Below are 60,196 nucleotides of genomic sequence, written 5' to 3'. Positions count from 1 at the left end.
GGCCAACCTGACCTATATAATGAGACCCTGACTCAAAAGAAAAAAAAAATGGCTAGGGCAGGGTTCAAACCCCTAACGCCACCAATAAAACAAAACAAAATAATGAGGCTTTGGATGAAAAGTTTTGTATAAAGCTCATCGGGAAATTAGCCCCAAATAACTTTTGCCCCCAGTGATTTCCCCTGGGCAATGCCCTTCCCCAGGTCCTCCTGTTTCCTCTGTGGTTGTACACTCTGTCATCTATTGAAAATACCAGCACAAGTTGGCCAGCCTCTTCCACATGACCTGGAACTGTTCAGAAAGTGTCACTGTTCTATACAAAACGTGGGTCCTGCCTTGGTGCAGAGAACACCAGCATCTGATCCAGGTCTCACACCAGCTGCTCCAATAGGGATGGCTGTTTAGACCTCACAGATGCCTCATTAACTGCTCACAGTCAAGTAAGAAGGCTCAGTAGTAGTGTAAGGGGCTTCACTACATCTCCAAATAACGGTACTCCCAGTGTTCCTGTACAAGAGTAAATATGTGCTTTGGGGTCAGACTTCAAGTTGAACCCAAAATCCCACGTAAGTATCTGTGCTCTGTCCATAAAGCCAGTTCAGCCCTGTGTGTCCTATCTGTAAAGGAAGGCTGAAAATGTGACGTGTTCGGGCCAGTGTGATGCGTATGTAAGATGTATGAAGCATTAGGCATAGCCCTTTCCCACAATAACTCAAACCAGTAAGAGAGGACGGCTGACCTTGAACATGCCCTTTTGTGAGAATCTTAGTAAATAAGATTTCCTGATAGATTATCAGGGAGAAGGAAGGAAGCAGAAGTGAGCAAAAACCATACTCGACTATTTTTAATTGTTGTACTGGGGGAACACTGTGATATTTACAAAAGTTCTTACAATATACCATAGTTATCTCCCCTCCCCCACTCCTGGAATAGTTGCAACAGGTCTCATTTTTCCATTTTTATACATGAGTACACTATATTTCCACCATATTCATCCTCCTACACCTTTTCCTTATGTCCTCCTCCCTCCCACTGGTGTCAACTCCCAGACAGGACCTGTTTTACCTTCCTGTTCTCTGTTTTTGAAAAAAGACATTTTTGTTGTTTAAGATAGCTAGACAGGGAGTTTTACTGTGACATTTTCATGTATGTTGACTATTCTTGAATCTATGATGGAAGATATTTTTCACATGTTTAAGTGTACGGGCTTTACAGTCACAGGGGCCCGCCTAGGTTTGGTTCCCTCTTTGGCCAGGGACCTTGGCAAATTATTCCAGCTCCCCAAGTCTGTTTTATCATCCCTGAAATGAGAAGAACATTAAATGGAGCTGAGTAACACACACCTCACAGGATGGTAAATACTTAATGACATGAATGCACACGGAGCACATATTAAGTGCTGTTAGCTCTTAGTAATGGAAGTGATCAACCCTGCCACCAGGACATCCAGTTGGTGAAGGGGACCCACCTTCTAGGAGGCCTGGGATGGAGACTGGTCACCATCTGTGTATGTTTCACTGGAGCTGCGTTCTGCTCATCTGTAAATACCAGCTTCTGTCCTAATTAGGGTCACAGTGTGAAATGATTGGTTGTGAAGATTGAAGAGATTGTTTTGAACCTGTTAGTGATCATATGAGGGCCCTAAGGCTGTTCCCCCTTTTATTCTGTTGCCCTGTGTGGTACATTGAGATGGAGAGTGGTACCTGGAATAACAAGTCAGAGAGAGCTGAGCTCTGCACTCCGAGGCATTGGAACTGGGAATGAATGTGGAGAAATGGTCTTAGGACCTCTCTAGAGGTCCCAGGGGTCCCCACATTGCCACATTATCTCTGTTTGCTGGACCACCAACTGCACCCAGTGAAAATGGGTGTTGGGGGAGAATTGGAGGTGTGTGCCTCTCTTTTTCTTTCTCCCTTTTCTCTCCCTTCTGCCTTTTTCCCTCTTCCCATCTCTTCTCCAGTCACCCTCATTCTGGACACTTCCCTCCCAGCAAAGGAGGTTGCACGATTCTCCCTTTGCTTTCTAAGACCAGCTGAAGGCAGAGGGGCCTGCTCTGCTCTCCTGGTTCTTGTTCCAGCTGAGGGGAGAAATCTGCAACAGCAATTATCCCCAACTGACTGGAGCAACCAGCCCAGGACTGACTCCTCCTGGAGGGCACTGTGCATGCTATTATTATTCCATCTTGTAGAGGAGGCATAGAGAGGGCCTCTTGCCCAGTCACATAACCAGTACTGACTCCAAGCAGTCCATCTCAGGGCCCCATACTCTTCTACGACTTTAACCTGTTCTCACTGCCATCCACAATGGACAGAAAGATTTGGGAGCCTAAAGCCTAAAATATCTGGTATCTCTATAAAGACTTAGGTAATGCAATTACAGCAGCAATGACCACTAACAAAGCAATTCTTAGATGATTACTCAGCACGTTCATTCAGGAAATAAGATTACAGTGCAGTGAGGTGTGTCTGAAAGGGTGTTGAGGAACAGGCCTGTTGTCAGCCTGGTTCCTGGAAGCAGAAGCTGTCACAGGTGCTGCACGGTGCCATGGAAGGACCTGGCCTCTAGTTCCCACCATCCGCCTTCCTATTAGCAGTCTATCTCTATCATATTCAGCTAAAACTTTGGTAAATCCATCTTTACCTGTTAGTGCTGTGTGCATGCATATATACTAATTTTCCTACCTTTTCTAGAACTCTGGGACCTTAATTACATGAAGGCCTATACATCTTGGAGAAAAGATTAGATTTTGAGGCTGAGATCAGGGTTCAGTGACAACAGGGATAATTATAGAACCCTGTAGTATTGTTGGCAATAGGACCGTGAGACCCCATGCCAGCAAGTGGCTAAATGGGAAACCTCTGGAGTCCTTGCTGAGCTTAAAGACTATTAGAGACCACTCCCCCCCTGCCACCTCTACACAGCCCTCTGCCAAAGAAAACAGGAATTCTGTATTAGTCCTTTCTAACAATGGACTTCTCTCTCGGCGATGATGGAAATACACTGTCTTTGTTGACCAGTGTTAAAGCTATTAGCCACATGAAATGTAACATGAGATGTCAGATGAGCAATTGAATTTTGAATTTTATTTAATTTGAATTTGTTTCCATGTATTCAATATTGTTTATATTGGAGAGTGTGATTTCACAATCTTTCTATGAAGCCTGGATTCTCCCAAAGGCCATTAGAAGTGATGAACACGAGGGCTGGGGGAGCGGCTCAAGTGGTAAACCACCTACCTAGCAAGTTTCCTGAGTCTCGAACCCAGTCTGCAAAAAAAAAAAAAAAAAAAAAAAAACCTAAAGAAGTGATCTATAGGGACGGTCACAAGGAGAGGTGCCATTTGGGCCTCAGCCTTTCACTGAAATGATTAAAATACATACACCACCCTGGACTTTAGGTACTGAAGTTGGACAGATCTTGGTTTAAATCTTGGCTCTTCCACTTATTAACCCTATGATGTTGGGACAATTTTCTTTTAAACATTTTAGGGCCTCAGATCCAGCATCTGTAAAACAGAGGAAAATAAGACCATAAGGTACATAGGGTTTGCTTCATTCATTCTTTCAATATTTATTGAATATCTTGAATGATAAGACCTTATGCTGAGCAGAGGATTAAATTGGACAATATATCTATGAAGTAACAGAATAAGAGTTGTTAGAACTCAAATATCCATTTCTTCTCTTACCTGCTTCTCTCCTGCTCAGGGTGTCAAAAGTATTCCAGACTCCTCTTTATTTCCTGGCTGCACACACTGGGGAGACAAAACAGTCACTGTGCTCTGCCCTTTCTTAGATTCTAGACAGAATCAGATGTGTCCCTCTCAAATCAGAAACAAATGATCAGAATGGGTGTGTCTTCATCCCTTCAGGGCTCTGACAGTATCCTCAATACTTGGAAAAGGCAGACAACTGCCAAGTGCCCCATCTAGTACACTGATGGATGTACTGGAAAGAGTCTTAACTCCTGGTAAGCCCGAACTAGGGTGTGCTGGAGCTGAGTCCTGTTGTCCCTTCATCAGAGTGGGCTTGAGGGTAACCAGTGCTGCTTTTGATGCCAGGGTTCCGTGTCCTAGGTTAATTTGGGACATGAACGCAGAGACTCCAACCTGACCTTGAAACAGAAGTGCTGAGGGGCTCAGGATCCTGAGAGATGGGAAGGAGAGGGCTGGTAGGCTTGCCTACCTGCTGCCCACTCTTTCCTAGGGAAATGCCAGCTGGAGACTCGTTCTTCCTTCCTCCTGACACAGTCTGAGAGAGCAGCGTCACGTGACCTCAGGGCACATTCCAGAATGAGGGCACAGCCAAGAATAGGACCCAGGAACCTTGCCACCTATCTCGCCTGCATTAATCACACATCCCCCAGAGGAGGAAGGAGGCTTCAGACTCTTTGGGGAGGTGGGAGGAAGAGGAGGAGAGAAAGGTAATAGAGATGGAACTGGGAAAAGAAAGGGAGACCCAAGAGAAGCCCTTTCTTAGTCTTGCAATCATTCAGTGTGGCAGTGCCACATGGCCTTGGTCCCAGGATCCTTTGCTTCTCCAGCAAACCCTCAGTGAGCTCTGTGAGCTGGGCCCACAGTGTACCTGGAGCCCCTGGGTAGCTGTTTTGCTCTGGAACTGGGTAAGCACAGAGCGAGACAGCGACTTGGAGAAGAGGCTGAGGCAGCCTGGGGATGGCGGAGGCTTCCCCAAGGAGCTGAGTCTTGAAGGATGAGTAGGCATAAGTCTGATGTCTCTCTCAGGAATCTAGGCCATGACTGCATATGTGTGTGATCAAAACACATGTCACATGGCAAGGTTGTAAACAGCTCCAGGGGTGGTGCGCATGGGGCTGACTGACTGGAGGTAGGCTCTTCAGAGGTATCTGGGTTTCCGATGGAACCCCACACTCCCCAGTCCAGTGTGTGTGTGGGGGGGGAGTGTGTTTCACGTTTCACACACTAGGAGAAACGGCATATTATAAGCCTTAAGAGTTCTGATGTTGTTGGGCTGGGGAATGCAACTCAAGTGGTAGAGTGCCTGCCTAGCAAGCAGGAGGCCCTGAGTTCAAATCCCAGAACTGCAAAAGGAGTTCTGACATAAGACTGGCAGGATGCAAATCTTGGCTCTGTCACTTGGCAGCTGTGGGACCCCGGGCATGTTTCCCATTCCCTCTAGCCTCACTTTCCCCTCCTACAAAATAGCCTTCTGTCTCATGCAGCCATGGCAGACGTTACAAGAGACAGTGCCTATGCCTGTCACACAGCAAGCATCGCTCAGGTGGATTTTGTTATAATGGTTCAGTGGAACACAGGGATACACAGTCAAAGGAGACCACCAAGAGGCTGTGTATTATTGCCTTCCTTCCCTAATCAGGTTCTACCCTGATCTCTACTCTCTGGCTCCACTGTCCAGGGGGTGACATCAGACTAGACTAGGGAGCAGCTGGCCAGACAATGGAGCAGAATGTCCTAGGAGGCTGGAGGTGGTGGAGGAAAGGGAGATAGAATGTGGACAAAGCCAAGCTGCCCTGCCTGGGGGCCCTAGGGCTGGTCCAGAGACAGCCGGGCTGGAACAGGCTGGAGGGGAAAGAGAGGATCTGGTAAGAGGGGCTAGAGAAGAGGGGAAAAACCAAATGGACCCGAGGTGGTGAAGAGTGAGGATCCAGTGTGGACAGTGTGACTCTGTCCTTGGTGCAGGAAGCCTCAGGCTCTGTGTCAAATCTTCCAGAATGAATGAGGTAATCTCTGCAGGCTTCCTGGCTCCCTGGTCCTGGGCACTCAGCTCAGCCCTGACTGAGTACCTATTAAGTGTCAGCATTGTAGAAGGCCTAGGGCAACAGAGATGAAAGATTAGGCGTGGTTTCAAGGAAAGAAAACTTAATGCTATAAAGAGGTCAGAAATTGCAATAGAGGGCTGGTGGAGTGGCTCAAGTGGTAAGAATGCTGGCCAAGCAAACACAAGGCCATGAGTTCAAGCCCCAATGCCTCAAAAAAAAAAAAAAAAATCGCAATAGATTCTCAACCACCCATTCCCTCGGTACCCATGTTTTCTGAGCCATTCAATCCATGTAAGTTATCAATTTGAATGTCCTCTGGACACTGAAACTGCAAAGCCAGAGGCTCAGAAGGACAAGCAAGGGGAGGGAGTCAGATCCTGGGACCTGTCCTTGGCCAGGGAGCCACTGAGGGTGAGAAAGGCCCGGCATAGCCACTCTGTACCAGGCTCTGTTTCTTAGGGTTTCCAGTTTTACAAGGGGAATGGATGGCGAACCTCATCTGTTTTATAGATGAGGACTGGGCTGAGAGAACAGCTAAGTGACAAAGCCAGGATTCAGACTTAAGTGAGTTTGACTCTGTGGGCTGTGTGGTATCTAGCTCGGCCAGCCTGGTGCTAAGTGTGGCTGGCCCCCTGAACCTCCACCCCCATCAGGAAAGCAGAACAGCAAGCTGGGCCCTGCTGTGTGAGCCCAGCCATGGAGCTCAGGCCCATATTCGTGCAAATGAGCCAAGGTGGAAGGTGGCAGATGCTGGCAAGTGGACCCTGTCCCTTAGGCTCTGTGGTTACTTGGGACACTTAGAGCTAAAAGTAGGTGCAATAGAGGTCCCCAGGCCTCTGGGGGCAGAATGAAGTGACAGTTCTCACCTTTCCTAGTCACCTGACCCCTGTTGGGAAGGGTTCTTGGTGGCTGCTGGTACCATCTTGCTAAGTTTTGGGCTCAATGTCCTCCCAATGACGACATGAGGAACTCCCACTTCTTTGGCCTCTCCTTTATTTGGGGAAGCAGCTTGTCTTCCCACTGCTGGCCCCTCTTTTTTTGTGCCCTTACTACAGGTGAGAGTGGCTAACCTGGGCTAGGCTAGACCTGACCTGGAGTCCTCCTTTGGGCAGAGGTCCAACAAAACCCAGGGAACAGTGAAGGGAAGAGGTTATCTCTTGGGGCCATGACTGCAGCGTCTTGGACATTTGACCAGGGGTGAAGAACAGCCATGAGCCCCCTGAGGCCAAAAGTGCTGCTGTGCACCTTCTCAGAGCCTGACTCCAGGTCCTGAGCAGGCTTGGGACCAAGGGTCACCCTAGGGAGTCACAGCCGAGCACCACACCCCTCCCTACCCTACTCTTGTCTTTTTTACCTTGTCACCTCTGAACCATCTAGTAGGGTCTAGACTCTGGCGCCTGACCCACCACACTGTCCTAACAGGGAAGGAGCACTGAGATCACAGATAGATTCCCTCTGCAGGAGCCCCACCCTCCCTGCCTCTGATCATGGATGAGGCACCTCCCCTGGCTGGTTCATTTTTCTTGTGCTCAACTCACAGAGCTGTGCTGAACACCACAGTTAAGGAGCCTCAGAACTTGTGGGGACCTGAATATCTGCAGTGTCTCACTGGCCAGACTTCCCTCTCGAAAGATCACCAGGGTAAATGACACAATCACTGCTCCTCCCTTACCTCCCCAGGTAGCCCAAATGAATCATACAAGAAGAGCTGTTGATCTACGGGCTTTTAATTAGTATCTTCCTCCCTGTACTTGAGGCTTCACCCCCGCCTCCCATGGCCTTCCTTGGCTTTGGGGGACATAGACAGAATGAAGGGCTGAGGAGGGAATAGGGAAGATGCAGAGCTGACAGTGGGGTTCCAAAACCCTCTGTCTAGTGGTGGGGTACCTGGGTCCACACAGGAGTCTGCAAACAAACAAACAAAAAAATCACCAACCAGCTGCTGCTATATCCCCAAACCTTCCTTCCCAGGCCCCACCTAGATAGAGCCTTCCTCCAGGTCCCTGTGGGCTCCCAAGGCCACCACCAGATGGGAGCATCGAGCAACATTCCTTGTCCTTCTTTAGCCTGCCTCCCTTCTTTTTATTCCTCCACTATCTCCTCTCTGCCTGCCTTTTCTCTTTATTTCTCTTGCTACCAAAACAAACCCTGGACATCTGTCTTTCTGTCCAAGGAAGCCAGTGGCATTTGAAAGGCCCCCACCGATCAGATGGAAACACTTGACAGCTGGGTGGCCAGTCACAGGTCTGCTAGGAGGTGTGGGAGGCCCTGGTCAGGGCTCTGTGTTTGCACACTGTGAGTAGAAGGAAGGACATCTTTCTGTGGGCCTAGCCACTGACACCCAGGAAGTGTTCAGAAAGTGTCCAATGCACTGAATTGAATTGAATTCAACAAACCAATGAAGCCAAGGAGAGGAAACGGATTCTGCTGGCGTCATGATGGCCTCAGAAACAGCCTGACACCACAAATGACACCTGTCCCAGCAGCCTCCACTCAGAACAAGCTGAAAGCTGGGTTGGACTTTGCCTCTGGCTTTTCACTGCTCATGACTTTAACGGGAAGTATCTCTGCTCACAGTGGTCTAGGAGGCTGTGGGGAAGTTGTTCAGACAAATCCTGGCCCCTCCGGTCTCTTCCTAACCCCTAGCAAGCCAACCCATGGTTGGGGAGCCTGGCTAAGAGATGGGAAGAATGATGGGGTCAGGAAAGGGAATGCCTGAGCAGAATGGTCATTAGGAATAACTTACATGTGTCGATTGACTTCTTTTGGCCCCCTCAGCTAAAAAAGAGATGGACCCCTTACTGAACCCAAAGAATAGAAGTTGCTCTAAGACCTTCTGATAGCTTTCTTCTGACACGTTGGCTGTGTTTCCCTGCTGGCCCAAGACTGTCTAACCTGATCTTGCCCAATTTTTGAACTGAGGGGTACCGGGGTGGGTCGGTGGAAGAAGACCAGGGAGGGTGGGCCAGCCTCAGTGCAAGCCCGGGAACTCCTTGAGGACATCACAGGTCTTCTTGTGCATGACCTCACGGAGCTTCCTGACCCGCCGGGCGCTCGAGGCTCCCACGAAGCTGTCGGGTCGCAACATAGCCATACCACCATCTACCTCGCCCATGATAATGAGTGGCGTCTCGCCCGCTGTCACATTGGGGCAGGGGCAGGCCCAGTCCACATGCAGCAGAGTCACCTCCAGTGGCTCCTGGCCTAGGAACTTGAGGCCCATCTTCTCGTCCTTCAAGACCTCATCCACAGTCACCAGGGCACGACCTGAGTCGGGCTCCTCAGTCAGCTCAGAGACCCGGCCCAGGATGACAAAATCACTTCGACAGAAGCTGGTAACGAGTTTCTGCCTTGGCTTGCAGGCCCTACAGCGCTGGTTGCCCCGAGGGAAGGGACAGGACTCCTCACAGGCCTCTCGACTCTCAAAGTTGTTGCCGTTGCCCTCACAGCCACCGTAGACAAAGGACTGGCACTGGCCCATCTGGCTGTTGTAGGCCCAGCGTGGTGCGTAGGCCTTGCACGGCCCCTGCAGGGCGGGCAGGCTGCACACGGCCAGTGGCCCACTCATACAGGCCAGCATGCAGGCTTCGTAGGTCTCAAAGTGGTTGAGGTTGCGGTGGCAGTGGCCAAAGGTGAAGGTCAGGCAGTTGTTGGCCTGAGCATCGAAGTGCCAACGAGTCTGCTCCTCACCACAGTCCTCACTGTCTGGGGGCTTCAGACACTCGGCTGCCGGGAAAGCTGTGCCATTGAGGCTGCTCTCCGAGGTGGCCGCAGCCTGACCTCCACTGACTACCGACAGTGGGAAGTCGGCCCTCAGGACCCCAGCAGCATTCCGGGCTGTGCAGGTGTAGATGCCGGCATCCTGGGGCTGGGCATTGTAGATGACCAGCTGGGCAATGTTGGTGACCACCACATTGCCACGCACATGGTTAGGCCGCATGACTACGTTCTCCCGATCCTCTAACTGCTTCTCCCAGGTGAGCTCGGGCCGCGGCCGGCCCACCACGTCACAGAGGAAGCTCACTGTCTCACCCACGGTGACTGACTGGTGCACAGGGTGGTTGAGCAGGGCTGGGGCTGCCATGTCCAGCCCTGGGGTCTCTGGGGAGGCCGTGGTCGGATGCACGGTGGTCTCAGGTGGCGGGGGGCTGGTGTTGGGCCAGGTGAAGTGATAGCGGCAGGTGACGACGGCCAGGGTGATGCCCTTGGAACAGGCCTCAGCGTCCATGTAGCAGCGGTTATAGTAAGTGAGGCCGTCCGAGGCACAGGTAAAACTGGGCTCCTTCTCACAGCGATCTTTGCACTTACACACGGGCTGGCCGTCCCAGATGTCACACTCAGAGCCCTGCTGCAGACACATGAAGTGGTCACATGTGGCCTCCCTGGGCATGCCCATCGGGCCCTTCTTCCCCTTCACGTCCATGTAGCGGGCTGCCACACAGCTCTTGGTCCCACACACGTTGGAGCAGCACTTCTCGTAGGTCTCACACTCCTGAAAGTGCACCAAGAAAGCTCTGAATAGGGGGGAGGAGGAAGAAAGGGCTGGCTTCTACCCCACCCCGGGGTGCTCAGGGGTCTTGCATATGCTTACCTCGAGGGTGCATAAAATACTTGATTCTAAGAAACTGAGTTCACTTAGACCTGGCACCTACCATGCACCAGGCCCTCTTCTACCCACTCTGCATCTATCAACTTACTGTGCTTATCAGAAGTCTGAGAAGGGAATAACCATTATCCTCACTTTACAGATGGTAGTGAGGCACAGAAAAGTTAAGCAAGTTGCCCAAGGTCACAGGACTAGTAGTGTGGGAAGAAATGGGCCACAGACCTCTAAGAGGGGACTTTTTTTCTTTTGAGTTCATATTGGGATATGAACTCAGGGCTCCGAGCTTGTTGGGCAAACACTCTACCATGCCCTCAGCCCTTTTACTTTAGTTTATTTTTTAGATAGAGTCTCCTGCTTTTGCCTGGGGCTGGCCTGGACCTCTATCCTCCTACTTCCACCTCCCATGTAGCTGGAATTACAGGCGTGCACCACCACACTCAGCAAAGAGAATGTTTTCTTATTATCACTTTTTTTTTTCATTTTTATTTTTTGGCGGTACTGAGGTTTGAACTCAGGGCCTCAAGCTTGCTAAGCAGACACTTTACCACTTGAGACCCAATGCCAGCCCTTTTTTGTGTTGGGTATTTTTGAGATAAGGTCTCAAGAACTATTTGCCCAGGCTGGCTTCAAATCACGATCCTTCTGATCTCTACCTCCCAAGTAGCTAAGATTACAGGCATAAGCCTCCAGTGCCTGGCCTTATTACCACTTTAAAAATGAGAATATAGAGATTCAGAGAAGTGACACTCAAGTTACAGAGATGGGACATGATAGATGAAGACTTCAACTTCCCTGTGGAGGGGACTCTGAAATCGTACACCATATGGTTCCTCCAAATGAGGCTTAGGATTGCAGAGTGAGGCTGCCTTTTTGTCTTTTCCCATTGGGTTGAGGATGCTCTGGCCAATTTGAAGAGGTCACCTCTTGAAATCACCAGCACACCATCAGGATGTGTTGGATCCAGGATACAAAGTCTCATGGCCTGTACCAGACCCAGGCACTCAGCCCCATGAGGGACATTCACAGAGAGAACAACAAGAAAAAGTCCTTTTGTGTGGCAAAGGTCAGCAAGTCCTTCAGCAAGGCCTTGCCAGGCTGTAATCCCCTCTGATTTTCTGTGGAGCCACGTAAGGCATTAGTTTAATTCTTCGAAATTAGCAACACGCGCCTGGAGCTGACACAAACACAGGTTTCATGTGGTGTTTTCCACAATAACAAACACGCCATACCCACCAGGCAGGCGGGCAATGCTTCTTTCTAATCCTCCACCAGGTAGTAACTCCGTGAACAACTCCCCACCACGGCCGGCCTCTTGTCCTTCCGACTTTTATTTCAGCCTCTTTGACATTCCACATCAGCTAAGAGGGGAAAAATATCCCCACCCCAGCTGTGTGGAGCCTGCCCGTTTCACTTGTTTACTGTTCTCCCCTGTTGGGCTCAGAATGGGGACTTTGTTTTACAGCCCTAGTTTGGCATAGGCTCCTAGGCCACACCAGGGGAGGCTTGGGGACAGGGATGGGCCATGCCCAGAACTGGGGTCTAAAGGAGAGAGATCTGTGGGGAACTGAAGACAGACAGGACAAGGGGCAGGAGAGCCAGCTCCCTGGCCTGAGGGCCATTCCATTCCCTTGAGACACTGAAGACAGGAAGCTCCCTAGGGGTGGAAGTCCAGGAATGGCTGAGCCCTTGGGGACCAAGGGAAGGAAACCTGGAGGGGATCCTTAGAATACTTTAAGAGGCCAGAATGTCTCTATAGGTTATTTGGGTCCCCAACCCACACAGGTGTCAGAGTCTCACTGTCCCCAAGTCCCATTTGACTTTTCAGGCCAGCCTGTGACAGTGAGTCAGGTTCCCCTGCAAATGTAGCCCACAGCTGTCATGAGCTCAGCCAGTGGGACAGCTACCATCCCTCTCCACTCCTTATCCTCTTTTCCTCAGCACTACCATTGCTCACTGGCTGCACCTGCCCAAAAGGCTCGAGAACTGTTCCCAGCACTGCGGCAGAAGCTGCTCTGTCCAGGGAAGTCCTATGCTCTACTGTGGGTCAGCAGGCATCCCTAGGAGGACCAGGCCTTCTCATGGTCCTTGGTGATGCCCAGCCCAGACCCGGAGCCCCAGGAGGCTCTGGGCTACACTCAGAGACAGGCAGGCAGGACAAGAAGTGGCTGTGCCCAGAGCAGGTGCAGATGCTGGAACGAACAGGATGGCCCTCAGGAATACTGCACCTAGACAGTGCGGGGAGAGCAGCTCTACCTGTCACAGCGGTTGCTGGGGAGAAGGGAGCATTGAGCAGTGTGGCAGCCTGGGCCTCCATCCACTTCCGTCCAAGGATGCCCAGAGTGTCTGTCCAGGACTCAGGCTGCCTGAAAGCCTGGTTGCTTTCTGGGTCAAGGTCCAAATCCTAGGGAGGTGACTAGAGGCCAGACAAAACCTCGGCTGTGGTGTCAGGCAGGTGTAGGTTTTGAGCCCTCCTGTCCCTCACTGGTGATGGCACTGCACTAGGTATCTATACGCTCCCCCATGAGCAGGTGGCTGATGCCCACCTTGCTGGAGCATCATAAAACCCCAATCCACACTGTCTGCCCAGCACGGTGCTGGCTCATAGCAACCCTGAGCAACCAGAAAGGAGGAACCTGCGGATGGATTCCCAGACCCTGACAAACTTGGACATCACACCCTCTTCTTCCAGGCCTCGGCCTTGTTTCTCTCCAGGTGGATCCTTCATGTTCCTTGAGGACACTCCTATGTAGTCCCCACCCCAAGGCTCTCACCGCCCTCACTCACACACTCATGTGGTTCATCTCTGGCTTCAGGGTTCCCACTCACCTGGTCCGTCTCACACTCTCGCTTGCAGGTGCTCTGGGCGTCCACCCAGAGGTTGGGGTTCATGTCGTTGGGGCAGATGCCTGCATGGGAATAGCGGATGGGTGGCAGTGCCAGGCCTCGAGGGGGCATCCCAAGTAGCAGCAGCAGCAGCAGCAGCAGAAGCCCCCGGCAGGACCAGAGCTGGCAGCACCTGAGAGCCCTCATGGTACAGAGTGCAGCAGCCAGACACCAACCCTGCGAGGCCGCCAGGGGCTGGAGCCCACCAGGGCCTTCTTCTTGGGAGGGGGGCTGGAGACACCTGCCCTCCCCACCCCAGCAGGTTTCCTCTCTAAGGCGGCAGCGGCTGCTTCCACCAAGTGCAGCCTGCTGGGCTGCGCGGCTTCAGATAAAAGAAAGGTCTTTGGAAGGAAAGTCCGCTCCTGAGTGTGCAGGGAGAGGAGCGGCAGCAGGGGCCTAAGCCTGGATTTATATCCTGGGCGCGCCACCCGAGTGGGAGCGAGCTAACCTGATGCCTGTCACAGGCAGGCTGCTGGCGCCTCTGTCCCGTGGCTGATCACAGACTTATTGCAGAAGGGGGAGAAGAAAGCTGGAAGCAGTTTAGGCGGCTTTTCTGGCACCGTGGGACACCTGCTTGTTTTGACTCCAGGAGGCCTTTAACCCTTTCGAGGGCCAGAGAAGGCCTGTGCCGTAGAGGGGAGCTGGCTCCAGGACACGCAAGCTCACTGTAAAGCAGGATTTGTTTCCCTTTCCCCACCTCCTCGGGGCTGGGCCCCCTCCTCCCCTTCAGCCACCTCGAAAGAACACACAATCGCTTGTTACAAGGAGGGACCTGAGCGGCCGGGTGAGCGTCGCCCAGCTCGATAGTACATTTGAGAGCAAATGACGTGGAAAAACAACAAGTTCACGGCCATTCCAGGGCGGGCCCAAGCAGCGCTGTGCTGTGTAAGCTGACTCCCACCCCAGCACCAGGTCCCCTTGTGCGGGGGTGTGCACACGGACGGCTCCTCCGTATCGCTGTGTCCCAGGCAGTCCACGTCTTAAGTTTTGACTTTAGTGAATTTTCCCCAAATCATTCCAGAGACACATACCAGATATGCTCCGGCTCCCGCCGGGCCACTGGGACATATCACATTCCTCCATCGACATCGACACACTTGTGGGCTCCAAGAAAACCTACGCAGCAACAGTGTCCGAGGACTGAGCCCTACAGCCAAGCTGCCTGCGCTCGTGGCCACAGTGGCCCCTGCTCAGTGAGCAATTTCTGGGTACCAGGTACTGCATGGGCACTGTTCTAGTGTCCCTCCACCGCAAAGAAAAGGTTTGTGGTGGAAGAACGCAAGTGACTTGCCCAGGGTCAATACCAGTTGTTCTTGATAATTGTCAGGCTCACTAATCACATCACTTCATTGAATCCACAGTAAGTCATACCTCCATCGTAGATTTAAGGGAAGGAGGCACAGAGGGGCTAAGCAACTTGTCCTGTGCCACACAGCTCCATGACCTTATCTCTAATAAAAGAGGCAGGGATCCAAGCTTGCTGGGTGTGGAGGGGGAAGGGGGGGCTTTGGAAACCAGCCTCCCCCATCCATCTGCCAGAACTGCTGTCTAGACACAGTCCAAAATCTGGTTTCTACAGAACAGACAAAAGACATTTTTGAAAGTCAGGGGTTATATTTGTGGAGGGGCCAGGCACAGAGCCAGAAGTTGCTGGGAGCCAGGTGTAATTTCTCTGCCATTTGAAAGGAAATGGCCTGTATCTAAAAATGCCACAGAACAGCCAGCAGGGATAGATAGCCTTGGAAGAGAGGTCCCTCTTCAAGGACATGCCACATAGGATTTGAGGAGCAGGCTGAGCCACAGGATCCCAGGAATAGTGATGGGGCACAACAGAGCCAGACAGGGTCTCCAAGGCTCTCAGCTGCACCCTTGATTCACATAGGGGGAAACCGAGGCCTGGGCCCAGGTCCACAGCTCCCCATCTAATTGGCCTCACAGTCCTCCCCACAGTCTCTTGCTAGCTGGGTGGGTGCTGGCTGCTCCCTTCTGAGCAGATTCCTTCCCATTGTATGGGTCATTCTACAAGATCTGTCTTTTCTGCTTATGTCAAATAGCTAATGAAGGGTGTCAGATCTTAATCCTCTAAATTATTGGAATAAACCTCCCTCCCAGGCTGGTCCCAATAATGAAGGCAGACAGCGGGTGACGTTGGCTGCTTTGAATTCCCTGTAATTTCATAAGCTGTGTTCCAGCTGCTCAGAGCAGGGGCCTCCACACAGCCCTTGCTAGGAAGTGGCTTGCACAGCCTCCTGTGATATCACAAAGAGAAATGGACAGTGACACATTTCTAAGAAGCACTTAGAGAAATTGTCACAGTACCATTACGTGGGGACAAGCATCCAAGGAAAAGAGGCTGGTTTCTGGGGAGGCCAATGAGACCATGAGAGGGGTGGGAGAAGAGACGTCTCCAAGGCAGGGGAATCCTGACCCCCTTCAGGGTTGGTGGAGAAAGCCCTCTGTTCAGCTTGGTCCTGTCCAGGGCCATAGGTGCTCCTCCTAGGGCCTCACAGCTAGCTGTTCTGCTCAGAGAACTCTAAGAACTGCATCGAGGAGGAGGGGGTCCCTAGAGCACTCTACGGCCCTCAGTCCTTCCAGGTCTCCCACCAGAACACAATCCAGAATAACAAATAATGTCTGACCAGGGCTCAGAGCCCATGGCATTTTACCTCCATCATCACTGCTGACCAAAGCAAGAGGAAGCTCCAAGTGTGGGAGAGGAAACTGAGTCACAGAGGTTCCACAGCCAGCGGAGCTACACACTTTGTACAGGATTCCTGCTTTTGCCAAGGCCTCCTTCCCCGCCTGCCTATGGCCAGGACCAGATAGGCTTGTTTTTATGGAGCCCTGAAGTCCCTCCTTGTAGACCCCCTTCGGTGGTCTCCCTCAGCCCTCTCACAGTCCCAAGGTATCAAAGGTGGGTCCCAGCTGCCCACTCCTACTGTCCACCAGAACCCTGACTCAGGCTACCAGGGGCTGAGCCTGGACTGGGTTGCTGGGCAGAGCCCTGGCCTTGGACTTGTCTGGCTGATCTTCCTGAGTCCCCTGGCTGTCACTCTTTTGCCAAGGACATAAGCACACGCTGGTCTCTTACCTCTCAGCTTGATACCTGTCTCAGAGGGTACCCTTGGACTGGAGGTGTGGCTCAAGCAGTAGTGTGCCTGCTTTGTAAGCGTGAGGTCCTAAGTTCAAACTCCAGTACCACACAAAAAAGAAAAGGTCCCCCTCTGCCACCACACCCTGCAGGGTGTGACCAAGACCTGTTCTTTGGTGCAGCTGGCTGTAGGTCACCCCCAGGCAGTGAACTGTGGGCTACCCTTGATCGTAGGTTCATCTGAACATAAGCACTCCTGAGGGTCTTGACAGGACAACACAGCTGATCCCAGTTCCCAAATCAGCCTGCTCCACCCTTGGGTGGTCTCTAAAGGGTCTTCAGCCATGCACGCAGTGGTGACTTAGAGACCCACGGCAACTTGCACAAACTACCCTCTTATCCCTCACTGCATCTGCTTCCTCATTCCCTACCTTATTTCCACAAAGTACCTCCTATGGGTTGGGATCTGAACACACAGAAATCCAGAACAGTCTGTCCACAGACAGGGTAGTGTCTAGGCCAGAAAGCAAGTGTGTGAAAATGATAATGGTAAGAGCTCATGAGCCAGGCATGGTGTATACACCTGTAATACCTGTACTTTGTGAGTCTGAAGCAGAAGGATCTTGAATTCCAGGCCAGCCTGAACTATGTAGTGAGATCCTGTCTCACAAAAGGGCTGCAAGGCCAGGTCTGGTGGTGCACACTTTTAATATGAGCTACTTGGAAGACAAGATTTGGGGGCAGGAGCTTACAGTTCAAGGCTAGCCTGGGGAAAAAAGGAGAACCCATCTTAACTGACAATCTGGGCATGGTGGTACATATTTGTGATCCCAGCTATTCAGGAGGCACAGGTAGGAGGATTGTGGTCGGAGGCCAGACCCAGACAAAACCACGAGACTATTCAAAAAATTACTAAAATTAAAAAAAGGCTAGAAGTGTGGTTCAAGTGGTAGAGTGCCTGCCTAGCAAGCACAGGCTCTTTGGTTTGAGTCCAAACCAAAGTACTGCCCAGAAAAAAACATTAAACAAAACAAGCTGGGCACTAGTGGCTCATGCCTGCAATCCTAGCTACTCAGGAGAAGGATCTTGGTTCAAACTCAGCACTGGACAAATAAGTTTGTGAGATCCTATCTCAAAAAAAAAAAAAAAAAAGTGGAGTGGCTCAAGCAGCAAACACAAGCATAAGGCCCTGATTTCAAATCCCAGTGCTGAAAAAAAAAAAAAAGGAAACAAAAATATAAAATAAGGGCCAGGCATGTAACTCAGCAGTAGAGTACTTACCTAGAGTACAAGGCCAAACAAACAAGGCCTTCACGGTAACACCAGCAATAATAAGGGAAGGCAGTACCAGGGTTCACAGAGGAGGGGCAGGCTTGGGTTTGCTGCTGCACACAGGTGACACTGGCTGGAGCCTTAGCCCTCAGCAGCCTGCCAGCAAGAGTGAGAAGGTAGCTTCTCGAGAGGCCTGGCTCACAGCACAGCAGTGTCCTGAACCTGGCCCTTCCTCCATGAGGCCTGGCCCCTGGCAGGTTTCAGAGGAGTGGAGGGGAGTAGTGGGGGTGGTGGGCCTCTTTTTCAGGCTGCCCCAGCAAACTCAGGCCAGCACAGGCTCTGGTCCACCCTTCCTGGGCCCCAGACTGAGGCAGTCACACTCTTTCCCACGTGGGTGGGGAAGGCCAGCCCCTGAGAGCCCTTCTGCCCCATCCTTGGTCATTTTAAAGTGTTTGGGAAGAATTTGGGGAGTGGGAACGGGGGTGCAGAGAGGGAGCCATCCTGGACGAGGTGTTCAGATGGGCAGTCCAGGCCGCCTTAGCTAACGACTGAATTCAATAAAGCCAGAGGCTCATTACCCAGCTGGGGACCCCCTACCCGAGCGGCCTGGGGCCTGGGTTACATTACAGGGCTGTGTGAACTCTCCCCTCCGAGTGAGGCTGCAATAATTATGGGGCCTCAGCAGATGGTGGAGGCAGGCGGACGGGGGAGGCCTTCAGCTGTGGCACACGTGACCCAGCAGCATCTGTGTGGAACAGGCCATGGGAGGGGCTGTATTGAGTTGGTTGGAGCAGGGCGGGGAGGTGGGGGCGGCTGTGTGGCACCGAATCAAGATCTGGGAATTATGATTATGGGTTGGCAGGATGGAGCATGGTCCAGTGCACTGGACCCCTTTGGGGAGTCCTGCCCTGGCCAGGGGGCCCTGCTGGTATAGCTGAGTACGCGTGGTATAGGGGGACGCACGCACACCATGCAGTGCAGAGCTGGCCACTTGCATGCCCTGGAGGATTTTGGCCAAGGTCCAATCCCTCCTGGGTGCTTGGGCTGAGCGCCATGCAGAGTGGAGAGTCTTGGGCTCTAATCCCTGTGTGCCACCAACTTGTGGTGGGACCATCTCTATTTCCCCATCTGAGGCCTCTTCAGCTCCCTCCCCTGTCATCTGATGGACTGATTCCTCCAGCTTTGTCCCAATGGAATTGGTTTCAAAAAGCCCCGATCAGCCCTCAGCCAAGACAAACACGGGGAGTACAGGAGCCCAGAGAGCCGCCAAGATGTGGGCTGGTGTGGACTCCTCCACTCTGCTCTGCTGGGGGACAGCTGCGGCGTTCCACCCTTCCCAGCCCTCCCCACCACATCCCCCCACGTCCTGCTGGCTGCTGAACTCTGTGCACTCCTGGCTCTACCCTTCCAGCCTTGCTCCTTCTTCTGGAAGAAGGGGCCTTCAGACTTGGGTCTCCTGCTGCCCCATGGTGCTGGGCAAAGAGGCTCATACTCTCCTGATACCCACCTCAGCAGTCAAAATGTCCTGTGATGTGGATGGGTTTGGCAGTGAGGGAGGGCAGGCAGGAATAAGAGACAGGTCTTTTCCTCACCAACCCTAAGTGTAAGATTTCTGAATGGATGATGGCTCGCTCTCTGTTCTTCAGGATGACGCCAGAGCTCAGAAGCCACATCTGAAAGGAGGCCTTCCTGACCCCTGGGGATGAGGACAGCCAAAGCCACCTTCTGTATAGTTTTTATTTTATTTATTTTGTCAGTACTAGGGTTTGAACTCAGGGCCTCACACTTGCTAGGCAAGTGCTCTACAACTTGAGCCACTCTGCCAGTCCCTGAATGGTTTTTAAATAAGACAAAACAAAAAGGCACACCATGTTACAAAACATGTGACAAAGTTAAATGCTGAGTGTAGTGGGTTGAATGGTGTCCTCCCCTCCCCTCTAAAAAAGATATGCCCATGTTTCAACCCCAAAACCTGTGAATGTGACCTTATGGGGAAAGGGTCTTTGCACCCATGATTAAGGATGAGGTCATTCTGGATTATCTAGTAGGAACCTAGATCCAATGGCACATGTCCTCACAAGAGAAAGGCAGAGATCTGAGACACACAGGAGAAGAGTAGGTTAAAAATGAGAGCAGAGACTGGAGTGATATCTCTGCAAGCCCAGGAACACTCAGCCACCAACTGCTGGAAGAGGAAAGAAGCATTTTCCCTCCCCTAGAGTTTGGGGGAAGGGGGAACAAGGAACGGCAAACATTTGCATTTCAGCTCTCAAGCCTCCAGATCTGTGAGATGACACGTTCCTATTGCTTCAAGCCACCAAGGTTGTGGTACTTTGTTACAGAGCCCTACAAAGTGAGTGTGCTTCCCAAAACTCTCCAGTGAACTTTCCTGGGCATGGTCAGATCGCCCAGGCCCTGTACCGTCTCAGTTCCTCTTAAATCTACTCAGTGAGTTGCTTCACTGGGGTCTACCTGTTCTCTGATAAGCCCATAGTATTGGTGGTTTCCTTTTATACATCCAATACAAAGCCATAACCTTATTAACAACAGAAGCAGTCCAAATTTTAATCCAAGCTGGGCAGGTGTGCTGACCTGGGTGAATCTTGGTTCTGACTTGTCGCTGTCAGATTCTGTTCCAGATCTTGTCTCAGTCTGCAACTGTGGCAGCTCCTCTGTGGCAGGCACGGTTTCTGGGGTTTCACCTGGCCTTTTGAGCAGAGAATGTGGGACCAAGATGTCAGCAGAAAGCCAAGGTTCCTACTTGTTTGTTTAGGTTTATGAGAGGGTCTCAATATGTAGCTCTGGCTGGCCTTGAACTTGAGGCTTCAGCCTTCTGAGTGCTGGGATTACTGGCATGCACCATCTCATCAGGCTAGGGCTCTTTTTTTTTTTTCTTTAAAAAACTCATAATTGTTATAGTTTTACAGTTAACAGAAACTGATGATCAAGACGGTTAAGGTTTTTGACTGGAATTCATTATAAAAAGTACATTTTTCATTATGATTCAGTTGACACATTCATATGAATAACTGGATCAAAGTTTTACGATGAGATGCTTTTTTTTGAGATAGGGTCTCACATTTCACCCAGGCTAGCCTGGAACTGGGATCTTCCCGATCTCAGCCTCCCACCTGTTGGTTGAGATGGGGTCTTATGAACTTTTTACCCAGGCTGGCCTCAAACCGTGACAGCTAATCTGTCTCCTGAGTAGCTGGGATTGCAAACATGAGTCACTGGTGCCCAGCTACATGTGATACTCTTTTTTGTTTGTTTGTTTGAAGAGACTGAGGTTTGAACTCAGGACTTCCTGCTTCCAAAGTAGGTGCTCTATTACATGAGTCACACTTCTAATCCATTTCGCTCTGGTTACTTTGGAAATGGGGTTTTGCAAATTATTCACCTGGGCTGACCTCAAACTGATCTCGGCCTCCCAAGTAGCTAGGATTACAGGCATGAGCCATCGGCGCCCAAGTTTATGTGATTTGCTTTTTTTTTTTTTGGCTGTACTGGGGTCTGAACTCAGAGCTTCATGCTTGCTAGGCAGGTGCTCTACCACTTGAGCCAGTCCACCAGTACTTTATTTGTGTTGAGTATTTTCCAGATAGTCTTGCAAACTGAAGCGGGGGCTGTTTCTCGCGCTGACTCCTTGTGAGGTTTTTCTCACACTCCTTGGTTATCACTGGACCTAACTGTGCTTAACTAGGGGCGACCAGAGATTTTAGAGAAGATATAGGATAGACAGACAGACAGAAAGAAATTTGGGGTCAGGTGTATTGTATGCTCAGCTGTAGACTCACAACCCTAATTGCTTTTTTTCTCTGTCTTGATTCTTTAAGGCCTTACTCCTTGTAGTTCTTTAAAACCTTGCTTAAGACGTCTTTCCTTAGGCTCGCCCTGTCCCATGTTTGCTCTGAGCTCATCTTTAGCTTAACCGCTCTTAAAGTCTTTTGCCCCCAGGCTCGCACTGTCCCAGCTCTTTAGCTCTCTTAAAGCCTCAGTGCTCAGACTTCCAAACAGCCCTGCCTACAACCTGCATCTGCATAAATAAATCTTAAGGTCGGTCCTCAGACTTGCACTGAGCACTGTCCCATGTTCTCTTTGGTTTTTCTTTAGCTTCAGCTTTCCTAAGGCCTATGTATGAAGTTCTTTCTCAGCTTTGCTTTCTGAAGCCTATGTTAAAGTTCTTGGTGCAGACTTTCCATCAACCCCTCTTTAGCATTTTCCCTTCAACAATTCTCTTCCCTTCCAAAAGCTTCTCACACTAAAAAGCCCAAAGTAAAGCCCCAAAAGGCAAAAGCAAAAGGCCCAAAGGCAAAAGCCCCTCTTCCTCCTTCAGGGGTCTTTTATAGCAGCAAACAGGGTGGAGCCACAGGGAGGGGCGTGACATATTGTAACAGGAGAAAGCTGCGTTCCTGCTTCTCTGAACACAGCTTAGGAGAATCGCCTTTCCCGGTTTTGTGCTGGGGCTGTGCCTATCTCGGCCTACAGGTAAAAGCAATTAACTGCATCTCGCCTTGCCTGTGTCCAGTTCTCATAGGCTTTAATCTGCTCCCTACAACAAACTATTTCTCTGGGGGCTGGCTCAGATCCTCCTGACCTCTGCTTCCTGGAGCCACTAGTGCCCAGTTTGTAATGCTTTCTTGAGTATTGCAAAATTGAAGATTGCTTGAGAAGGTGGGAAACAAAGGCCAGGGGTTTGGGGGTTTCTGCTGTCTCCATGAGAAGGCTCAATGTTGCAAGATACAGCCCATTTCTTTCTTGCCTCAAAAAAAAGGAGAGGGGGATGAAATACTTAGGTGCTATGGTCCCCAGTGTGGCAAAGGAATCTTAGGAGGCAGGGCCTCATGGAAGATGGTTGGGTCACTGGGGTCATCATGCTTAGAAGGGATTAATGTTCATTTCACAGAGTGAATTGTTAGAAAAGAGCAAGCCTAGCCTAGCCCCAGAATCCCTTTCTGGCTTTGCATCACCCTATAATTTCTCCTCCACAGCCCACTATGACATCATCTGCTGTATTGTAATGTAGCCAGGCTGAACAGATGGGGCTGCCAAAACTATGAAATAAATAAACCTTTTTCTTTATGAAATGCCCAGCTTCTTGTATTTTGTTATAGTAACACCTCCAGCCCCCCCCCCCCCTTTTTTTTTTCTGGAGATAGGATCTCTCTTTTTGCCCAGGCTGGCCTGGATTGTGATCCTTCTATTTTATGTGTCCTGCTGCAGCTAGGATGACAGGCTTCTTTCTGTTGAAATGGGGTATCATGAACTTTTTTCACCAGTGTTGTTGAGCAACCTCAATCCTCCTGATCTCAGCCTCCCAAGTAACTCAGGATGATAGGTGTGTGCCACAGCACCCAGCTATTGGTTGAGATGGGGTCTTGCAAACTCTTTGCTAAGGTTGGCCTAGAACTGTGATACTCCCAAGCTCAGCCTCCCAAGTAACAAGGATTACAGGTATGAGCCACCAGCACCCACCCAGGTGGTTTAATTGCTTTTGAGCCTGTGGTGAGGCAGAACATCATGGTAGACAGCACATGGTAGAGCAAAGCTGCTCACCTCATGACAGTCAGGAAGCAAAGGGAAAGAAGTGGGGCCAGGCTCCCAATATTCAATGGCATGCCCTCCTCACCCCCAGTCATCTAACTTCCTTCTGGTTGGCCCTGCCTACTAGAGAGTCCACCATCTTCCTACAGTGTCACTAGCTGAAAACCCTCCAGGTACAAACAATAGCAGTTATACATACATCTACCATTCCTCTCCTGGGTATTCACTCAGAGAAATAGAGGGCTAGATCACATAAGACTGGTGCATGAATGTTTCTAGAACCTTTATTTCTAATAGCCAGAAACAACTTCAAAGTCCCTCAACAGCTGAATGTTTAAACAAATTGCAATATGTCCATTAACCATACTCCTACTCAGCAATAAAAAGGAATAAAAGGAAAACTGAGACATGCAACCAAATCAATGACCCTCAAAATAACGAAGCTGAGTGAAAGAAAACAGACACAGAAGAGCAAGTACACATTCAGCTGGTGCAGCAGCTCTGACCCTGGCTGCAAGGCCTGGCCTGCTCTTGGCCCCATCCTGCTCCTCCTCCTCATCCTTTTCCTTCTCCTTCCACACTGCTCCAGCTCACTGGCCTTCCCTCTCAAACATGGAAGGTGGTTTTTGCTTTGTTTTAATTCAGGGTCTTTGGAAATGTGTTCTTTCTGCCTAGAGAGCTCTTCCCATAATGGTCTCCTCTATTCATTCAGTCTCAGGGACTTCCCTCACCTCTTTGTCCATTGTTGCCACCTCCACAGATTGCTCCCACCCTGTCCCTGAGTCACATCACCCTTCGCCTGTGCTATCTTCTTCCTAGACCTCATCATTGTATCATCTGAGGTTCTCTGGCTGTAGAACCGTAATGGAACATGTGACATACCAAGGAATCCAAGAACAGATAGTATCAGGGCTGGCTCACAGCTCAACAACACAAGGGCTCAGCCTTTCTTTGGTTCTCTTGACCTCTTCATGGTCATAAAATGGCTACCACCACTCCAAGGGGTCACAAGACATTCAAAGGAATAGACAGTATGGCAGAGGCTATTAGTACACATCCATGTGTACTACATGTTCCCATTCTTACTTGCGGTTAGGTAGCTAGTTCTGGCCCATGGGCTGTGAGTGGAAGTGATGTTGATAGGTGGAAGCCCTTACCAGGGGTTTGAGGTCTTCTTTACCTGCTCATCCAGGCTTCCACACTGGTATTTGCCAATGCCTCCAAACTCCTCACTCTCCACACAGAAACCAGTCTTCAGGGGCACAGGTTGCAGTAGATGATGGAGACACACCGTTGCTCTAGCTGTGATGCTTGGCCTCAGGTAAGAATTCCTAGTGCTAAACTGAGTGATTGTGGACAAGCACTGGGAGTTTCTATGAGAATACACTACCAAATCCAGCCTGAGGCTGTCAGGCTGACTCAACAGTGCCAAGTTAGGCTCATGGTGTTAAATTCCTGGCCACTCCATCAGGAGGGCCCAGCTAGCCACTTAGAGAGAAATATCCCTTGGAGGAGGGCACAATACCAGAGGAGCAACTAATTTTTCTTGGACATTCCAGGCTAGCCTAACCACTGGCTGAATGTACTTGACTGAATGGCCCAGATAATGTCACATGTTGCAGAACAGCCCACCTGAACTCCGCCTACACTCCTGAGTCACAGGAGTCTGACCAAGAAGCCTTACCTTTGGGGATTGTTTTTCAGAGAGAATTACTTGGATGGGCCAGGCGCAAAGGAACTGGGGCGGAAGCCAGTCCAGCCACTCAGCCTCAGTGTGCATCCTGAGTCAGCAGGCTGAAACAGGAGCTGCCAGGTGTAAGAGAGGACACGGGGTGGTTTCCCAACGTTGGTGCCTTCAGTGACGCTCAGTGAAGGGATTGGAGGTGGGCCCCACACCACATATATACACAGCAAGCACTCACTGTGGTGCCACTGTGTACCCTGCCCTGGAACTGGGGACATGGTAGAAAATAAGGCCACTGTGGTGTGGGATGCAGTACTCGGCCAGCATACCTGGTAGTATGAATAAGATTCTGGAGGGTGCTTGACATCCTCCTCTCCCTGGTTTATTTTCTCCACCTAGAAAAGGTGGGAGGTTGCCTGGTTGACTTTGAACACCTAGCCAGCTCAGATTCCAGGGAGGAGTGCTGGCAGGTAGGAGCTCTGTGTCCAGTGTGGGGCAGAAGTCAGGGGAGACTTCCAGAGGAAATGACATTGGTGCTGAGACCTGTGGATGCTGAGACCTGAAGGGCAAATCGTAGCGGGGTCTCCTGCCCACACTGGGAGGCACGAGGGGCACAGAGCACTGGAGGAACAGAAGGTGGCCAGAGCAGCTAGAGAGCCAGGAGTCCACACAAATCCAGACAGGACTTAGCATCTCTGACATGGGCCCAGCCCACCACCAGGAAGGAGGCCCTTCACTTTACCCACTTTACTCTATTTGAGAAATGTTTCCTTTATACTTTGAACTCTGTTTTCCATGGATGTTGAGAGGTAGTGCTTTGAAAGCGGGAAGCCTGAAGTATAGTATGAGCTGCACAGCAGGAAATATATTGGTTAGTGGCCGCTCTGGCTTACAGCAAGCAGACTTTGAACATAAGGACTAGTGAGCCAGGATAAGGGCATCTATAGGTATGGAGTAATTGAGTGCTGGAAAGCTACTGCTCAGTTCATGGTAGAATGGTTGGGATACTTCTTGACACAGGATGGGCACAAATGTCTTAGATCCATTCCTCAGGAGGGACCAATGGGACGTCCCGCCAGTGAGGGCTCTGGGCAGGTGCTCCTCTGACCCTGAGTCCCACAAACAGGCACCATGCAGAAGGCAGGGAGGTACTCCCAGAAGGTGTGCTAGGTTTTGATCTTAATGCCCAGCAAGCAGCAGGGAGGCGGGAGGGCACTGCAGAATGCAGAGGGGCCGTTCTAGCCAGGTATGGTGGCACACACCTGTAATCCAGCTAATCTGGAGGCAGAGTCAGGAGGAATTCTGAGGCTAACCCAGACAAAAAGTTAACAAGATCTCATCTCAAAAATAAAATGAAGACCAAAAAGCTGGGGACATGGCTCAAGTGGTAAGAGTCCTTGCCTAGCATGCAGAAGGCCCTGGGTTCAATCCCCAGAACTACAAAAATAATTAGATAGATAGACAGACAGACAGACAAATAGATAGGGAAAAGGGTCATTCAAAGTTGTCCATCTCTCTGTACCTCCATAGCGGTTCCAGTTTACAGATGGTAACCTTGAACCTGCTCAAACAGCCCAGTGTGGCCTTTGGCACAACAGGACCAGGAAGGCCGCACTGACAGTAGAGGGTAATTAGGTCAGGTTCACAGCCTGAGAACTAATGACTAATCTCTTCCCTTTGTGGATTCCCAAGGAGAGATGCACACTTGAAGGTTAGGGGCCAAGAGGACATTGTACAGGGCCACATTCATTGATCTTCAGTCACAGTGGGGTCTGGGCCATGCCTTCAGTGCAGAGACTGTCCAGTAAGGTAGACCCTGGCCAGCATGGGACTCGGACCAGGCTACAATCTCCCAGCCTCCTTCCGAGAGCCCAAGCTGTGGGGTGGATGCTGGCCAACTGACCTGACACCCAGTCACCACTGGAAAAGATGGACCAGGGACAGGGTGACCAAGTCCTCACCAGTGAACCCATCATCAGGTCAATGGCTCCAGTTCTGGCTGCCATGTGGGCGAAGAAAGGGGAAAGGAAAAGGAAGAGAGAGGGCATGTGACCCCTCCAGAGTAAACTCTGGGTGAATGTTCTTGGCACCCACCCAGCAAAACCAGGAACCCCTGAACCCTGCTTCATTCTCTCCATCTTCCACCCCGTTATGGGTGAGGAAGGGTTCTTCCTATTTAAGGTCAGTGCCCCAGCGTCCCCTCCTCTCTCCTCCCCCTCCCTCCCTTCCTCTCACCTCCCCTTTTCTTCTCCCCTGGGACCCTTCTACCATCAATTCTGCCTCCTTTCTCCCCAGTACTTCCCACCTCCCCTCAGCTGGATCATCTCCATCAGTATTTGGGTGCACTCAAGTCTCTCCCACCCCAAACAAATCCTTAAGTCACTGCCTCCCCCCCCAGCCTCTGACCAGTCTGCATGCGAGCAAGCCACCTCTCACTCTTCTGTGCTCTGGCCCTGTCCCCCACTCCCACCCCCATCCCGGCTAAAGTTGACTACCTAGCCCTAAATGACACCTCCAGTCCTTGGTTTCCTGATCTGCAGATGCAGCTGTAACACGCTGGCCACTTGCTCCTTCTTGACCATTTTTCCTGGGCTTCTGTCATGTAACCCTCTTCTTTCCACCCACTTCCCTGGTAGCTACTTCCCCATCTTCTTTCCAGAAGCTTCCCTGCCACCAAGACGTTGTCCATGGGGGCATACAAAGGGGGGGTCCTTGGTCCCTCCTCTTCTTGCACTACCTGCCTCTCCCTTCACAGCTAGAAGCTCCAGCACCGGCTGCACATTGGCGTCACCTGGAGAAGGTACACAAAATACCAGCCCTGAGCACCTGCTAGAGTGTTAGCCAGATGTGGTGGATCTAAAGAGCCACAGATGATTCTTATGAGAAGCCTTGTAGCCCAGACTGGTCTTTAACTCAAGATCCTCCTGCTTCTGCTTCCCAAGTGCCGGCATTACAGATGTCTGCCACCATGCCCAGCCCACAGCCAGAGTTTTGAGACACTGCCTTCAAAGTTGTATGTATAGGGCTAAAGGCATGGCTCAGTGCCTAACAAGTGTGAGGCCCTGAGTTCAAACCCCAGTACTGCAAAGTAATAAATAATGATAATAATAACGTTGGGATTGGGGTGTGGCTCAAGTGGTACAGCACCTACCCAGCAAGCACAGGGCCGAGTTCAAAACCAATACAGCCACAATAAATAAACAAATAAATTTTTCAAAAATTCAAAGTTATATGTATAGTATCTAGCCAGTCACTGGCTCTTGGTGCTCACAGGAACATCCAGAGTGGGACACTCTGGTTATTATTTCTTCTCTCTTGGGCCATGAGTTTAAAAAAGATCTAGAATTCTGACCACCACTGGCTGCCTCCCCCACGGGGAAAGTCTGTGCTCCAGGCAAATCTTCCTCACTCAAATGCAGATCAAAGCCAACTGTGGAAGGAAACTTTGCAGCACAGGTGGGAATTCCCACCTGGGCATCCAGGTAGGAGACACTCCTGTAACCAGGCCTGCCAGAGCACCCCCTGCTGAGTAGTGGGGGAATCCCCAAGTGGGCACAGAGGCCAGGCTACAGATGGGGCTCAAGGGCTCCCTTGCTGCATGAAAAAACCTCCTGTCCCTCTCTCCCCCCAGGAGGTTTGAAGAAGCCCCCTAACTGCTCCAGACACTGGATAATCTCTCCTGGAATGATTGGCAGCTGGTGGCCACATCCCAGTGGCCTGCCAGCATCTCTCCCTCTGGCAGCACCTCAAGCCTTCACTGTGCATCCAGGAAACCCCAGGCAGGTCAACAGGTGTTTCCAGAGCCAGTGCTGGTATGCAGCCTGCATTACTTATGCTTGGGGTTGTATTTTTGCATCCTTGGTCATACATCTGCCTGCCTTGGAGATTTTACCATCTTCCAGATCCTTCACAAACAGGCACGGAAACATGGCATGACAGACATGGAAACATGGCATATCCACACAGTGGAATATTACTGAGTCATAAAAAAGAATGGAGTCCTGACCCAGGTTGCAACATGGATGAACCTTAAAAACATGATGCTAAGTTAAAGAACTCAGACTCAAAAGCCCACCTAATGTTTGGTTCCATTTATGGGAAATGTGGGGAACAGATGGGTTCAGACACAAAGCAGATTAGTGGTTGCCAGGGGCAGTGGGGAGAAGAGAAGTGTGAATGACCATTACAAAGTAACAGGTTTCCTTTTTTGTTTTCTTCTCTTGGCAGTACCAAGGTTTGAACTCAGGGCCTCAAGCTTGCTAGGCAGACACTTTACCACTTGAGCCACACCCTCTAGCTCTCTTTTTGCTTTTAGTTATTTTTTAGATAGGGTCTTGTGGTTTTCCCAAGACTAGCCTTAGACCTCAATCCTCCTACCAGAATAGCTGGGGTTACAGAGTAGCTGGGATTACAAGTCACCACACCTGACCTCCTTTTTAGGTGATGAAAACGTTCTGCAATTAGATAGTGGTGGTGGTGACACCATGCTGGGAATGACTCCTCTCCTGATCTAGTTCCTTTGGGTTCCTGTGTCCCTGCCATCAACAGTCTCAGCCCTCTCCTCAGGACCAAGCCAGGGCTTTTCTGATTCTCCCCTGCTCCCTTCTCCCAGGGATCTGCACCATGAGGATGCATGTGACCAGAGCTCTCTGTGGGAGCTGTCGGCCCTCCTTACCATGTTGCCTTGTCTCACCTCATGGTCACAACATGACTTAGCAGTTCCAGCCTCCAACAGAGAGCACATACATGGAGAGGTGAGGTGAGGCATATGTCTTAGCAGCTCTTTGGGTTTGTTTTTGTTTTTCAGACTGGGGTTTGAACTCAGGGCCTACACCTTGAGCCATTCCAACGGCCCTTTTTTATGATAGGTTTTTTCAAGATAGGGTCTTGCAAACTGTTTGCCCAGGCTGGCCTCTAACCGCTATCCTCCTGATCTCTGCCTCCTGAGTAGCTAGGATTACAGGCTTGAACCACTGGGGCCCGGCTCATTTTGTTTTTTTGAGACAGTGTCTCCCTGTGTAGCCAGGCTGTCTTTGAGTTTTCAATCCTCCTGCTTCAGCCACCCAAGTGCTGAGATTACAGGTGCACATCACCACGTCCAGCTCAGGAGCAGCTCTTTCTGAAAGAGGAGGAAGAATTTCTCAGGGCCTCCCTCTGCAGGCTTTCCCATGGGTCATATTCCTAAACCCATCCCTGTCCTGGGCCTGCAGGAGCCCACAAAGGCCAGGACTGCTGGTACGAGAACAAATTTGTGTTTTATTAAGAAGATGGTGGGGATAGCTTGGTAGTTAAACAGACCTCATGAGTTTTCCTGACAACTCTGCATTTTCCTAACCAATCAACTTTCCCTTCCCAAAATGAACTGATTCTTTATAAAATATTTTTGGTGACTGTTATGACACATACACACATCCAGAGTCTGCCTTTCCTAATATCTCTCATGGGGAGAATCAGTGCAGACCTCAGCCTGGTTCTCTAGCTAGCAAGACATAGCCCTGCCCAGGCCAGGAAGATCCATTCTAAGCTACATGCATTCCTCTTCCAGAAAGTGAACCATTCCAGGCACGTGCCCCACTCCTGCTCTGTGAATTTTCTCATTGCAGCATCTTTCTGCCAAGATGTTAGCAGAGATGGGGCCTGGATGTGTTCTTGGCTTTGTTCTAGTGAGTGCTGAGTCAAGCATAGTTCAACACCATCAACATCAATCCTCAACCAACCCCCAATTCCAGCTATCCTTGATGTACGAAGGGAAGGACAGTACTTTCCTTCTTAAACAAACAACTTTGGTGCTGGCCAAGAATAAATGCTCAGGGAGCCTGGAGGGAAGTGCAGAACAGGGCTGTAGTTCAAGTGAAAGTCACACCTCTCCACCTCTGGAGCTGTATATGTACAACAATCCATTCTTGTCTATGCACTGCCCCTCCCTCCATCTTTATGCAAATTTTACTCATATAAAGTGCTCAAGACTCATCACTTCTAATTATCCCACCACACAGTTGGGAATGGGAAAGGAAAACATTCCCAAAAGAAAGTCAAGGTGCCTCTCTCAGAAGGGACATGGATGCCAAGGGTCTTGGCTCTCCCAGCCTCCTTTCCCTCCCCTCTCCCAAAGCACAGTTCCACGTCATCCTAAACAGTTTTCAGCCCCTGGGCTCTGCCACCTTCTCCCTTCCACCATGTATCTGCTGGGTCTTAGTTTAGACTCTACTTCAAGAAGTCTTCTGTGACCCTCCATAAGAATTATGTAGACTGCCTATGAGCACCCATGTTTGTTGCTATTTTAGTTAGCAGATACCTATTGATCATCTCATCTGGGCCAAGCTCTGCTACTCTACAGCATTACCCTATCTATAGGCTTCCCACAAGGCTCTATAGGCATCTTTTAAAAAATAATTTTATGAGCATACAATAGTTATACAGGGGGATGCATTGTGATATTTCATATGTATTTTAAATGCATCTTAGTTGGATTTATCCCTCTATCATTCTCCCTCTTCCCCTCTCCCCCGTTCTTAGAACAATTTCAACAGATTTCATCCTTCTATTTTCATATATGGATACAAAACACATCCGCCATATTCATCCTCATTCCCCCTTTCCTTGATCCCACTCCCCTCCCAGCTCTATCGGTATCTTATGTATCTTCCTCATCACAAATCTCCATGACACTAGACACTGTGTGAGTCACGGTCTGCACTCCCTACATTTTTGTTGGGAGAAAAAAGGAAAATCATTTCTGAGGTGAAATTCACATAACATAAAATTGGGCTGGAATGTAGCTCAGTGATAGAGTGCTTGTCTAGCAAGCTTGAGGCCCTGGGTTCGATCCCAGCACCAAAAAAGAAAATACAAAAAAAAAAAAAAAGACCCCCACATAATATAAAATTAACCATTTTATGTTAGAACTCGGTAACCAGAGTTCTAGGCCACAGGCACAACTCTGGGGATCCCAACATGCCAGGTTTGGCCACTCATCCCAATATACCAAATAAAGAGTTGTGGTGAAGCACAAAGAAATGAGATTTCTTACACAGCTTGTGCCTGCCTTGGGAAGAGGCAAAGTGAGCACTTAAGCCCATCACCAGCCATCTTTGGGGTGCAGACACGAGCTTCAGGTTTAAGTGGAAGGAAAGAGAGGTACATATAATCAAACACTTCCTGTTAAAGTGTGGCCCGGATCACATTATCGCAGTTCTGTTCTCCAAGGGGTTCTGGAGAAGTTATTATTGCTGCCATCACTTAAGGGGAGTGAAACAAGTCCTCTTTCTCCAAGGGTGCAGCCTCATCATTGTAGGTAACTGTCCTCACTTGGGGGGCTGTCTGTCCTGTGAGGCTCTGCTGATCCTTTCCTTGGAGGTAGTTTCTGTCCCTCATCAGAAAGATGTTATCAATCAGTCCTGTCCTTGCTGGAACCCAAGGTGACTGCAGAAGACCAAGACTGAGAGTAAACAAGACAATGTAAAATGGAGACAGAGAGACAGAGGCAGGGGCTGGGGTAGTGGATGAAGTGGTAGAGCATCTGCCTAGAAAATGTGAGGTCCTGAGTTCAAACCCCCGGACTCCCAAAAAAGAAAAGAAGCAGTAAAATGGAGGCAGGGATGCCAGGTTTTTGTCTTACTTTCAGTTAACTTTGGACATTTGCAGGCTCTCATGAAGTCACTGCTTTTAGCAAAAGCAGTTTCTAAGTACCTATCATAGAGTGAGCCACTCCCCACCCCTGCAGCATCCTGCTTTAGGCTGCAAATTATCCATCCATCTTCATTGTGCTTCTCATCCTGTCCTCTGCCCAGGTGGTCTATCAATGAACTGTGGGGACTTGAAAAAGGGAAGGAGGAGAATAGAAGGACAGAGGGCATGGGGAGGGCAGCTCTGTCTTCACCTCTTTTTTGGAAGAGTGTGGGAGTGAGGAGGAGGGAGAGTGACCAGTCAGCCCCCTTTCCCCCAAGCCCTCCCTGTTCCCACTCCACTGCTCTGGGCCTGGCCTGAGTTTCCTTCCATTATTGTTCCTGCGTGGGCCACCTGTCAGGCTATCTCCAGGGAGAGCAGGCATATATGGACACAAGCCGACAGTACAGTGTAGGGTCCCATGCTGCTTTCCTCACTCACACATGGTCCTTTCAATAAGTACAGTGTGTTCATTTCTTATGGATACTGTAACAAATGACCCAGAAGTTTGTAGTTGAAAATAACACATACTTACTCTCTTGCAGTTGTGGAGGCCCGAAGTCTAAAATGAATCTCCCAGGGCCAAAGTCAGGGTGTCCACAGGTCAGCATCTTCTGGAGGCTCTAGAGGAGTGTAGAGGGTTGAGTGGAGGCTCTCCACCCGCCTAGAACATGTTCACATCCAATCCCTGGAACCTGTGGATAGCTGAATGGATGGATGGATGGATGGATGTCAAAAAATGAGTATCATCTTACATGGCCAAGTATGCAAAGTTAAGGACATTAAGCATGGTCCCTAAATGAAATCCTATGTGTCCTTGTAAGACAGACACACTGACACAAAGACAGAAATGGAGATGCAATGTGACCATGGAAGTGGATAATGGGGATATGTGCCCACCAATCAAAAATGTCAACAGTCACTGAACACTGGAGGAGGCAGAGATCTGATATTCCCTAGAGCCTACTGGAGTGCAGCTTTGCCATTGCCTGATTTCAGACTTATGGTCTCTGGGACTGTGAGAGGATAAATTTCTGTTTTAAATAACTAAGTTTGAGGTCATAGTTATAGCCACCACAGAAAATTATCATGGTGAGAATCTGTCGGCTCCTCCTTTTCCAGCATTTCTCAGCTCAGGGCTCCATCCTCCATCCTGAAAGCCAGAAGTGAAACATCTCTCTGACTTTCTGCCTCACTCTTATACAGACCTTTGTGATTACATTGAGTCTACCCGGATAACCCAGGATAATCTGCTGTGAGAAATCCTTAATCTTCTCTGCAAAGTCCTTCTTATCATGGAAAGTGACATATTCATAGATTCTGGGGATATGATATGAACATCTTGGTGAGGGGGGAAGGGCACATTATTCTCCTTACACACTCAGGTTCAGAGTTCAAGGAGCTTCTAGGTGGTCATCTCCAGGGACCATCATTAGGATCTGAGGGTCCCCCCCAATCTGCTGAAAGACTCAGCAGACTGTATTGAACTGTGTGCTTTCCTCCAGAATGCTTTGGTCCTGCCCTCCATCTTCAGCTCTGGGAAGGAGCCTGGGGCCCCTTTGAATGGGGCAGCAGGAACGCTAAGGGACTTCAAATTCCCCAGCTGTTCTCCCACGCCCCTCCCCTTGGCTGCTTTCCCTCCATTCTTACACTGCACCCTTACCACCACTCTTATTCCTCCCCATCCCATTCCAACCATCTGGAAGTCTCCACACACCTTGGACCTCCTACCTTATGAGGGTCATGGGCAAGTTCCCATAGAGCTTACCCAGAACCACTGCATCCTGGGTTAGTGAGGGAGTAAGTGGCTGGAATAATCTAGGAGAGAAAGGGCAGAGAACACCCTTGTTACCTTAGGCTACAATTGGCTGGGGTCAAGGCTACTAGCTCAGTCTTCAAGTCCCACCCTTGTTTGGAGCTCCTATGCGATCCCTAAACATGCAGGCCCCTCCTTTCTCTCAAAAGTTGACACTGGTGCCTGGCCAATGCCTCCTGACCCCACTTCTGCCTACTGGCCAGACCTTAGCCGGTCCATACTGCTCTTCAGGGACAGTTTGGGCCTGCCACATCCTGGGGGTGAATTTTAATTTGCTCAGAGCCATAATGGCGGGCCATTTCTTGTCCAATGATTAGTTAGACATGGTGCTTTCTAGGGATGGGTTTGCAGTGAGACCCAAACTGCCTTCCTGGTTACTAGCAATTGTGTAACTATTATAATTCTTTCCCTGGAATCTTATCAAGTTACCAAGTCCCCCAAACAAGACACCACTTGTCTCTGACTATCCCCTTTCCCTCCCTGCACCTTCCAACTGGTCACCAACTGCTCTCAAGTCTGCCTAGGAAAACAGACACACATACAAATACATGTGCACACTTAAAACACAAATGCACACATATACACACATATATGAACATGGACACATGCACACAAATACACACATACATATACAATCGCTCATGTACACACAAGCACAAATGCATGTACACACATAATGCAAACAGAACTATACATGTATGCAAGTTCATGCACACATATGTACACAAAAGTCTTTCAGGCATATGAACTGTTCTCACCTGAGGTGCTAGTTAAAAATGAAGATTCCACCCAGCCTAGAGGACTGGGAAGCTGAGGAAGAGACAAAATCTTTGTTCCTGCTGCTCTAATAAAAACCACAGATTAGGTAATTTGTAAAGAGAAACTTGAGCTGGCAGAGTGGCTTAAGTGGTAATACTGCCTGCCAAGCACGCCCTGAGTTCAAACTCCAGCGCCACCCTCCCCCCCAAAAAAGAAGAGAAACTTATTCTGTAAGCCAGGAAGTAATCCAATGCCAAGGCCCAAAAGGATTGGTGTCTGGTGAGAGCTGCTCTCTGCTCTAAGTGGCACCTGGTTGCTACATGCTGAGGAAGGAGTGCTTTGTCCACACATGCTGGAAAGGACAAAAGGGAAGGGAGTGCTCTCTTCATCTGATGCCCTTTCATAAGAGTGTTGACTTCATTCCTGAGTGTGGAGCCCTCAAGGCCTAATCACCTCCCAAAGGCCATGCCCCTCAATACTGTTGCATTGGGGATTAAGTTTCAGTGTGAATTTTGGAGGGGACACTGCCATTCAAACCATAGCAAAACCTTCTTTTTCAAATCCCTGAGGTTATACCTGCACCACACAGCAAGCACAACAATACACAGGCCTCTGAACATCCAGACATTTTCAGCCTCTATTTTGAGCCACTAGCTTTAACTCACCTTTCTGGATTCTAAATTACTAGGCATGTGCTCTACCTAGTACTCGAGCCATGTCGCCAGTCTTTTTGTTAAATTTTGTTCTTGTGATAGGTTCTTGCTAACTTTGCCTGGGCTGCGCTGGAACTCAAGATCCTCCTGCCTCCACCTTTCTAGTACTGGGATTACAGGTGTGCCCCATCATGCCCCACTTGCTTTCTAAATTCCTATTTGTCCGCCATCAGTAGCCTTGTTTTACTGGAACCTGACCCTCAGTCTTATGTCCCTGAAGGCTCTTTCCTCTTCCCTCACAATTCAGATGGTGGCTCTGGCTCCAAATGCCTTTGGCTACTGGAGAGACATAACTCTGGAAGTGTGAAGCCCCAACAGCACTACCTCTGCCCCCACGCAGGATTATGGGCCCTTTGGGAACCTACCAATATCACTTGACTGAGAAAAGGAGACCCAGTAAACTCAAAGAACACTGCCAAGTCTCACCCCATGTTGATACAGTGAAGGTGGCCTGAGCCTGGAACATCTCTCCTGGGTCTGCTCCACTGGACTACTGTTTCCCCACATTAGCCTCTCTGGGCATGAGAATCCACTGGGATTTGCAAAGCCAAGGTCTCTTCCCACCAGCATCTGAGGCAGTGTTCCCTCATCTGAGCAGGCTGGAGATTCCCGAGGACCTTCCCTGTTACCAGCAGACTCTCTGGGGCTTGAGAATCAGGCTCATGTTGGATGAGGGAACAAGAAAAGGAAGACCATAGGGTTGGTGACAAGTGGCTTGGGAAGCACTCAGGAATGGCTCTCCAGATTATCACTGGGATGGTGTTGCAGACGTGGATGGAGACCTGTCCAACTTCTGTGGGACAGTCTCTCAGGTGCACAGGACATCCATTCACAGTGGTCCTTGCACCAGTGTCTAAGGGATCTTCTCAAGGGACCACATGGTATGGACCAGCCAGGACTCTCAAAGGCAAAGAATCTAGGCCACACCTTTCCTCCAAGGCTGCCAGTATGACTTTGTCTTTGTTTTTTTCAGACAGGATTCAATGCAGAGTCCACGCTGGCCTCCAACTCAACATCCTTCCGCCTCAACCACCCAAGCGCTGGAATTACAGTTGTGATCCACCATGCCTGGCTCCCACTACATTTTTAGAGTCAAGAAATATCAGAACAGACCTTCTAAAAGTGTGGCATATTTAAAATGTTATATTTATTAAATCAGTGCTTTTGATACACACATACACAATGAACTATTTTATTTCTCTGCCCAGAAAAGTGTAAGAGATGAACTCTGAGTGATGCAAAATATCAGAAGGTTATTAACTTTGCATTTTCAGTAGGTCAGAATATTGTCCTAATTATGTCTAATGATAACCATGTGTCCCTGTATATGAATTTCCTGTGGATGCTATAACCAATAACCATAAACTGCATGGCTCTGTGTGTGTGTGTGGTGTTTTCAGTACTGGGGTTTGAACTCAGAACCTACACCTTGAGGCACTCCACCAGCCCTTTTTGTGATAGAGTCTCAAGAAGTATTTCCCCAGGATGGCTTTGAACCGTGATCCTCTTGATCTCTGCCTTCTGCTGGGAGGAGTAGCTAGGATTACAGGAGTGAGCCACAGGTGCCCAGCTTAAACTGCATGGTTCTAAGCTACAGAAATACATTCTCTCACAATTCTGGAAGCCAGAAGTGTGACTCCCATTTTTGAGGGGCAAGGCTCACAGGAGAATCTCTCTACTGCCTCATCCAGCTTCTGCTGGCTCCTAGCTCCCCAGTGTGTCAGTCCAATCTCTGTCAATGTGGCCACACTGCCATCTGTTCTTTGATAACATCTCCAGAGGCCTCCCTCTTAGAAAAGTATCTGTGATGGCACTTAGGGCCCACCCAGGTAATCTAGGCTAAATAGTCTCCTCATCTGAAAAGCCTGAATGTAACCACATCTTTTGTCATGTAAGGTAGCATTTACAGATTCCAGGAATTAGGGCCTGACTCAGCCCAGCACACACTGGTAATCTATAGACTTAAATCTTTTAAATCAGTGCTATGCACATGTAATTATAGGATCTGTGTATTATTTGTGCACAGCAGGTGCCATGGTCTAGGAGTAGGGCACAATCACTAGGCTGGCGTCCTTTTCTATGTTTGGTGCCTCTCTGCTTCTGGATGTTTACAAGTGTATGACTCCAAAGGCACTTACCTCCACCCCTCATGCAGGATTTTGGCTCTTTAGGGAACCTACCAATGTCACTTGGCTGAGAAAAGGGGACCCAGTGAACTGAAAGAACATTGCTGAGTTTCACCCCACCAAGACAGAATGGGTGTCTCTAGCATGGAATATCTCTCCTGGCCCTTGCTAACAGGAAATGTCACATGTCCCTTGGACACCTGTGGTGAACCTGACCACACTTTTGCAAACCTACCCAGGTCACCATGCCCTGCCTTCATGGACAGCATATCCACCAGTAGTCCTGTTGGGGACTTCAGACATTTGTCTGAAAACAGCTAAGCTCCTTATTAGTGGTGAAACACACACAACAGATTTTACTTCTTTTGTTTGTTTGGATTTTTTTGTTTTTTGAAACAGGTCCACTATTAGTCCACACTGGCCTTGAACTCAAGATCCTCCTGCCTCAGCCTCCCATGTGCTAGGAGTACAGTTGTTCACCACAACATTTAGTCTAAAATTCTTCTCATTAAATAGCCATTTTAAAGTATACAATTAGTAGCATCAAGTACATTCACATTACTAAAAGGAAATCCTGTACCCATTCGCAGAAACTCCCCATTCCCCTGCCCCCCAACCCCTGGCAACCACTAATTTGCTTTCTGACTCTGTGGATTTGCCCGTCCTGGAAATTTTATATAATGGAATCAAACAACATTGGCCTTTTGCATCTGGCTTCTTTCTCTTAGCACAATATCTCAAGTCTCATCCATGTTGGAGTGTGGGCGCTTAAAGCCTTTTGAAGGCTGAGTAACACTCTACACGATGTTTATCCATTCATCAGATGATGGACACTGGGTTGTTTCTACTTGGAGCTGTTTTCCACTGGAGCCTGTAGCCCTATCTCCAGACCCTACACAAGTCACTCTGTGCAGGTCAAACTTCAGTGCCAAATCAAATAGGTCTTGATCTTAATTCAACAAAGAGAAATTTTGGCCAGGAGACCTGGATTCCTTAGTGAGGGGCACATCTACCTGTCCAATTCCTCCTTCAGGGGGTATGTCTGTCCTTATTCCACCCTGTGGTCCTAGTGGGACTGCCATTCCATCCTAGAACCCTAGCTGGGGCAGGGGCTCGGCAGCTCTCGGGGTTTCCTGCATGTGGAGGAACTGCATGTGTGGGAAGAAAGCAAACTGCATGTGGGCAGAGAAGCAGAGCTGGTGAGCTTTGTCCTGGATATAGCTGACCCTGAAAGTGAGGCTTTCCTCCAGTTTGCTGGCTGATTTCTTATAGCTTTCTGCCTACACTGGCTCATCTGGGATTTCTGCCACATTGAACTCAAAGAATCCTGATAGTGAATTCTTCCCCCACAAGCCCCAGGTACTCTCTGAAGCAGAAAAAACAGGGCACTCTATCTTCACCCACACTGCTACCCCCTCCAAGTAATGACTCTGTGGGATCCCTAAGTGTTTCATTTAACATTGAACTTCCTGGACAGATGGCATGGAGCTCAGATCTTCATAAAACTGGACACCTGGGGCACACCAGGGCCTGTCAAGACCCTGGAGGCCAAAGAATGCAAGAAACTTTCCAGCTGCTCCTTGGACAGTTTGGCACCTGGTACTTGACCCTCAGCTTATGGGATGCCCCACCCCCCATCCCCTGTACCATTTAGTTACTAATGAATGGGACCTGGCGAATCCACCTGGTTAACATCCTTGGGTGCTGCTCAGTGAGGCCTTGAAGGAGGAGTCGTTGGTTTGAGCAGCCTGCTTTCAGGCAAGAACAGTTAATTACCCCAGCAGGTGTCTGTGTGATTAGCAAGTAGCCCTCTGCCCCCAAACAACTCCTAAGAAACTGTGGAATCAGAAAGCATAATTTTCCCTTTGGGGGTGAGAGGTGCAGAATGACAGTGATAGAAATCTCTTTTGTGTAGTCTTCTTTAAAAGGAAACAGGAAATCAAGCAATTTCCTTGGCCCCCAACAGTAAATATTGTGTTTATTAAAATAGTGTTTATTTTGTGCAGATGAGAAAAGCTGAAGACCATTAATGACCTCCTGGGCTCCACAGAGCTCTGGTTATGTGGCTCAGAGGCAAAGGTCCTAAGCACTATTACAAAGGGCTCTTCTCTGGCCTCTATTTTAAGTGCCTTTGTGTGTCACCCAGTCACTCCTTATAAAAAGAGTTTTCTTATTCTTTTTACTAGAATCTTTTGCATATAAAATATTACCCTTAATATCTCTGTCCCTCAGTTTCCTCATCTGTAAGATGGGATAATAAAGTGGGATACTGGCAATTCACACCTGTTATCCTAACTACTTGGAAGGCTGAGATCAGGAGGATCACAGTTCCAGGCCAGCCCAGATAAATTCTTCCCAAGATCCCATCTCTAAAATAACCAGAACAAAATGGACTGGAAGTGTGGCTTAAGCAATAGAGCACCTGCTTTGCAAACGCAAATCCCTGAGTTCAAACCCCAGATGCACCAAAATAAAATAAAATAAAGGGATAACTATACTTATTCTGTAGGAATATTATAGTAATATTTTGAAGACTTAAGAAATATACATTACTTAGCTGCCCCTGGAAGTCAAGAGTGGCATATTTGTAGTCCCAGCTATGCAGGAGGCTGAGAAAGGAGGATTACTTGAGCCCAAGAGTTCAAGACCAACCTGGGCAATGTAGTGAAACCCCATCTCTTGAATATAAATAAATAAATAAATAAATAAATAAATAAATAAATAAATAAATAAAAACTATGTCTGGCCATTAGAAATAATAAACTATATTAGTAATTATTATCATTCCAACTATCCAGATTAAGATAACTAAGTGAAATCACAAAACGTGGATAGTCCAGGATGCAATGACAGTGCACAAATGGCACCCATCATCAATCTCTTCAGCTGAAAGTAAGTCAATTAACTTGCTAGAGTTTTTACCTTCTTTGTTTTTTTCCCATCTAAACAAGGTTCCTTTGTTTCACATGGGTAGAGATCAGGAGACGTTCTCTGCTGATACTAGTTTTACAATAAAGTGCCTATGGCTGCTACTGAATTTTTAGAAAGCAAAGCTTTCTTCTTCCCAGACCCTGGCCCAGGCTGCAGGGTAAGACCATGACTCAGACCAAACTCCTTCTCCAGGCTGTGGTGACTATAGAGTCAGATCTGTTGGATCACTTCCTCAGGACTTCTCTGCCTCCCAAGCGTTAAGCTGCAAGGACACAGATTGGAGCTGCCTTGGAGGCCATATGGGAATGGAGTTCTTGCTCTGGCTTCTGAGGTCTTCAGACACCTGGTTGCTGCCATTCTCTGGGGCTTTCTTCTATGCCCTTCAACTGGGGCTCTTTGTTTTGTTTTGTTTCATCTAGTTTGAGTAGACTTCCTGTCAAAGGGTTCACCAGAGACAAGAGAAACCCTGTCACAATTTCTTTACCCCTATACTCCAATAACCAGCCCCCATGAGAAGGAGGATAGTCTAGTGGTAGACCCAGGCCACCAGGAATTAAGAAACCTGTTTATGTCCCCCCTTGTTCCTGGGCCACCTCCCCTGGGGTAGCACCTTCTGTGGATTGGTGGAGACATAAGATCACAACAGGACATCAACACAGTGACCTCTGCCCCTGTACCACTACTTTGGAGAAATCTGGTGCTAGCTGAGGTCAACAACCCTGGTAGGAACAATCACAGCTACCCTCCAGGGGTGACACCTACTCTACAGGGGCCTGGCTCCCCATAATAGTACATTAGATGATCATAAGCTAATCATTCAAGAAAAGGACTTGCCTTGTGTCTGTCTGGTGAGACTCCAAGTTCCATATCTGGTACAGGCTGGGAGCCCAAAGTGGCAAACAAAGACAGAACTGCTGGAGGTAGAAGTTAAGGGATCCTGTGGCCTAGAAGCTTCATGTCTGTCCAAAGTAGACAAGGCAAGTTAACAATGAAATAAGCCCAAGAAAGACAATAGCAAAAGCACATACTCCATATGCACATAACAGTCTCAGGTGGGTCTAGGCCTGCTAGGGGTAAAGCTCTGTGCTACACAGCTCTTTAAATGCCCAGGCTCTGTTGTCTTCCACACCTAGCTTCCAAGGTGATATTGGAAGCTGACAACCAGAAACCAAAGGGAAAGAGCATGGAGAACTATTTCTATGGGGATTTTTTCACAGTTCTGGGCAGACAGGAAAATGTTCAGTCACATTTCCTCAGTTAGGACTGTCATGGTGGCACATCTACCTAGAAGGGAGCTGGGAATGTGTCTGGCTGTGAGGCCCAGATAAAGAGACCAGTTTGGAGAGTAGCTAGCAGTCCTTGGCACCCTATTAATGTGGGCTATGAATGTGAGGTCACTTGTGTGTGGGGTCCATGCTCCCAAATTCCAGCACCTCCTGGCAGCCTCCAAGGGAGTGACTCCTAGAGACTGCTAGACTATAAATCCACTAGTTGCAAGCATCCTGCTTCTCCCTGGGAGGGTAGCTGCCCCTCCAAGCTCTGCTCCTGACAGGACCACCATGGTCCATCCTGAATTTCTCAGGATTCTGGAGGCTCAACTCTTCACAACAGACCCACGATAGCATGTGACCCTTGACCCTGACCCAAGACTGAGAGCCCCTCTGAGGACCATAGCTATGGATTGCATTCCAAATGAGCCCCCACCTGCCCTCATACTCCATTGACTCCATGGCTGTACCATTACTCTGAGAGCAGAGTTCCCCTAATAAACATGGCTCTGTCCAACTACCTTGACTCTGCCAACCCTAGTCAACCCACTGTCATGTGTGTGACAGAAGCTCTGTCTTTCCATGGATAACGCAGACACCTAAGTTCCAGTTCTAATTCCAGGTTGGATAAGCATTGTCACCTGTCCCACCACATCCTCACCACCCAACAACCAGAGACCAGAGAGAACTTCTCATCACACCCTTCAGGAGTTGGGGGACCATCAGGATGAAACTGAAGGTGGGACAGGTGGTCCTACCTTCCAAACTTTCCTCTGGCACTTGCTAGTAAGTTTCCTAGTCACTTACCTCTTTGACCACATCACAGTGAGGTGGTAGCACTTCTGTGCACAAACAAAACCCTTGCACAGCACCTGGTGCACAGTAAACCACTGCTGTAGTCACTGCTGTAATCAGGTGCTCTTTGCTGTTTCAGTGTGGGGTAACATCTCAAGGGACAGCTCCCGGCTTCTCCAACCAGAGCTGGGCCCTCCCTGTGCCTCCCTTCCCCAAAATGTTTCTCCCAGCATCTCTCCTGTTATTTTGCTCTTGCCTCCCCTCAGCTCTGCTGGTTGGTGCCAAGTGATCCAGTTGAGCTGACCCAAGGCCAGCTGAGTTGACCCAGCACCAGTCTCGGGTTCAGTGTGCCCCCCACCACCACCCCAGCTCCACTGTGGCCTCATCAAGGCCCAGCATCTGGCCAGCGAAAGCTAGTCAAACAGCTCAGGCCAGAACCCAGCCCGCTCCTTACCTGCTAACCCCTTGGAGCAGAACCAAGAACAGAATTCTCCACCAGAGAGGAAAAGCACTGTGCAAGGCTCCTTCCTGGCATCCAGAGCTAGAATTCAGCAGCCCCTGCCCACCTGCCACCATATATTCCTGTCCAGACTGGAGGAGATTACCCAGGGGCTGGTGGCACAGTCCCAGTGTCCTAAGCTGCAGGTGCACATTACAAGCATGCTGTCACTTGGAGAAAGGTTCTGATGGCGGAAGCCAGACTGGTTACCTAGCATAGGCTGTGAAAGCCCCTACAGTTCCAGTTGGGCTAGGTCTGTAGTTGCTGGGAGCCTGGGCAACGGGGAGGCACCAAAGTCCTGAGGGCATTGAATATGTGGGTTCATTAGGGAAAGGCAAATTACCTCACAAAGTGTTGTGAGTTGAACTGTGTCCCCCCGAAATGACAAGAAGTTCACACCCTAGCACCTCAGAATGTGACCTCGTTGGAAATAGGGTCCTTGTAGATGTGACTGGCTAAGGCATGGTAAGGTGGGTGGGCCTTTCATTCAGTGTGACTTGTGTCCCTAAAACAGAAGAGACACAGATACAGAGAGGAAACACTGCATGAAACTGGACAGCAACTGGAGTGGCACAAGGATTGCTGGCAACCAGGAGTCTGGGAGAGGGGAGGAGTCTCCCGGACAGGTTGCAGAGGGTGTGTGGCACTGTGGACACCCTGATTTTGGTCTTGCTACCAAAACTGAGAGACAATAAAGTTCTATTGTTTTAAGGCACACTGTGGTACTTTGTTATAGTACCTTAAAAATTAACAAACAGGGCAAAGGAGGAGCCTCAGATTTGGGGGTGAAATCTCTGATTCCCTCTGATTTCTAGAATCTCTATCATTGTTCTGCCTATGAGGCCAACAAATGAAGGAAACAGACTAAATAAACTACAGTATAGATTAAGATAGTTACTGGGTGGAGGGGAACCACAGGTTCAGGCCCCCTAGGGACAACTTGGTCTGGAGAAGGTAGAGGTAGGCTGCCAGTATCTCTCACATCTGCTCTCACCTCTCTGGTCCTGGCACTTGCTCCACTCCAGCCACTCAAGCTGATGACCCACTGGCTACCCAAGGCTGCACCCTGCGTGGGTATCAGCTTCAGATGGACCTGTGCTCAACTCACTCTTTGCATTCGGGCTCTCTCCTGTGTTTGCTCCAGCACTGAAGTTCCCCAAGACTGCTCCTCCTGCTGAGTCCTCTGAACCGGGCCCCCCTGCCTCCCCTCCTGGTCATCCTTTGTGGTGGCAATGGCTCCAAACAGCTAAAGAGGCTGCATGGTGTTATGCAAAATGGACAGAAGAGTCAGACATACCTACCTTTCAATCAAGGTATCACACTTCTAGCTGTGTGACTCTAAGCAAGTTCTATCCTGTGTCTCTGCCCTCCTTTGTAAAGTCAGTGATCCTTGCAGGCTGCAGGGCTGTCGGTGAAGGTTACAAGAGACTGCAAGGCAGAGCTTCTTTCCCTGGGTCCCACTAGCTACCTTTGGGAAGTCTGGATAGCTCTGGGGCTAGAAGCACAATAATGTGTCTATACACACTGCTCTGAGGACAGGGTCCTTAGTGTCTGTCTTGTTCTCAGAGGGGTCCATGACCCCAAGAAGACCCTCATGTAAATCTCCAGCCAAGAGCCCCTGGAGCACAGCCTTGCTTTGAGCTAAGCACCTCTTCTGGGCTCCCAACCCCTTGCATCTTGCTCTGCATTGTTTTCCATATGTCTCCCATACTGGAGAGAGAATTCCTAGAGGAAAGAGACCCCTGTAGGTCCACCCTTGTGTACCATGTACCTGACCCAGGACTTGTGGGTAAAATAGATTTTTTATTGTTTTGGCATTACTGGGGTTTGTACTCAGGGCCTGGTACTTGCTAGGAAGGTGCTCTACCACGTAAGTCATGCGCCAAGCCCATGTGTTCCTTCTTGACTATGCGGAACCCAGCTTGCCAAGTGTCCTCACTACCTCTTCCAGCTAAGGTTTCAACAGATCCCTACCAACAACTTCAGTCCAATGGAACACACCATGGAAACCACAATGTTTACATTTCACGGATTTGTTGGGAATAAAGACTACTTAATGAAGGAGGACCTGAGAGTACTCATGGTAAAGGACTTCCCTGGATTTTGGAAAAAATCAAAAAGGTCCTCTGGCTGAGGACAAAACAATGAAGAACCTGGATCAGTGCCATGAAGGCAAAGTGGGTTTCTGAGCTGCTTCTTACAAGTTGCATGCAATGACTATTTTGTAGTACATATGTGTATTTTGTAGTACACGTGAAACAGAAGGGAAAGAAGCAGGAAGACTTGAGCAATTGCTCTGCACCAATAAGAGCTCTCCCAAAGGGTTGCTTAAGGAATCTGTTTCACAATTCCCCCATATAAGGATTTCATAGGTAGATCAGGACTCTCAGAAAATGTACAAATACAATGCAATACCCATTTGACAACCAGACTTAATTAACTTTTTGATTTTTAAATTGTTTGCATCCTCTTGTCCTCAACAGTCTTTTCATAGTCCCCTTCCCCAAAATATAGTGTTTCCTCTTTTCCCACCACTTTCCTTTTCTTCCCAAAACCTATTCTACTCCCCTCTCCCCCACTCAGTCTCCTTTGCCTACACACCCCTTTCACCTCCCTCTAAGTGTTCATGTTCCCCAGGGTCCTATCCTGTTCTCTCTCTCCACCTCTCCCTACAGTGGCTGCTCCATTCCTATGACTTACAGTGACACTGAACACTATAACAGATAAACCCTAGCTGGAGGTGTGGCTCAAGTTGTAAAGAACTCAAAGCCCTGAGTTCAAATCCCAGTACCAAAAAACACACACACACACAACAACCGAAACAGGCAAACCCCAAGTGGGTTCATGTGATAGAAGTGGCTTCATGTGATAGAAGTGTATTTTTTCATATATAATCCAACTGGCCTGAGTTCCACAAAGTCAGGAAGGGGCCACTGTTGACACCTGGCTTCCACGTTGGCCTCTGGTATCTATATCCAGGCAGCAGCCTAAAGAAAACAAGGAGAATCATGCGGAAGGCTTTATGGGGTTATGATGGACACACACTCCACTTCCACCTATCAGAACTCCATCTCAGACCACATGTGCTATAACGAAGGTGGGGATGTGGTCTCGCTGGGCCTCTTGCAATAAAGGGGTTAGCTTTGGTGACCAGCTAGCTAGTTCTTGCCACAGGTGCCCATTGATCTCCAAATAGGAACACACTCATTGCTCTCCAGAGACAGCTGAGTCCCATTCCATCCCTGTCTTCCAGTATCCCCACCACAGGCTGGCACCTCCAACAGATGGGCAGATCTCTCCTCCAGGCCTCCCATAGCTCCTTGTGATCTGGAAACAAATGAGCTAAAGAACAGTTATCTGTGTCCTCCCCTCCCCCCCCCCCACATATATCCAGTGGCTAGATAGGCTCTGGGGAAAGCCCTGGCCCAGAGCTCTCACTCTGTCTCATCCTGAGGCCCCCAGTAGCCCTGCCCTTCCATTCGAAATGGGTACGGAGCAATGTGCCCTCCCTTGTTCCTGCTTATCCTTTGCATCCCACAGCTCTTCCTGTGGGAGAAGAAGGTGGTTTGAAGGCCCAAAGAGTCGAATAGATTTTTCTTTTTAGTTCTGGCTTATGGTTTATTTGACAACACAGTTCCCTCAAACCCTGAAAAGTCTTCCTAGCTATTTGCTTCCAGTCCATTCCAGATGTCAGCAACCACATGCAAAATTCATTTTTAGATATAGTACAAGACTGAGACTTAATAACCCTCTGTTGTTCAAAGCTTTTTATTTTTTGCTTTTATTATTTTTATGTTTTCAGTGCTGTAGATTGAACCTAAGGCCTTGCACATACTAAGTGTTGGCAATAATGGCACCAATGACCACCTTGTAACAGTGTTATCTGAATATGGTACGAACATTTAAAAGGTTAAAAGTGTCAATTTATATAAAATAATGAGCTAAAGCTCTCTTTTATCCAAGAGTGTTACATTTAAATCCTGACAGTCCCTGCCTCCCACAGGTCACCTACCTAGGTGTGGCCTTAAAGGGACAGACTCACTCCCTGAGTCACAAATGCATCAACCCAATCTTCCGTTTCCCAACCCCCATACCATAAGACAGGGTACAGCTTTCCTGGCAGTTATAGGATTTTGCAGAATTTAGATCCCTAGGTATGTAGTCCCTGAACAGACACCTTTTTCTGCTCCTCCTAATATTCCTATTTGGGTCTTAGATAATGTATGGCCACCCATTTCTCTTAGAAAAACTTGCCTCCAACAGACTCTGCTCTTCTGGCTGACTACCTGCCTTCTCAGGGAACTTCTCAGAGAGCATGCAAACCAGATCCTGCTCCACCCTATAACAATTTCTGTTAAACCAGGGCATCTTGTTCTCCAAAAGGATATTCTACCCTCTCCATTGGGACTTCAATGGACCAGCCCTCATCTGGTCCTTCTCATGACACCCACTACTGTCAAGCTCAATGGGTTCCCCAATGGCGGCACCTCTCAAGAAACAATTAGAAAATGGAGAAGGGAATTGGAGGACTCTTGAAATTGTCTAGAGAACAACATTTCACAGTGGTTCTCCTGGCCAATGCCCATCCTAATGCCTATTCTTAAGCTTCATCCCTTGTATCATACTACATGTCTGCTACTGCTAATCAAAAATTTAACCAGTTGTACCTCCAGGGATACCAGCCTCTCCAAAACGCCAGGATAGTTGGCTGATACCCACCATGCGGAGGTCGGAGGATTGGCTCGAGACTCTTTACGACCTATGGCTTCAAGGGACCTTCATCAACTTCAGGGAAGAGGAAATCTTCATTTTTGGAGCCTGGGTGTACACCATCATGAGGCTCAGCACCCCAACATTGTTTGCCAACTAACCCTCCCTTCCCCTACGCTGCCCCTTGCCAGCTCGAAGAAGCCACAGCGAACACAACGCCCCCCTTCCTTAACAAACAAAAAAGGGAGGAATGTTGGCAATAATGGCGCCGATAGGTTTCGGTTCTTACTGCACCCTTAAGTTTCTGTTTTCCAGGGTCACGGTCCTGCCTCCCAGGGTCACAGTCCTGCCTCAAGTCTAGCTTGAATCCTCCTTCTGCCCCAACCTCCAATCAACATGAACCATAAGATCCTAACCAATCAGATCATGCTGAGTCTCACTGAGGGTATTTGAGCACCTGCCTCTCCCCCTCTCCCCCTGGCAATAAAGAATCTCTTGGCCAGATCACTCCTCTCCATGTGGTCACTTTTGGGGCCTATATATCCTTACACTAAGCACATGCTTACTTAGCTATACAACCAAACCCCTTAATCTAAGGCCTTTAAAATACAATTTCTATTTGGCATCTAGAAACAGTCAACTTTTCCAACCAAGACCCCAAATTTCTGGAGTCTTTATTTCATTTTTGTTTTGCTTGCAAATCAATCAATTCTTGCCTGTGCCTGCATTATTCTTCTAAGACCTTGCCAAATGCTGTCAGCAATAGACACTTTTATGGTCTGTTTTACAACCTCTTCCCATACGGCTATAGGCCCAGAGGCCAGCGCCTTGCTTATCTCAGGCCACAGTTTTGCCAAATGTTTCACTGTTTCATAGCACAGGCTTCCATCTTTCTGAACCCTGACATTGGTGTCTTCACCACCCATCTATCCCCACTAAAGCCAATGCCACTCCTAGAACCAACTTCTAAGTTAAAACAGCACAAACCTGAATAATGGAAGGAATGAATTTAACTGAGATATATTGTAAGCACTTTAGTAAATGTAAAAATGTACCCCCAGTACAATATTTTTTTAAAAGAGATAAACCCCCAAATTTCAGATTTTAGACACAATGTAAGTTTATTTTTCACTCTAAAAAAGGAACATGTGGAGGAGATAAAAAAATTGGGACTTTTGTTCCTTATAGCTGATCAGTGACCTAGACAGATTGGGGCTGTACCATTGTCAACACATGGCTTCTAAGAGGGATCTGGACATCAGAATCCAGACAGCCAATAGACCAGGACAAGGTTGGTCTCTTTCTGTAGGTGAAGTTTTATGGGAACACAGTCACACCCATTCATTTACATATTGCTTATGGTTGTTCTCATGAAGAGTGACAGAGTTGTAGTCAAAGCCTAAGATTGTTACTATATAGTACTTTACAGAGAAAGTCTAGAAAGGAAGATTGGTTGACTGAGGGTACATTTTCATGGGCTGGGCCTGGAAGTGGCATTATCAAGTGACACATTCCAGAGAATTCTGCCCCCTTGACTGTGAGGAAGGCTGCAAAGTGTGTTCTTTATGGATGCCCTAGTCAATCTCCCCCCATTCACCACTGATCTTTGTAATGGATTATCTCCTGACCATTCTCTGTCACAAACACTAGCCAGGCTCTGCATGTGAGTCCAGTGTGTTTCCTACGTATCAGAGCCATATTTCTAGAGATGGGTCAGACCTCTCCCACTTCATGTCCTCAACAAAACTTGATCCCTTTCTCTCTAAACTTGCTTTTCCTGTGGTTCATAGTTCACTAAATAACTCACCATTCACTCATAGTGCCCAAACTAAAAACCTCGGTAATGCCCGTGACCTTCCCAATCCCTCCACACTGGCTCCACAAGGGCACTAGAATGTGTGTCTCCTTGCTCTCCCCTGCTTCTGTCCAGCTCAGTTTCTTATATTCCCCAACTCGCTTGTCCCAATGATCCCCACCTTTCCTGAAGCTGGCCCACAACTGCCTGCATCAACTCCTTCAAGACCTATTTTGATAAAATCACCACCTAATGCACTCTGCTGTCCCCAAAGTATGCAAATGCACCACCTGAGGTCACCCGTCTATGCCATGGCAGACTGAGGTGGGGACTTTGGTTTATGAGCCTTCAGAGACCCATTGCTCCACTCCCCCATTCCTTGCAGGATAAAGCACATAGAAGCACAAAGAAAATTCTTGGCATAGCACAAACCCTCAGTGTGGAGCTGCAGCCCCCATTGCATACACTCAGAACCCTGCAGTGAGTTGAGCAGCTTTACTCTGCTCACGGGTTCTCTGTTCCCTTGACTCCCTGCATCTACCAGTTCTGTCAGAGATTCTCAGTCCCCAGAGCTGGGTAACCAAGGTATTTTCACAGAGGCAGACTTGCCTCAAGAGATTCTTCCTCTAGGACAAAGCCTTTCCCAAAGACCCCTGAGTGTTGCTCTGGATCCATTCTTCCTCTCTTCCCCTCCTAAGGACACAGCAGTCACTTTGTGGGTCAAAAAGAAGAAACTGACCTCAGTCCTCCTGGGGAGTCTGGGATTGGTTCAGAGATCTGTAGGGATGCCTGTGGAGACAATCGTGCTCAATCTGTTTCTCCCAGTCACTTGCTGCCACTTTCCTTATAATACCCCCTCCTTCTGCAAAATAATTTTTTCTCTCTCTCCTCTCCTCTGCCTCTCTTTCTCACTGACAGTGTCTGTGTCTTGCTACATAACCTAGGCTGCCCTTAAACTCCCAATCCTTCCGCCTCAGTCTCCCAAGTGTTGGGATGACAGGCAACCATGCCTGGTTCTAACAAATTCTATTCATTACCTGTCTCCCAACCAGAAAGAAAGTTAGCAAATTAGAGAGGCAACATTATTGCTCTTGGTCCCTTCTGTTCCCCCAGCATCTAAGAAACGGTCTATTTATCCCTGGTGCTCACTAAATTTTTGCTGAATAAATGAATGAATGAATGAATGAAGTAGCTAATGTTACTCAGGTACCTCTTGCTTCCTCAACACTGTGGAAGGTGGGGTTCCCCAAGTCCCAACTTCCCTTAGAAGCCAGTCTCTCTGTCCAGGTTCCAGAATCTTTTCCTCCTAGAGGACTTGAGAACCTAAAACAGAGCCCCCAGCTGTGTAAATAGCAACTCCATTTGCCCACTTATTCAGGTCCAAAATGTCAGTCATCCTGACTCCTGCCTTCCTTTCCTCCAAACGCACCTGGAGTACAGTTTGAAGGTATTTCCTGGATCTGACTACCTCACATGGCCATTGCTCCCACCAACCCTACCTTGATGATGGCAACAACTTCCTACTTCTCTGCTCCCATCCTCCAACCCATTCTTCCTTTGCAGATGGGAGTCGAACATAATTCAGATTGCCTCTCTATGGCCTATTGGCTGCCCTCCGACTGCTCCCTTCACACCTGGAATGGAGTCAAGGTCCTCCCCAGACTCCTTGTTCCTACACAGTTGACCCTGTCATCTCTCATCTCCTTCCTCTCTCTGCTTTGGTTACTCTGTTCCAGCCCCCTGTTTCTCAAACACACATTTCTGTCCCAAGACCTTTGCTGTTACTGTTACCCTGACCTGGAACTTTCTTTTGCTACCTATACACTTGGCTCGCTCTCCTGTGTCATTAGATCTCAGCTCAAACATCTCATTAATGAGGACTTCCCAGTCTACTCCATCCAAGATGGAGCCCTTTCCTGCTTGTAACACTTCCAAATGTTTGTTTTTCTGTTTATTGGGTGTCATTGCCTCTAAAATGTAGGTGCTGAAAAGGCAGAAACTTTGACCACCTCATGTGCTAGTGTATTCCAGGGTCTAGTACACTTCGAATGCTCTATGAATGTTGCTTGAATGAAAATGGAATGGAGAATGAAGGAGAGAGACACTTGATAGAGATGGATCCTGGGCAGAAAGGAGGGCAGAAGGAGCTCAGGTCACAGGGTCATGGTCAAGTGCACAAGGGCTACAGTACTCTACTCCTCGCCTGAGCATGTACCATCTATCCCATGCGGTCCTCTCATGCACACACTGGCTTCAGTCACACACTTGCATCGGCTGGAAGGATGTTTGCAGAGAGACAAAAAGCTTATGCCTGTTTGCTTTGGCTTCTGCTTCACTGTAAGAACATGCCTGGGCAAGCCTGCTGGATGAGGAGAAACCTGCAGATATGAGAGGGAAGAACATTCAGCAGAGGGAACAGCCAGTGCAAAGGTGCTCTGGGCAGGAGAAAGCCAAGGGCAAATGTGGCTACAGCCAAGTGAGAGGGAGCTGAGATCCATCTTCAGGAGCTAGGATCTGCGAGGTCCAGGGCCTGATCATTGGGGCTTCATAGACCATTGTGAGACCTCAGCTTTTGCCCTGAGTCCAAGGAGAAACTGAGGCACGGTGGAATCTGACTTACATAAAAGTGGCTTCAGTGTTAGTGAAGGATAATACACGGCCAGACGAAGCAGGCCGGCAGGGAGGTAGGGGCAGAGGTGGGATTCTGACAGATAGGGTAATCAATGAGAGCAGGCCAAGGGTTCTGACCTGACTCCTGGGGTCCCATCAAGAGACCCTAGCTCTCTGTTCTGCTATCCCTGCCTTTTTTCATTCCTCAAACACACTCAACTCTTTCCAACTTAGGTACCACTTACTGTCTAGCCTCTTCCTCTTTTGCCTGGCTAGGTCACACTTTACTTCCTGAGATCTCCACCCACCCACCGTATCCTACTGATTTGTCTTCTCTGTTATTTTCTCTCCTCCTACCCTGTTCTTTCTGATGTGGTGCTCACTGTAACATTAATGTGCTTAGTTCTGTTTATTGGTTTAATGTCTGTCTCCACTGTATCATGGGAAGCGGGCTTGACAGGCTGCCTGGAGTCATAGTACCTAATCGTCTCATTTATACCTCTATAAACTTGGGAAAGCTACAAAAAACCTTAGTCTCATGTTCCCCCCTGGAAAAATGGGTGTACAACACAATGAAATCACCCACATAAAGCACTTAGCCCCATGTCTGGCATACTGTCCCATAAATGCTAGCCATGATGCTAGCCATGGAAAGAAAACTGGTGTAGGAATTATCTGGAAATATTTGGTCTGTTTGGATGACTTCACTATACTTGGCAAGCTCTCTGAGTGACATCAATAAGCAGCATTCTAGGTATCAGACTGCCTACATGAGGCAGGTTTGAAATTGCCTCTTGGCAACCATAAATTCAGGGAAATTAGAAAGATGGCTGGTGTTTGTTCTTTTTGGTTGCTTAGCAGCCAAACACCCATGGTGGGGGTGGGGTGAATCCAAGATAGGCTGGAGGCAAGGTCCCCCATGAGAGGCTGGAGATCAAAGATCTATCCCCGCCAAATCCCTGCAGAGAGAACATGGGTACTCAACCTGGATTCATTTCACCTAGGACTGTGTCACTGATCAAAGGTCACAGAGAAGCTGGAATCATTGAGATGTCATTCTTTTGCTGTTGTGAGCCCAGCAGCTAGCATCAAGGGGCAGTGGTGGCCCTGAGGGCAGGAGAACTATTCTTGTTAGTCCACCTCTGTAGCTCTGCCTTTCAATCCTCTGAGAGTGTTCCTGCCCAATTTATAAGTTTGGTTCATCAGCTCACCTTTTGATTCTATGGACCACCCAATCATCCTTCCAGAAACTTCTCTTCAGGCAATAATCAGTGTGCAAGCAGGAGTTCTGACTTGTCTATCCTACCAGAAGCAGCTGAACACCAACCCTAGCAAACCTCTTCTATCACCTAATTCCACCCTACACTTTACCAAAAGCACAAAACATCCCTGGGGTGCTATGGGGTGTGAGTCAGTCTGTATTCAGAGTACCTAAAAAAAGGGCAAAAGGTGTGGCAGGCTGATGTTTGGAACGATTAGCTGGGTGTCTTTCCCTAGTGTGTCATATCACCCTGCCCCGATGCAGATGGCAGCAAGGGTGTCCGCAGGGCAGGTGTGTTCCAGAAGAAAAGAGAGAAGCAAAAGGAGCTAAGTCTTGAATTAAGCATCAAAGTTGAGGCCACTGCCTCAGCAGTAATCCCAAATAGGCCAGGGAATTCTCCTATTCTCACTCCAGTTCCATTCTCTGGGACACCACAAAGCTCAGGGAGTAGAGGGGTCCACTTCCTGGGTGGAGGCATGGAGGCACCAACCTCCCAGAATTCTCTACAAGTGAAGTACCATGGTGGTGTGGTTTGTCTGAGCAGAGAGGGCTTCAGACAACCCTTTCCCCTAAGTTTTCTATACAAGGTGGCTGAGAGATGGTTTTGGGCCAGAAGAGGCTGAGGGTCAGGATGACACCATGACAAAGGAGGCCAGGTGGACCACAGGCTCCCTTGGCGAGTGCTGGCAAGTGTGTGCACCAGCAGAAGTGAGCAGAAGTGAGCTTTGCCAGGGTTGGATGCCAGCTGCAATGACTCCAGTGTGGAGCGACATCAGCAAATGATGTCGGGTGGGGCCATAGACTGTTTTTATGGATGACAGCAAAGCAAATGATAGTGTCTAATATCAGAAGCCCTCTTCCTAGTAGCCAGGACCCCAGGGAGAAGAGAGAGGGCAAAAACTTTTAGAATTCACAGAGGAAACCCTGAATTTGTTAAGAAAATGTTTTTATACCATGTAACATGAAAAACTGAGATGGAAATTAAAGTTGGATATTGAAAAACTTTTTTTTTTTTTTTTGGTGGTAACTGGGGTTTGAACTCAGGGCCTCACACCTGCTAGGAAGGTGCTCTACCACCTGAGCCATGTCTCCAGCCCAACTACGAAAAATTAAAATGCCACATATCTGACTTTGTGGCCTGTGAAATTTGTGCCCACTAAAGGGATCCCATCCCCAAGAAACTCTGCTACCACCAGTGCCTCAGAAAACAGGACAGAGATAGCCTGGAGAGCTTTAGGGGTTGTTATGGAGAGAAACCTTGATCAAGTGACTTACTTTTATTAGGCATGTACTGTTATGCCAGGCACTATACTCAACCATACTCAAAATGAGAGTCTCCTTCACAACTCACTTGGACAGTGTCCAGTGGGGTGGGAATTATTATTCCCATTTTGCTGATGAGGAAACTGCAATACAGAGTATTGAACAAGGGAGTCAGGATGCATGGGGCTATTTCCCACAGGACAGCTTATGTCACTCACAGCAGATGCAAAGAACAGCTTCCTGGATAACCAGGAATACTGCTCTGGAGCTTTAAACTCCAGGTGGTGTTGGGAGAGAAGGGAAGTCCCAGAGGGACAAGATTAATTAAACTGCAGGTTCTTGAAGAAACTCAGGAAGGCATGGAGTGACCTCTGGTGGATATGATCAGAATGGCAGATCAGTGGCGCCGCCCTGTCCTGCCAAATGGCTTTATGTGGAAACAGGAGGGAGCTAAGAGGCACTCATACAAGGTGCTGAGAGGGGCATGCATGTTGAAGCTTAGGAGCGCAGCCTGGTGACAGCAATGACGACTCCATGGGGAACAAGTTTAGGGAGTGACACTCTTGGAGGAGGGAGAGAAGAAAGGAAACAGACCTTCACTAATTATTGACTATATGCTTGGAAGAAACACATGGAAGAAAGCAGTGTAAAAGTTAAAAATGAGCAGAGATACATAGATAAATGCAAGCCAAAAGAAATATGAGGTCATAACATGAAGATCGAAGCTGCATTTAGCTCAGAAAGAATTACATGGAACAAAGCTCATTTCTTCAATAGTGTAAAGAGAAACAAGAGCCCAGAAGATAAACTGTACCAAATGACACACAAACACATGAAGACAACCCATGGAATTGGAGAAAATATTTATAAATCACATATCTGAAAAGGTACATATCTAGAGTATCAAAAAAAAATCTCTTACAACTAAATAAAAAGGCAGCCCAATTTGAAAATGGGCAAAGGAGATTGGGAACAGTGGCACATGTCCATAGTTTCAGTTCCTAAGGAGGCTGAGGCAGGCAAATCACTTGAGTTCAGAAGCTTGAGGCAGCCTGGGCAATAAGACCTTGTCTCAAACACAAAATAAAGGGCTGATGGAGTGGTTCAAGTGGTAGAACACCTGTCTAGCAAGCATGAGGCCCTAAGTTCAAACCCCAGTGCTGCCAAATATAAATAAAATAAAAACTGACAAAGGATTTACATAGACATTTCTCCAAAGAAGATATGCATGTGACCAATAAGTACATAAAAAGATGTTTGATATCATTAGTTATTAGGGAAATACAAATCAAGACCAAAATGAGATATTCCTTTACACCTCACTTAGATAGCTAAAATTAAAAGACAGACAATAACAAACATTGGTGAGCATGTGGACAAACTGGAACTTTCTCAAATGTTAGGAATATTTCTAAAACAGTACAGTTGCTTTAAAAAAAAAGTTTGGAAATTCTTGTAAATATTAAACATAAGGTAGTTCTATACCCAACAATTTAGTTCCTACATAGGAATAAAAGACATAAAAAGCCCACACAAAATCTCATATAAGGATGTTTATGACAGTATTACTCATAATGGCTCAAAATGGGAACAACACAAATGTCCGTCAACTGTTAAATGGAAATAAAATGTGGCCTATCCATGCAATGGAATATTACTTAACAGTAAGGAGGAAATGAGGTGCTGATATATACTACAACACAGATGAGCCTTGAAAACATTATGCTAAATGAAAGAAGTCAGACACAAAAGACCACATACTGCTCCACTGATATGCAATGTCCAGACCAGACAAAATCCCTAGAGACAGAAAGTAGATCAGTGGTTACCAGAAGCTGGGCAAGGGGAATGAGGAGTGACAGCTAATAATAGATAAAGGATCTCATTTTGGAGTGATGAAACTGTTCTGTAATAAGATAGTAGTGAAGGTTGCACAACCTTGTGAATGTATTTAAAAAAAACCCACTGGACTGAACACTTTAAAATTGGTAAATTTGGGCTGGAGATATAGCTCAGTGGTAGAGTTCTTGCTTATCATGTGTGAGGCCCTGAATTCGATCTTCAGCATTACAAAATAAAATGGACAAATTTTATTTTATGTAAAAAAAAAAAAAAAAAAAAAGCTAGGTGTGGTACACACCAGCAACTGGGAAGTGGAGACAGGAGGATCTCAGGTTTGAGGCCAGCATGGGCTCCCCAGTGACTTCAAAGCCAGCTTGAGCCATATAAGAGGCCGTCTCAAAAAGCCAAGGGATGTCACTCAGTGGTACAGCACTTGCCTTCTCTGTATAAGGCCCTGGGTTTGATCCCCAGCACTGTTCAAACAAACAAACCAAAAACTATACAGTAAGCCTACCTTATTCAAAGATTTATTACACTGGTCTTGACTAAGTGCATTAAAAAAAAAAAATACACTCAGGCTCTTTGGCTCATACCTGTAATACTAGCTACTCAGAAGGCAGAGATCAGAAGGACCATGATTCAAAGTCACCTGGGAAAATAGTTTGTAAGACCCTATCTTGAAAATGCCCAATGCAAAAAGAGTGGTAGCAGAGTGGTTCAAGTGGTAAGAGCACCTGCCTAGCAAGCACTGCCAAAAAAATTTCAAAACCAAAAAATTTTAATTTCCATGTGTGCATTACACACAGGTCAGTTGATGCAGCAAAGCTCTCAGTCAGTCCCACATTGTCCTGAGTTATGTTTAAATTGTATGATCTGCTGAGTGTTTCCTTGCCCTTAATTTTGTGAAAATGCCTCCCCAAAGTGCTAGGATTATAGGCAGGGGATACCATGCCCAGGTTGATTCAATAAACTCTTATGAGGGACAACTAGGAGCCAAGTATTACCTAGTCTTATCTCCCAGGAGCAATGTGTCAGTCAGGTTTTCATTGCTGTGACAAAACACCTGAGATAAACAACTTCAGGAGGAAAGATTTACTTTGGCTCACAGTTTCAGAGGTTTTAGTCCATGGTTGCTTGCCCCATTGACATGGGCTGGTGTTGAGAAAGAACACTATGGAAGAAGGGGCATGGCAGAGCAAAGCTGTTCGTCATATGGCAGCCAGGAAGCAGACAGAAAGGGTCAGGGACAAAATATGCCTTTTAAGGGTTTGCTCCTCAGTAACCCACTTCCTCCAACAAGGCCTCACCTTCTAGTTAACACTTTCCTGATCCAATCACCTCTCAATAGTGCTACCAGCTGGGGACCAAGTCTTTTAAACATGAGCCTTTTTGAACAACACTTCATATTTAAACCACAGCAAGCATTTTTTGGAGCAAATAGCCAAGTTATTTTTGCCTGGTCCCTGTGTTGCTTTTTACAGAAGCAAGAAAGTATATTGGTCTCAGTCAGTCTCACTGAAGAGACTCCTCAAGTTCAGTGCTATCTTCTCCACACCACACCTTTGTGGGAAGCTCTGTGAGGTTGTCTCCCAATCACTTGCCTTTATACCTTCCTCAGCCATTCAAAATGTTTTTTCCAAAGCAAGATGTGCCAATAGTTATAAAATAATAAAAATAACAACAACAGCAACAGCTTACAGAGGAGGAACGAGAGCTTAAGAAACCAGAGTCTTTTATAATGTGATGTTTTCCCCAGAAGATGACATTATCTTTCTTGTACTGGACAATAGATAAGTCAGTTCTTTGCTCTGGGGAAGACATTATCTCTATGTTCTAAGGCTGTTCAGTATACAAACATCCTTGAAAAACTAGTCCCAGGATAAAGGCAGTCAGTCTCTGTCCCCAGAAACATAAAGAATTGTCTTCTGGGTTGGTAGAGTACTAGCTTAGCATGTGCAAGGCCCTGGGCTCCATACCCAGCAACAGATGCATACACACACACATGTACCAACACTAAAAAGCCCCACTAAATGATAAGCTGACTCAACAATAAAAAAATTCATGTGGCAAGATATAAAGTTTGCAAACAAAAATCAATAGGCTTCATATATATACATACATAGATGTATGTATATGTACGTGTGTATATGTATATGTACATATATAGATGTATGTATATGTATGTGTATATGTACATACACAGATGTATGTATATGTATGTGTATATGTATATGTACATATATAGATGTGTGTATATGTATATGTACATATATAGATGCATGTGTATATATGTGTATATGTATATGTACATACATAGATGTATATGTACATACATAGATGTGTGTATATGTATGTGTGTACATGTATATGTACACACAATTAGCACTCACATATGCAATTAGCACTCATACAATGGCAGAGCAAAAAAATCATTGACAGCAAGCATCAAAAGAGAAAATACTTAGGAATAAGTGAATAAGAAACCTAGATAAGGAGAACTTTAAAACACTCCTGAACAGCAGAAAAGTATATTTGAACAAATAGAAAAATATCCTCTGGTCTTTCAAAAATACAAAGATGTCAGTTAGTTTATAAAGATAATAGCCCGATAAAAATATCAATAAGCTTTGTTTATGAAAAAAGTCACATGAAAAAATAAATATGCAGAATTATTAGAAAATAAAAGTAGGGGATCTAGCTCTTCTGGCTATGGAAATACACCAAATCCTCTCTAATTAAAGAGTGTTGTATTAGCACTTGCTAATGGGCGGAAAGTCCACAGACTCTAGGATGTGTGGAAATTTAGCATACAAGATGGAATCAGGACAAAAATGGGCATTTTAAATAAATTATGCTAAGACAACTGGATAACCATTTGGAAAAAGGATAAAATTAGAACCATATCTGACACTTAACATAAGAATAAACACTAAATGCTTTGTTTTTTGTTTTTGGTGGTACTGGGGTTTGAACTCAGGGCTTTACACTTTGCTAGGTAGGTACTCTACCACTTGAGCCACTCCACCAGCCCAATAAACACTAAATGGATTAGAGATTGAAATGGATAAAATGAAACTCATACCGGTACTAGGGAAAAAATGTACAACTCAATTCCTCTATAATCTGGATGTAAAGAAAGGCTTTCTAACTGTGAAAAAAAATGCAGATGCAATAAAAATGAATGACTGATAAATTTACTACATAAAATTAAAAACATTTTTTTTAAAGAAAAAAAACATGGGGCTGGAGGTGTGGTTCAAACAGTAGAGTACCTGCATAGCAAATGCAAAGCCCTGAGTTCAAAAT

The 60,196-nt window shown here is 48.0% G+C and overlaps 1 protein-coding gene, 1 long non-coding RNA gene and 1 pseudogene across 8 annotated transcripts; 1 reads left to right on the top strand and 2 right to left on the bottom strand.

Annotated features, from left to right (window-relative positions):
* Window positions 1-3,319: 3,319 nt before the first annotated feature.
* On the bottom strand, window positions 3,320-25,566 carry Wfikkn2 (WAP, follistatin/kazal, immunoglobulin, kunitz and netrin domain containing 2). Of its 7 annotated transcripts, none has more exons than XR_012438633.1 (3): window positions 13,190-15,000; window positions 3,689-10,249; window positions 3,320-3,505 (listed from the first exon to the last, which is right to left on the bottom strand). XR_012438633.1 is itself a non-coding variant. In XM_074046046.1 (3 exons), the coding sequence occupies exons 1-3, from the start codon at window positions 13,391-13,393 to the stop codon at window positions 7,630-7,632; spliced, it is 1,542 nt and encodes a 513-aa protein (XP_073902147.1). In that variant the 5' UTR covers window positions 13,394-15,004; the 3' UTR covers window positions 3,320-7,629. The 7 variants fall into 7 exon arrangements, 6 of the variants coding, with proteins under 6 accessions (XP_073902147.1, XP_020011868.2, XP_073902146.1 ...); XM_074046046.1 differs by having other exon boundaries at window positions 3,320-7,662; window positions 8,945-10,249; window positions 13,190-15,004; XM_020156279.2 differs by having other exon boundaries at window positions 3,320-7,662; window positions 8,686-10,249; window positions 13,190-15,001.
* A 3,242-nt stretch (window positions 25,567-28,808) lies between these two features.
* LOC141413757 (uncharacterized) lies at window positions 28,809-35,497 on the bottom strand. Its single transcript, XR_012438632.1, has 4 exons — window positions 35,077-35,497; window positions 34,234-34,320; window positions 33,038-33,207; window positions 28,809-32,259 (listed from the first exon to the last, which is right to left on the bottom strand). It is a non-coding gene; the product is annotated as an uncharacterized lncRNA (long non-coding RNA).
* Window positions 35,498-45,174: 9,677 nt separating this feature from the next.
* Window positions 45,175-45,770, top strand: LOC141413621 (protein S100-A10 pseudogene; annotated as a pseudogene).
* The last annotated feature ends 14,426 nt before the right edge of the window (window positions 45,771-60,196 follow it).

This window comes from Castor canadensis, chromosome 11 (assembly GCF_047511655.1).
Source record: "Castor canadensis chromosome 11, mCasCan1.hap1v2, whole genome shotgun sequence".
NCBI classification, from domain to species: domain Eukaryota; kingdom Metazoa; phylum Chordata; class Mammalia; order Rodentia; family Castoridae; genus Castor; species Castor canadensis.
Note: the sequence above shows the minus strand (reverse complement) of the source record. Positions and strands in the feature narration are given on the sequence as shown.

What these genes read in the sequence shown, in the direction of transcription:
- Wfikkn2 (XM_020156279.2), bottom strand. Translation starts at nt 13,393, where the DNA reads ATGAGGGCTCTCAGGTGCTGCCAGCTCTGGTCCTGCCGGGGGCTTCTG. An exon ending in GAGAGTGTGAGACGGACCAG is followed by an intron (nt 10,250 to 13,189) that starts GTGAGTGGGAAC and finishes GTGCACTTTCAG; the next exon opens with GAGTGTGAGACCTACGAGAA.